At 43.5% G+C, this 72,089-nt stretch overlaps 1 protein-coding gene and 1 non-coding gene across 2 annotated transcripts; both read left to right on the plus strand.

Moving 5' to 3' along the window:
- Window positions 1-15,901: 15,901 nt before the first annotated feature.
- On the plus strand, window positions 15,902-16,028 carry LOC123459103. Its single transcript, XR_006636019.1, has one exon. It is a non-coding gene; the product is annotated as a small nucleolar RNA SNORD22 (small nucleolar RNA).
- A 13,556-nt stretch (window positions 16,029-29,584) lies between these two features.
- Vxn (vexin) lies at window positions 29,585-57,359 on the plus strand. The gene is made up of 6 exons (XM_004653310.2): window positions 29,585-30,012; window positions 34,489-34,544; window positions 42,399-42,552; window positions 48,826-48,887; window positions 52,005-52,096; window positions 54,817-57,359. Exons 1-6 carry the CDS (start codon window positions 29,946-29,948, stop codon window positions 54,998-55,000), a joined length of 615 nt encoding a protein of 204 aa, XP_004653367.1. The 5' UTR covers window positions 29,585-29,945; the 3' UTR covers window positions 55,001-57,359.
- Window positions 57,360-72,089: the final 14,730 nt, after the last annotated feature.

Here is a 72,089-nt window from a genome sequence, read left to right on the forward strand (position 1 = left end):
GTCATCACTAGGTTTAATCACTTAGGTTTAAGTGATTTAATTTCAGTCACTATAACCTTATGCTCCTGTTAGGTAAAATATATTGGGATAACTTGCCTAAGCTTTATCAATTTTAAGTCATGGGTAAGACATAGAATTGTTTGATGTTAATAAAATTCCCTATTATATATAATATCAATTGCTATCCAAGATTTAGCTAAAAACATTGGTTGCCAAACAGTGTTTCTCTTGCAAAACAGATTTGTCAAGGGTTGTATTAGAGTTTTGCTATTTTGGCTCATCAATGACCATATTCTGCTCTATTGTATGTAAAGGAACTGTCTCATTTCTGGCATCTCAAGTCCAGTGCTTATAACAAAATTAACTCTTAAGACATATTCCCCGCTTAAGGGTATAGCCTCATGCTCAAACAATGTTTCCCACCTGAGAGAAATAATTTATTTTTTATTGACAACTTCCATAATTGTAAACAATATCCCATGATAATCCCCTTCCTCCCCTGATTTCCCCTTTGCAACTCCACTCTCCATCATATCCCCTATAGTTTCAAGCTCTGTGATTCTGTTTCCAACATTCCCTGGGTAATTGGTACCCACAGAGGTATCTAAAGTAACCAAACATGTTTTCAAACACAAGTGCCAAGACTTTATACTGTCTTACTTGTCCTTTTTCTGACAACTTCTAGGTTAAATCAATTGGTTTAGATGTATATTATTTTCAAGACTAGAAACATGTCCTGCCTGTATTCATAGCTATTAGATATTTGAAGGATAAGATGTGCCTACTTTCTATGCTTCAGATATGGCCTATGCTACCACAGGGCAATAAACTGAAAAGGGTTGGAAAAAATGCCTTTTGCTCTTGTGCCATTCCTTAACTAGCTCTGTTTCAGTAATAAAATGTTATATATGTGCATACATCCAGGTTGGTGTAACTTCCTTCCTTTTAAAAAAAATATTATATGTATTGAGGGAAGTAGAGCCAAGGAAAGGCAACTTCCTTTCTATGTGTTCTAATAACCTATGTAGAAGTCAAAACCAATTGGATTCACCATAGCTAAAAAGGCCAATATTTTGGCCACTGCTCCCTGGTCATGAAGCCACTGGAGATGATGGCACATTTCTATACTGGCTCCCTGTTAAAGTCACCTATCTTCCTGCTCAGGAAGGATACAGAGACTCAGAAACAAAAAAAAATAAAAATAAAAAATAAAAATGGTGTACAGTCTGAAACAGGAAAGTCACGACTAAGGAAAAATCTCTCCTCCTGGCCTCCCAAAGAAGGGAAAACTACTTGGCCAGCATGGCCCTGACTCATCCTAACAAGCAGACAACACCAGGATCAGAGAAGAGATAGGGCTATTTCTGGGTCCCTAAAGTCTCCTTTGCAGAACCATTACTGACCTCCAAAATTAATCCTTGATTAAACTTTGGCTCTCTTTTTGGTCTTAGAAACTCAGAGAGAAATGTATAGCCACAGATAAAGGGATACATCAAATATATGAATGGCTTATTAAGTAATACCCATCTTAAGAGCTTTCCAAGAGGGGAAACAAACAAGGGCTTAAGTAAGACATGTTGTCCCCATCTCTAATAATTCTAATTCTATAATAAGGAAAAGCAACCCTAGATATCAAAAGGTTCTTTTCAAATCTAAAATATATATGGATGACCCTGACCAAGGGTTGCTTAACTTAAAGAACTTCCTAGGCTGAAGAGGTAGCTTAGTGCTTAAGGCACTTGCCTGCAAAGCCAAAGAACCCAGGTTCAGTGGTTAAGGCGCTTGCCTACAAAGCCAAAGGACCCAGGCTCAATTACCCAGGACCCCCATAAGCCAGATGCACAAAGGAGTGCACACATCTGGAGTTCATTTGCAGTGGCTAGAGGCCCTGGCACGCCCTTTCTCTCCTTCCCTCTCTCTCTCTCTCAAATAAATGAAGAAAAATAAAATATTTCAAAAACTTTCTTATACTGGGAACAATGGTGAATCCAGGGCATCATTAAATGATTCCCAAGGCCAAAAATATATTGTACAGTCCTTACTGGCACCCAATGGCTCTATGGTACCAACCTTTGGCCCTGGCTACTCCCAGGACAAATTTTAATTTTCTTTATTTATTTCAGAGAGACAGAGAGAGAGAATTGGCACACCAGAGCCCCCAGCCACTACAAATGAACTCCAGATACATGTGCCCCTTGTGCATCTGGCTTACATGAGTCCTGGGTAATTGAGCCTGGGTCCTTTGGCTTTGTAGGCAAGCACCTTAACCACTAAACCATTTCTCCAGCCCCACTTTCCAGACAAATTTTAAAAGGTACACTCTGAAAGGCTATTATACAAAATATGCTATATTCACAATTATCAAGATTAAATGTTGTGTAAATGTTTCTGTTAATTCTGCTAATATCTGTTCTGTTTTACAAGCCATACAGAAACAGACTCAGGCCATGTCAGACACTACTGTGCCATTCAGTGAACAATTCTGGAAGAAAATCTCAGCCAGCTCATGCTCAGATGGTCCCAAGACAGCCCAACTCCATCTACCTGGGTTCCCTCGAATGCTCCCCAAGGCCTAGAAGTCCACAAGAAGGATAACACTGAAGGAGACCAGTTTGCTGTGTGCTCACTCCTCATTAACTCCTTACTTTTATTCTTTCTCCCCAACATTCTCTTCCGACACTATCTTCCTACATTCCATCAACATACTTTCTAGGTCCTTTAGAATAGTTCTGTCTGGGAGAAACTCTTTAATTGCCATAACTCCATGTCCCATTCAGCAGGAAATAGTTCATGATGTGACATCAATGCCCCTGTCCTCTAACAGCAGAGTGTCTTCCCATGATGGGGGAGGGGGGATGAGAGGTGGGTAAAGTTAGGGTGACTGGGCCCCTGAAGGTGAAAAAAGGCAGGAAAGCTTGCACTTGCTAGAAATAAAAGATGATCTTACCTCTTATCTCTTGCCTAGTTCCCTAGACCTGCTTTTCCACAAACAACCTGGACCTCTCCTAGGAGGGAGGTCTTCCATAAGATTTAAACACTGTGGTTGCTCAAGTTCACCCTTGGAACTTGGTGTCAGGGCTAGCCTCTTCCTGAAACAGCCCCTAGCCCCTAACCAACCAGCTATCTCTCTGGTTCACCTGAGCCAGAAGACAGCCTACCACTATAAGGCTTTAAATCCCTTTGCAAGGGGCAGGCAGGCTCTTTGACCACTTGGGAACTTCCAGCTTTGGGTGAGTTTTTACCTCTGCTAGGCCAAAGCTGGCTTGGCCCAGGCTTGGGCCCAAGCCAAGCCAGAGGGACCCCCTAGCCCTTACCCTCCACATGAACTCCTTTATCCCCTCCAGCACCCCACATGGCAGGAGCTCCTTGTACTTTCTTTTCTCTTCTCTTTCCATGGTTTTCCAGGTCTTCTACATGGGATCTCTAGCCACATGGGTGCTTTCCTTGTCTCTGTACTTCCCTCAGTACATATAATAATTCAATAATTTTTAAAAATGGCCATATTGTGAGGGTCTATGTGCAGGTTTTTTTTTTTAACTGTTGGATTTTAAGGTCTGCAGTTAAGGCATTTGCCTGCAATGCCTAGCAACTTGGGTTCAGTTCCTCAGTACCCATATAAAGCCAGATACACAAAGTTGCATATGTCTAGAGTCCATTTGCAGTGGCTAGAGGACCTGGCACATCGATTCATATGTTCTCTCTCTCTCTCTCTCTCTCTCTTTCTCTTTTTCTTTTTTTAATATTTTATTTTTATTTATTTATTTGATAGAGAAAGAGGGAGAAAAAGAAAGAGAATGGGTGTGCTAGGGCCTCCAGCCACTGTAAATGAACTCCAGACGCATGCGCCCCCTTGTGCATCTGGCCAACATAGGTCCTGGGGAATTGAACCTGGGTCCTTTGGCTTTGCAGGCAAGTGCCTTAACTGCTAAGCCATCCCTCCAGTCCTCTCTCTCTTTCTCTCTCCTTGCAAATAAATAATTTTTAAAAATTTAGAACAGATATTCAATATATTTTATTATTTATACCTAAGTATTTTCATTTTCTTGGAAGCAATTATAAATTATATTCTGTTTTTATTTTTCCACAGGTTCACTGTTAAGTATACAGAAATGTGGTTGTCAGGCTGGAGAAATGGATCAGTGGTTAAGGCACTTGCCTGCAACCTGGTTGCCTAATAATCAGGGTTCGATTCCCCAGTACCCAAATAAAGCCAGATGCACAGTGGCACATGCATCTGGAGTTTCTTTGCCTCGGCTATCAGCCCTGGCACTCCCATTATCTCTCTCCTCTCTCTCTCCCTAATAAATAAATAAATAAAAATTTAAAAATAGATGCTCCAAAAGGTAAAATACCTCCCCAAACTGTACACAAAGTGCTGCCTTGTCAGACTAGGTCCTCAGATAATAGTCCAGTAACATTAATTATAAATGTTTGAGTCCCTTCTAATATGTAACCATGAGGTAACAGACCTTGTTTTGTCCATGCAGATCTCATCCTGTACCATCGTAGTCAGCATACATAGCCATGAATCAAGATGTATGAGAAGAATAAGATGGACATGAGAATGAAACAGCTAGCTTGAGTGTTTCTCACTCAGACCATTTTTCACTGACCAAAGTCTCCCTTTCTTAGTGAGTAAGTGTGGGTGTCTTCAAGCCACTACCACTGAATGGTGGAACCAACATCTCTTGTCTGTAATAGCTTATTAGAAAATTGCCTGCCCAAAAGAACGATGTTCCAGAGTTCACTTTTTAAAGTCTTCATCTGCAATCCACTGAGGGTGCCAGGCAGGCAGCCTGCCAATCCACAGACTCACAGGTCTCCTTTTCAGATCCAGGTACAGAGAACCCGTGAGCTGATCAAAAAAGCTATGACTTTCTAAACAGAAGTCCAGTTACTTACATGAAATGAAGTCTATCAGTAGTAACAAAACATTTAGCAGCTTTTCCATTATGAATCTGACATTTCCTCCTTCTTTAGAGCCCAAGTTCAGTACTCATGATTTTTTGAAATGAAATAATAAAGCCATCAGCACACAGTAAAAGCCAAGCAACATTTATAATCAGGGATCTCTGGGGTATATTTTAAATGTTAAAGAAAATATATGGGAATTACTAGGCCTTCCTATTTTAAATCCCTTAAGTCGTTCAGCCTTAGAATAAGAGATGCAAACTCTTCTCTGGGATCTTAATTTTTATGTGGCTTATTACTTTTTAATCCCTTCTAAAACTCTAAATCCCTTCAACAGATCTTTAGCTTCTTCCGCAGCTGAACTGGCTGAAGGCTGATCTTTTTATTGGTGGGTAATGGATTTAGTTAGATTGCTGACATGGGAACAATGAAAGGATAAACAATTCCATTTGTGGCCATGAAATTCCCCATCTGTTGAGTGCATTCATGACTGCACAGCACTGGGAAGAGACAGATGAGTGAGCGTGCCATGCCTGATGTTAATGACATCTGTCATACAAGCTGAACATGTGGCTTTATAAATCAAGAGCTAATGGTAACTTGGTTGCTCATACCATTAACAAGCCATTTAAATACCTGAGAATTTACCTTAACATTGAGCCTTGACACTTGGGATGCAATTATGACTCCACCAAAAAGCCTCCAGAAGAAGGGAAGGGAGATCAAAAAGTTATTCATTTAAAGCAAACAAAATAGCTACAAAACCATTTATAGATAGATACTTAAATATTTTAAGATAAGACAATACACTGTCTAAAATTTAAGAGCTAGGGTGTACGTTAGTGTAGAATATTTGCCTAGCATGACCAAGGTCTTGGGTTAAATCCCAGTCCTAAAAATAATAATAATGATAAACTGGTTTCAAAATGAAGCTTTAATGGGAAAAAAGGTAGAGGATTAGATAGGGGAGAAAAGACCATGAGTTGATCATTGTTAAACTGAATGTGGGCACCTGAGGGAACCACCATATAGCCTCCACTTTTGCATATGTTTTAAGTTACTATAAGGAAAATAAGATATTTTACAATTGAAGATAACTGAAAAATGTAATTATTTGGCACCACCACACGTAGGTTGAGTCATTGGAATTGACTGAGGGAACCCAGCTTCTTGTTTAGCCAGACTCCCCAGGAGCTATTCTCAGCTTATCTTCATTAATCCTGATCCTGTTGGAAAGCTATATGGTGAGAAAAATAGAAATTGGAGCCCAGAGAAGACCATTTCCCCCCACATCCCCAAATTATATTCAAAAGGAGCATTATCATAATTTACCAAGATATAATTACCAAGTACCTCCTCTGCTTGATGCTATTCAGGGCATGTAGATTCCCACATTGAACAGAATACATGGCCGTTTTTGCAAACAAGACAGAGAGAGAGGGAGGGCAAGGGAGTGGGTGCACCATGGCCTCTTGTTGCTGCAAATGAACTCCAGAGGCATGCACCACTTTGTGCATCTGACTTTATGTGTGTTCTGGGGGGAATTGATTCCTGGGCTGCTAGGCTTTCACAAGCAAGTACCTTTAACCACTGAGCCATCTTTCCAGTCCAGAGCACATGGCCTTTTGTGTGTAGACAAATAGATAACAATAGTCCTCATGAACTTAAACCCCTAACTTGCCTTGAGGAGTGACACTGGCATCAGGAATGTCAAGTGCAAAGTCCAGCAGCCAATGGAGAGATTTACCTGCTATGGTAATTTTAATAGATGGCCTCCAATATATTCAGTATTTTATTAGTTTGTAGTCTGCAGGTGCAGCCACGTGGCTGGAGGCAGTGTCACTGGGCCAATCTTAAGGTGTGGTGGTGGGTTTGGGATTTCAATCTAAAGATTGAAAAAAAGTGCCTAGCTGGAGCTCCTGAAGTGTTCTGGGCTGTGTGGCTTTTAGCTTGTGCTTCTCTTTTGTGTGTTTGGTCCTGTGAAGGCAGGCCAGCTTCTTCTGCCATTATGGAACTTCCCCTGGATCTATAAGCTTCAATATATATCCCTTCCTCCTTTACTGTGCCTGGTCTGGAAGGTCATCTCAGCAAACCTGAAGTTGTCTGCTATAGCAGGCTAGAAAACTACACTGTCCAATAGGATGGCCATGAGTTCTTTGTTATATATATATATATATATATATATATATATATATATATATATATATATATATATTATTTATTGATTTGACAGAGGGAAAGACAGAGAGAGAGAATGGGCATGCCAAGGCCTCCAGCCACTGCAAATAAACTCCAGACATGCATGCCCCCTTGTGCATCTGGCTAACATGGGTCCTGGGGAATCGAACCTCGTCCTTTGGTTTTGCAGGCAAATGCCTTAGCTGCTAAGCCATCCCTCCAGCCCTGGCCATGAGTTCTTGAAGTGTGACTAGTCCGCATCAAAAAGTGCTGTCAGTGAAAGTATGCACCAGATTCCAAATTTAGCATGGGAAAAAAAAAAGAGTCAAAATCAAGCTCTTTTTTTGTTTGTTTGTTTTGTTTTGTGTTTTGAGGTAGGGTCTCACTCTAGCCCAGGCTGACCTGGAATTCACTATAGAGTCTCAGGGTGGCCTCGAACTCACGGCAATCCTCCTACCTCTGCCTCCTGAGTGCTGGGGTTAAAGGCGTACACCACCACACCTGGCTAAAGCTCTTTTTTTTTATAACAAAAATTCGTAGGGGCTGGAGAGATGGCTTAACCTTTAAGGCACTTGCCTGCAAAGCTTAAGGATCCAGGTTTGATTCTCCAGGTCCCATGTAAGCCAGATGCACATGCATCTGGAGTTTGTTTGCAGCGGCTGGAGGCCCTGGTGTGCCCATTCTCTCTCTCTCAAATAAATAAATAAAAATAAAGATTTTAAAAAATATATAGCTCCAGGGTCATGGTTCAGTGAATAAAAGACTTGCCAGGCTGCTCAAGAACCTATATAAAACCAGATACTGCCCAATGTGGTGGTATAAGCATCTGCAATCCCAGTGCACCTACAGTGAGAGTAGAGGTTGGGACAGGAGACTCTGGAAGCTCGTGGAGCCCGCTGGCCAGATGAATACGGTTGCGATGAACATGAAGAGGCCCTGCATCCAACAAGGTGGAAGGTGAGGATCGACAGCCCAGCTTATCTGCTGAACCTCCACTTGTGTGCCTTGGCACATGCCCACTGCCTTCACACACACATAAGTGCACACATATCATACACACATACGCAAAGATAAAAATTCAGCTACCTCATATAATTGTTCATTATTGACTGCGTGTTAAAATTGCTTTTCATTCAATTATTCAATTAAGTAAAATACTCATTCTCCTATTCTTTCACCAAATTTGTAAATTTCTTTTTCAGTGCTGGATAGCTAATGCAGAGCCTTGTACATTCTATCTATGTTCTCTACCACTAAGCTACACCCCAAACCCATGAGCTTGCAACTTTATAAGTAGCTGGCTCACTTATTATTGATCTCATGTATCATATAGTTAATTTTTTTGTAGAGCTAAGCATCAAACTCAGGGCCTGTGCATGCTAAGCAAGAACTCTACCACTCTATCCTGAGTCAACTTTATATACTTTTAAAATCTTTATGCATATTTTGAGCTTTGATGTCTATGTACTACATATATTTCTATTTTCATCCCTTCCTTCTTTGAATAAAATTTATATATTTGTGGGTCTAAAAAAAGAAGATATACAGAGAATATTCACTCATCAGACTACCTTCCCTAGAGGCAACCACTTTTAACTTCAGAGTTAAAAAAAATACACATATCTCTAGATCTCCAATTTGTTTTCTAAGAATTTATCCTACTGACAGATTTGAAGAGGTGTCTGACTAAGTACTCGAAATGGCTACAGTAATCTTAACTTTCATTAAGTATGTTGTGATGTGATGTTCATGCTAAAGAGAATGAGATAGAAGCCAGGCACACTGTTCCAGCCATTTTGGAAGCTGAGACAGGAGGATCATTTGAGACCGTGAGTTGAAAACCAACCTGGGCAACATAGTGAAACCCTGTCTTAAAAATAAAAAATAAAAAGTCTTGAAAATAAATTTTAAAACTTGAAATTTGGAGCTGGTAAGATAGCTCAGTCACTAGCATGCTTGCCTTGCACATATGGGGAGTTGAGTTCAATACCCACACTGGGCATAGTAGACCATGTTCCTGTAATCCCAGTCTTGGGAAGGAAAAGACAGTGAGATCCCTGGGTCTTGCTGGCCAGCCAGTCTAGTCTAGTTGGTGAGTTCCAGGTCAATGAGAGACCCTGTTTCAAAAAGAAGTGAACAGTGTTCCTAAGAACAACAACCAGGGTTGTCCCCTGGCTTCCTTACACACACACACACACACACACACATGTGCATGGGCCCACATGCAAAAATGTGCACACACATACACACACCACATACACACCAAAAATAAAAACTGAAAATTAGAGGCAGGCGTGGTGGCACACGCCTTTAATCCCAGCACTCAGGAAGCAGAGATAGGAGGATCACCATGAGTTTGAGGCCACCCTGAGACTACATAGTTAATTCCAGGTCAGCCTGGGCCAGAGTGAAACCCTACCTCAAAACAAACAAACAAACAAACAAAAACCCTAAAAATAAATAACTAAAAATTATACTTAATCAAGTTAGGAGTCCTTATGATGTAAATAACAGAAAGTCCAATACAAATTGGTTTAAATAATAAAGGAGAGTTATTGGATGAAATAAAAATATTATTAAAGTTAATTTACTATTAATTTTACTTTTAAAATATGACCAATCAACGTTTTAGGTTAAATTGGTGCCAAGAATTGTATTTTTTTTTTCCTGGCTTCCAGACTATTTTATTTTTTTATTATTATTATTATTTTAAATTTTTATTAACATTTTCCATGATTATAAAATATATCCCATGGTAATTCCCTCCCTCCCCACCCCCATACTTTCCCATTTGAAATTCCATTCTCCATCATATTACCTCCCCATTACAATCATTGTAATTACATATATACAATACCAACCTATTAAGTATTGTATTTTTAATGGACATGTGCTCTAAGGGTACTTCTGCTTAAACAGGGGATGAATGCATTGAAAGCCACCTGGAAGGAACTCAGGCTGCATTGACCCCTGGAGTCAGAAGAAAAGGGATGGGTCACTTGTCTCCCTTTCAACACTAAACTCAAACTGAGTGCCTATAGTGGATGCTATACTCAGCATTCGGATTCCTAGGACCAAGATACCCTCAGCACTGACAGCCCCACACCAAAGCTTGCTGGGGACAACAAGGATAATGCAACCCTTTCCAGAGCTACCTGCACTCAGTAACAGGGGTCAGATAGGAGGTCCAGTTGATTTGCCTCAACTTGAGATAATGCTGAAAGACCTTCCTCAATGTAGAGTTCCCCCATGGGGTTGGTTGACGCTCCTCTTGATACCAACTGGCCACCCAACAACTTTTTCCATCTGGTGCAGCTTTCTTCGCTTCTTTCCCAAGGGCTGATGGTGAGAGCTCTATCTAGCACACTTCCTGCATGCTAATTTCATCGGGGAGGGGGCGACGGCTTCCTAAGAACTTGACATATAGCACTACCCTCCTCCTCTTCCTCTTGCTGTCTTCTCCTGGTGTTATCTCTAACTCTTTTTTTCTTCTTACACCCACATCACCTAAGGGTTAGAAATATTTTGGTCCTACTTTCCAATTATATCCAGCATTTGACCAGTACTCAATTTCCCACTGTTCTCATCTTCTCTTACTTGGGGTGTCATGGTGGCCTCCCAGCTACTTTCCTTGCTTCTGTCCCTTGTCCTTCAGTCATTCTCAACAGACTAACAAGAATGAAAGTCTTAAATCAAGGTCACACCACAGCTCTACTCAAGGCTACCAATAACTTCGCATGTCATTCAAAGTAAGTGACAAACCTTTGCTATGACCTCATGTGCCTGGGAAAATCCTAGTTCATACCTGTTTTCCCAGCATAATTTTAATAGCTACCACTACTGGAAAGTAGCCCTGTTTGGAATATGTGCTAGTTACTTTTCTTGTCTCTGTGACAGAATATCTGACAGAAACATCTTAAGGAGGAAGAATTTATGCTGGCTCAGAGTTTGAGAGGGCATAGTCCATCACATAGTGGAATTCATGGAAGCAGGAGTTCATTGCATTTTGGCAGAGACACAGAGCAGAAAGACTGGCTGGAAGCGAAGTCAGCCTCAAGCTCTACCCCTATGGCCTTATATCTGCGAGCTAGGATCCATGACCAAAAAGCTTGGGATCAAGTGTTCAAGTGTATGAGTGGGGTAGGGATGGCATTTCTCATTCAAACCACAACACTATACTAATCAAGTTGCTCTCACTCTGACACACACATGAGGAAATCAACTTATAAGGAGGAAAAGTTAGTTTGGCTCATGTCAGAGGATTCAGTCCATGGTGGCTTGGCCCTGTGGCTTTGTGGTGAGACAGAATATCATGGCAGAAGTATGCATCTGAAGCACTGCCCACCTCAAAGTGGCAGGGAAACATACAGAGGAAGGGGGTAGGGCACCTGTATTCTCTTCAGACAAGGACCCAACCTCCTCCTATTAGTGCTAGTGACCAAGCCTTTAGCATATGGGTCATGGGAAATATTTAGGATTCTCACCATAACCATTACTCTATCTTCAGGGCCCTACATGAAGTAGCCTCCTGCTATATCTTGGACCTCAGTCTCTTCTCCCCTCTTCTCAATCGCTCTATTCAGTGACTCTAAAATGGTCCTTGACTTCCAGGTAATATGACTGCATAGGAGTCATGCCAAACTGGCCTAGGGAGGGAGTTAAGCAAAAACACATCAAAATATACTTTTCTTCTGAAAAGTGAAGGTGTATATGTTTTCATCAGCCATAGAGGAGAAACAGGAGAGACCAAGATCTCTCATAAAGGAGGAAACCAGCCAGAATCCGACGGAGGTGCTTGCGGCCTGTACAGATCTGTGTGCCCACCTGGCCCAGCCCTCAGCTGCAGAAGCAGAGACCAAACAAGGGGATTTTCCAACATCATCAAACCTGAAGGGGAGACAGTGGAGATCAGCTAAGAAGTTGCTGAAAGAAATACTGATGGGACCAGTTGAGTAGTCCCAGTACAACTCCAGGCTTCCTGCACTCTCCCATCCCCAACCGTCAGAACAGTGAACCTCCAGAGAATGCATTCAGCCCCTGGCAGCAGGGCATCCAGCACAGCTGATCAGAGCACTGCATCCACAGCACAACACGGAGGCAAAGAGGTGTACACTCAGCATTGGTGAGATTGGAAGCCACCCGAAAGGTAACAAGTCTGACTGACAAAAAATCAGGTACACAGGCCAGTGCCAGCACTGGAAGTGCTAATTTCTCTTTTCATGTCAGGGCAGGTTATGGGTTACATATTCGTTGTTGGCCTTATTATTTTCAATTGAACTGTATATGAGGGTTGACTATTGTTGCCTTTGATGCTTTCAGATTCATAAGGCTTTTGTCTTTTTCTTCTGTCATTATTGGGGCAGAGTCATATTCAGACCCAGGCTGACCTGGTACCCATTTCAGAACTGAAATCTCAACTTCCCAGCTGACAGAATTAAGGGTGCACAGCAACACACACCCTTAGAGATTTTGGCTTTATAAGGTTATCTGTTTGCTTCAGTCCCCACACTTGCATACTCTCTGCTGGTTTTTATAGAATGTATATATTGTTTAGTTGAATTTTAGAATAGAATTTTCCAGTAAATTACTCCACCCAGCCCATGAGAATACTTGAATAGCAGACAAATTCAACACTTAGAATTACTTCTGCAGTTGGATTGGAGTACAACAAGTACACTTGGCACCTCAAACTCCTACTCTGAAGGTATGTAAGGTTGGATTTCCAAGTTCAAGAGTACTGCAGATAATTAGAAAACTCGCATCAAATAAACTCAGGATGCAAAATTTGCTATGTTATAATAAAAGAAACACAAAGAATCAAGACAATACAACCCCACCAAAAATTAAAAATCCATCAGAAATGATCCCTGATGAGACTGTTTTAGATGAAATGCCTGACAAAAATTTCAAAAAAGTCATTTTACCTATACTCAAAGGAATCAAAGAAGAAAACAAACTCCTGAAGGAATTCCAAGAGAACACAGGAAACAAGCTTAATGAAATAAGGAGGTCCATTATTAGACATGAGTATGGAAATAGAAACAGTGAAGGAAAACTAGGCAGAAATTCTAGCACTGAAAAACATACTTAGTCAAATAAAGAACTCTGTGGAAAGTCTCACCAGTAGAATGGATGAAGAGAACAGAATATCTAAACTAGAAGACCATGAGGCAGACCTAATACAGTTCCACAAAGAGAAAGATAAGCTAATAGGAAGGTATGGATAGGAATTTCAGGATATTTGGGACACTATGAAGATCAAAAATAAGAATAAAGTGTGCAGTACAAGGAGAATAATTTCAATCCAAAGGTATAGTAAGTGTTTTCAACAAAATCATGGAAGAAAAATTTCCCCAAATTGGGAAAGAAATGCCAATGTAGATACAGGAAGCTTTTAGAACACTAAACAGACAAAATCTGGAAAGAATTCTCTCCTCACCATGTTATAATTAAACTACTAAACACACAAACCAAAATATATATATATATATTGAAAACAGTTAGAGTGAAAAAGCAAGTCACCTATAAAGGCAAGCCCACCAGGATAACAGCAGATTACTCAACACAAACATTAAAGGCCAGAAGGACTTGTTATGATATATTCCAAGTTCTGAAAGATAACTACCAACCAAGATTACTTTATCCCACAAAGCTATCTATCCAAATTGAAGGAGAAATAAGGACATTCCACAACAAAAGCAGACTAAAGGAATTTATAACAACTGTGGCAGTTTGATTTAGGTGTCCCCCATAAACATGTGTTCTGGATGCTAGGATCCCAAGCTGATGGAAATTGGAAATTAAAGCCTCCTGGAGGCAGTGTATTGTTGGGGATGGGCTTGATGGGTGTTTAAGCCAGTTTCCCCATGCCAGTGTTTGCAACACTCTCCTGTTGCTATGTTCCACTTTATGTTGGCTGGAGGTGGGGGGGGGTGCCCACTTTCTGCTCATGCCATCATTTTCCCCTACCATAATGGAGCTTCTTCTTGACTCTGTAAGCCAAAATAAATGCTTTTTTCCCCCCAAAGCTGTTCTTGGTCAGGTGATTTCTGCCAACAATGCAAACCTGACTACAAGAACAACTAAGCCAGCTCTATAGAATATTCTTGAAAGAATCCTTCATGCTGAAGAGAAAGCAAAACACACACAGGATGAAATAGGAAAAAGTAAACCATACTCAAATAACAATTAAAACAAGAGAGTAAAGGGAAACCAGGAAGCACTACAAAACAAGAATGACAAGAATAAACATATACCATTCACTAATAACTCTTAATATCAATGGCCTCAATGCCCCAACCAAAAGACACAGGCTTGCAGACTGGATTAAAAGGCAGGATGCTGAGGTTTGTTGCCTCCAGGAGACTCATCTCTCGATAATAACTAAAGGATGTCTTAAAGTGAAAGGATGAAAAACAGTATTTCAAGCAAATGGGCCTAGGAAATAAGCAGGGGTTGCTATCCTAATATCTGACAGGATAGACTTCAAACCAACATTAGTGAGGAAAGATAAAGGAGGTCACTTTATACTGATTAAAGGAACACTCCAACAGGAGAACATTACAATCCTAACTGTATATGCACCTAACATTGGGGGCTCCCAGTTTCATCAAACAAACACTATTAGACTTAAGGTCACAGATAACAACAAACACAATTGTAGTGGGTGACTTCAGTACCCCACTCTCATCAACTGGCAGGTCATCCTGGCAAAAAATAAACAGACAGACATCAGGATTAAATGATGTCATGAAACAAATGGACCTAACAGATATCTACAGAACATTCCATCCAAACACTACAGAATACACATTTTTCTCAGCAGCACATGGAGCATTCTCCAAAATAGACCATCTATTAGGACACAAAGAAAATCTTAACAACTACAGGAAAATGGAAATAATCCCTTGTACTTTATCTGACCAAAATGGAATTAAACTGTAAATCAGCAACATGAAAAGCTACATAGCATACAGAATTTTATGGAAACTAAACAGTACACTATTGAATGATCAATAGGTCATTGAAGAAATCAAAAAGGAATGAATAAATTCATAGGATCAAATGACAAAGAGAATACAACATACTCAAACCTCTGAGTCACAATGAAGGCAGTCATAAGAGGGAAATTTATAGCTCTAAGTGCCTATATTAAGAAATTAGAGCATTAACAAGAAAACCATTTAATGCTTCACCTTAAGGCCTTGGAAAAAGAACAAAGCAAACCAAAAATCAGTAGACAGGAAGAAATAATAAAGATTACAGTAGAAATTAATAAGATAGAAACCAAAAAATATCCAAAGAATCAGTGAAACAAAGAGTTGGTTCCTTGAAAGTATAAAAAACATTGATAAACCCATAGCAAATCTGACCAGAGGAAGAGACATAATTCATAAAATTAGAGATGAAAAAGGCACCATTACAACATATACCAAAGAAATTCAGAAAATCCATAAGGACATACTTTAAGAATATATGCACCTCTAAGTTTGAAAATCTGAAAGAAATGGATGATTTCCTTGATTCATATGACCTACCAAAATTAAATCAAGATAAGATAAACTATTTAAATAGACCTATAACAAAAACAGTGCTCCAAGCAGTTATAAAAAGTCTCCCAACTAAAAAAAGTCCAGGACCAGATGGATTCACTGGTGAATTTTACCACACCTTCATGGAAGAACTAACACCATTGCTTCTCAAAATTTTCCATAAAACAGAAAAGGAAGGAATTCTACCAAACTCCTTCTATGAAGCCAGCATCACCCTGATATCAAAACCAGACAAATACAGAACAAAAAAAGAAAATTACTCCCAATGAAGAAACATCCACATGTCTTACTTCCTGTCCTAGTTCCAGAGCCTGAAAAGGTGAACCCACTGGAACTGGCTGGGGGAAAAGAGGAAAATTTTGTTCCAAAATGGAATGTCTGAGGGATAAACAGGCAAAAAAAAAAAAAAAGAAAAAGAAAAAGAAAATTACAAACCAAACTCCCTCATGAACATAGATGCAAAAATTCTCAACAAAATATTGGCAAACAGAATATAAGAATATATCAGAAAGATCATTCATGCCAACCAAGCAGGCTTTATCCCAGAGATACAGGGATGGTTCAACATATGCAAATTGATAAATGTAATACACTATATAAATGGACTGAAGGACAAAAATCACACTATCCTCTCAATAGATGCAGAAAAGGCATTGGACAAAATCCAACATCCCTTCATGGTAAAAGTCTTATAGAAACTGGGAATAGAAGGAATCTCAACATAATAAAAGCTAGTTATTTACCTACAACCAACATAATACTAATTAGGGGAAAACTTGAAGCTTTTCCACTAAATTCAGGAGCAAGACAAGGGTGTCCACTGTCTCCACTTTTATTAATATAGTACTGGAAGTCTTAGGTATAGCAATTAAGCATGAGGCACTCACAAAAGGGCTATTAATTGGAAAGGAAGAGAACAAGTTATCATTAATTGCAGATGATATGATTCTATACATGAAGGACCCTAAAGACTCTACCAGCAAACTGTTAGAGCTGATAAACACTTGCAGCAACATGCAGGATACAAAATAAACACACAGAAATCAGTATCTTTCCTATATACTAACAACAAACATGCAGAGCATGAAAGCAGGGAATCTCTCCCATTCACAATTGTCTCAAAAAAAAATAATAATAATAAAGTACTTTGGAATAAACCCAACCAAGGAAGTGAAGGATCTCTACAACGAGAACATTAAAACACTCAAGCAAGAAATTGCAGAAGACACTAGGAAATCAAAAGACATCCCTTGTTCTTGGATTGGGAGAATCAATATTGTGAAAAAAAAAAAAAAAAACATCATTCTTACCAAAAGCAATCTACACATCTAATGCAATCCCCATTAAAATTCCAATGGCATTCTTTGTGGTAATAGAAAAAAAAAATCCTAAAATTCATTTGGAGCCCAAAGAAACCTCGAATATCTAAACCAATTTTGAGCAACAAAAGTAAGGCTGGTGTTATCACCATACCTTATTTTTACCTATATTACAAAGCCATAATAATGAAAACAGCATGGTACCTGCACAAAGACAGACACATAAATCAATGGAACAGAATAGAGAATCCAGATGTTAATCCAGGCAGCTACAGCTATCTGATTTTTGGAAAAAATGTCAAAAATATTCATGGGAGAAAAGACAGCCTCTTTAACAAGTGGTGCTAGGAAAACTGGATATCTATATGTAGAAGGATGATAATAGATCCTTGTCTTTCTCCATGCACAAGAATCAAGTCCAAATGGATCAGGAACCTTAATATCATACGTAAAACTCTGAAACTGCTAGAGGAAAAATAGGGAAACCCTTCAACATATTAGCATAGGCAATGCCAATAATGTGGGCAAGGATGAGGAAAAAGTGGAATCCTTCTACACTGTTGGTGGGAATGTAGTATGGTACAACCATTGTGGAAATCAGTGTGGAGGGTCTTGAGACAGCTAAAAACAGATTTATCATATGATCCAGCTATAGCACTCCTAGGCATATATGCTAATGACTTTTCTCCCTACCTTAGCAATACTTGCATAACCATGTTCATTGCTGCTCTATTCACAAAAGCTAGGAAATGGAACCAGCCTAGCTATTCAATAGATGAATGGATAAAAAAGATGTGGTACATTTACACAATGGAATTCTATTTGGCCATAAAGAAAAATGAAATTTGCAGGGAAATGGATGGATCTGGGAAGGATTATATCAAGAGGGTAACCCAGGCCCAGAAATTCAAACATCACATGTTCTCTTTCATATGTGGATCCTAGATACAAATGTGCACACTTGTGTATGAGCTGGAACTAAAAATTAATAGCAGAGGCCAGTAAGCTAGAAAAAGGCTATAAGGGAGGGAGAAGAAGGAAAGACTTAAGGGGATGGTATGGTACATATGTAAGTAGAACAGATTACAGGGAGTTGACCGGCATAAATGAGGCCAGGGAAAGAGATTGAGTAAAATAAGGGCAGGGGGAGGGTCAATCAAAATTCAAGATATTCTTTTTTTGTTTTGTTTTGTTTTGTTTTGTTTTTCGAAGTAGGGTCTCACTCTGGCTCAGGCTGACCTGGAATTCACTATGTAGTCTCAGGGTGGCCTCGAACACTCGGTGATCCTCCTACCTCTGCCTCCCGAGTGCTAGGATTAAAGGCGTGTGCCACCACGCCCGGCTCAAGATATTCTTAATAAGACATATGAAAACCTACTTTTTTGGATACTGGCACATCCAGAAGCCATAGATTGTTACTAGAAAATTTTCAGTGCCAGGGATGGGATACCTTTCAGTGAGTTGTTGGCCAGGGATGTTCCTGTTGCCTCCAAAACATTACAGGCTATTGCCAAGGCCTTTGGTTTTCCACCAGAAACAGATGCTAAGACGCTATTGCTGAAGGCTTCATGTGAATGGGCAGCAAGGAACTGAAAAATAAAGCTGGGGCTGAGATGAAAACCTCCTCCCTGTAGACAAGCCTACTAAAAACTGGAAATAGTTGCATTGCATGCAGCCCATGGGAGACAGAAGTCATCAGCAGTGATAAAAATTGACCCTGGAAGCCTTAAGTTTGGCCAGCCAAGCCAAATGACTGAACAGGTACAATAGTGGGATGTCTGCTCTAGAGGAAACCAACTTCTCTCTAATAATGCAGATTAGTTCTTGCTAGAGCTTATTTGTAGGGAATGGTAATAACAGCTTTGAGTATGAGATTGCCATTTAGGATGATGTATTAGCTACTGTTTTATTGCTGTGACAATATATCTGACAAAAGCAACTTAAGGAAGGAAGGGTTTATTTGGCTCATGGTTTAAGAGGATTCAGTCAATCATAGTGGGGAAGTTTTGATAGCTGGAGAATTAGGTGGCTGGTCATGTTGTACCTGACCAGGAAGCAGAGAGATCAATACTGGTACTCAGCTGGCTTTATTCTTTTTCCCTTCTTATTTGATCTGGGATCTCAGACCACAGAATGATGCTGCCCACATCCAGAATGGGTCTTCTTGTCTCAGATAAATCTCTCTGGATGGGCTGGAGAGGTGGCTTAGAAGTTAAGGGGTTTACCTGTTGTAGTAGACAGCCTCAGGTCCTCTGGGATGAACTTCCAAACCAGGCACCATTATGGAGGAAGGGATAGTTATTCCAACTGACAGACCCAGGGAAAGTTCCATAATGGCAGAAGAAGCTGGCCTGCTTGCACAGGTCCAAACATAGAGAGAGAGGCCACAAGCCAAAAGCCACACAGCACACTCCAGGAATTTCAGGTGGAGCTAGGTAGTTTACATATCTTTAGATTGGAATTTCAAACTCACCACCACACCTTAAGCTCTGCCTAGTGACACCTCCTCAAGCCAGGTAGATATAGATCCAAACTACAAACTAATAAAATACTGAAAAAATGGGGGACATGTATTCAAACTTCCACATTCTCTCCCCAATACATTCAAAACCATTACACATTGTAAATTGTATTCAGTCCAGTTTCAAAGGTCCCCACAGTCTTGACCAACTTAAGATAGTTCCAAAGTCCCAAGTCTCTTCTGAGATTTAAGATTGTCTTTTAGATATGAGTCCTTAAAATCAAACTAAATACTTTCAACATATAAAGGCACAGAGTAAGCATTTTCAACTGGTATAAGGCATAGCAAGTAGAGACTAGAACAATGCAAATTCAACCACCATTAAGCAAACATTAAATGTCTGCCATTCAGGTCCAACACAACCAGAAACTGACAGTCTCCAGAGGTTCCAGTTCCACCCCTCCAGCTGGGCAGAGTAGCCAGGGAAAACTTCCATCCCAGGCCAACAGTGCTCTCCATGGTAACCCTTGCACAGTCCTGTTACATCCAAAACATATTTGGGTCTCCATGTAAACCACAGCCCATCTTCAAAAGGCTCTTCCAAGCTGGGCGTGGTGGTGCACACCTTTAATCCCAGCACTTGGGAGGTAGAGGTAGGAGGATTGCCATGAGTTCGAGGCCACCCTGAGACTCCATAGTGAATTCCAGGTCAGCCTGGGCTAGAGTGAGACCCTACCTCGAAAAGAAAAATAAAAAAAAAAAAAAAAGGCTCTTCCAGCCTATTCATGAGGGTCATCATGCCCTGCCTATATGCCACATCTCAGCAGTGGCTCCTGAAACCACATGCATTTCATGACTACTCCATGTATTGTTCATGCATTCAAAACTAATACCAGGTGTGTAGGACACAGCTATATTCTTAATTCAGGGACAAAATAAATCATGACTTTGAAGAACAGGCTCATTCTCCAGTCTTCTCCACTCTTCCCAAAAGAGTTTGCATATCTATCATAGTCTTTTCTCAGACACCCTCTCCATTGTTTTAATGTAATCATTAAACAGTTGGGCCATCTTCTTTAAGATTGGTAATGTATAGACAATAGCAGATTCAGTAACCTAAAACTAGTCTTAGTACCTGTAATTTTAACTTGCTTGAGTTTTTTCAATTTAAAATCTTAAATTTCTCAATCCAATACCTTTATCCAAGCACCTCAATCCATTACAAATTGAACCTTGATCAAACTCACTGGGCAGCAGAACACAGCCAGCCCTTATGCCAGTAGCCCAGTTCCAACAAAATCCTCTGCAGTCTTTCCTTCCTCTTAGAAAGTTCAGAAGCCGGGCTGGAGAGATGGCTTAGTGGTTAAGTACTTGCTTGTGAAGCCTAAGGACCCCAGTTCAAGGCTCAATTCCCCAGGACTCATGTAAGCCAGATGCACAAGGTGGCACATGCATCTGGAGTTCCTTTGCAGTGGCTGGAGGCCTTGGTGTGCCCATCCTCTCCCTCTCTCCCTCTTTCTCTCCCTCTCTCTCTCTCTCTCTCTCTCTCCCTCCCTCTTTGTCTGTCACTCTCAAATAAATAAAAATCAATAAAAACAAATTAAAAAACAAGAAAGTTCAGAAGCCATGCCTCTAAGTTCAATTCTCTTAGTATTTATCATTTTCAAACTCTCACAAGAATAGTTCTTAAGACTTGGCTTACCACTCCAGAAGGTATCTTCAGTTGCAAGCACTAAGTCCACACCTGTTACTCCAAGACAAAAGTTCCAAAAGACCAAAATCCACATGGTCAGATTCATTTCACCCCACATTCTGCTACCAATTTCTGGAGCAGAGAGCCTCAGGCCCACTGAGATGAACTTCCAAACCAAGCACAGTTATGGAAGAAAGGATATTTATTGAAGCTTACAGATCCAGGCAAAGTTCTATAATGGCAGAACAAGCTGGCCTGCTTTCACAGGTCCAAGCAGAGAGAGAGAGGCCACAAGCCAAAAGCCACATAGCACACTTCAGGAATTTCAGGTGGGAACTAAACAGTTTGCGTATCTTTAGATTGGAATTTCAAACCCACCACCACACCTTAAGATCCATCCAGTGACACCTCCTCCATGCAGGTGGTTGCAGATCCAAACTACAAGCTAATAAAACACTGAATATATTGAGGGCCATCTATTTAAATTACCAAACTGGGAAAGCCAAAGGACCCAGATTTATTTCCATAGTATCTATGTAAAGCCAGATGCATAAGATGGTGCACGCTCCCAATGTACATTTGCAGTGGCTAGAGGCTGTGGTGTGCCTATTGTCTCTCACTGTACATCTATCTCACCCTCTCTTCCTCTCTCCCTCTCTCTCTCTCTTTCTCATAAGTAAATAAAAAATTTTTTAATTAGTTTTTGTTCATTTTTATTTATTTATTTGAAAGTGACAGAGAGAGAGGGAGAGAAAGAGATAGATAGAGAGGGAATGGGCACGCCAGGGCCTCCAGCCACTGCAAACGAACTCCAGACGCGTGCGCCCCCTTGTGCGTCTGGTTAACGTGGGTCCTGGGGAATAGAGCCTCCTACTGGGGTCCTTAGGCTTCACAGGCAAGCGCTTAACCGCTAAGCCATCTCTCCAGCCCTAAAAAAAAAAAAGTTTAATTAAGAGTGGAGAAATAAATTTAAATAAAAATCTCTCTGGAAACACCCGCATAGGCATGCCAGAAGTATATGTCCTGGGGACTTCTAAATACTGTCAAGTTGTTAACAAAGATTAACCATTGCAGGTGACAGAATATTTTGGAACTGAATAGTTGTGATTGTAGCACAATATTTTAATGTAATAAATGCCACTGAAATGTACACATTAAAATGGTTGGTTTTTATGTTGCATGAGTTTCATCTGAAAAGAAAGAAAGAAGGAAAAAGAGTAGCAATCCTGGAGAAGTGGGACCCAGCTGGGCCAGGGCTCTGTCTCTGTCTACAGCAGGACAGCCTGAGAACCATGTTAAAATCCATTCTTTTTTTTTTTTAATATTTTCTTTCTTTCTTAATTTATTTAAGAGAGAGAGAGCAAAAGAAGTAGAGAATGGGCATGCTAGGACCTCTAGGCTCTGCAAACAAACTCCAGACACATGTGCCACTTTGGACATCTGGCTTTATGCGGGTACTGGAGAATTAAATCCAGGTCCTTAGGCTTTGAAGGCAAGCACCTTAACCACTGAACAGAGGTCAGCCCAGCATAATGTCACACTCTTGTTATTCTAGCTACTCAGGAGGTGGAAGCAGAAGGATCATGTGAGTCCAGTTCAAGACCAGACAGAACAAGGCAGGGAATACCTGTCCTCTTAAGCAAGCTTAATGTCTTCATTCATGCTTTAACTTGGCAACCCTAACAATTGACTGTGAGGCCCTCACATTGTTCACTCTGAACCCTAAGAGCTCAGCGAGCACCCTGAGTCAGCCAGGCTACCAGAAAAGGTTATGCAAAAACTCTGCAGATCATTTGCAAAAGATTCCTTCCAAATATGAGTTGTATGACAGGATCTCCCCACCAGTGATTCTCAACCAGGGGTAACTTACCCCTTGAGGGCATTTGGCAAAACTGGAGATGATGTTGGGTTTTTACAGCTCAGGGAATGTTACTGGCAACTAACCTGAAAGCCGGGTCTGCTGCTCTACGTCCTGCATCACTCAGCATAGCCCAAACTATGAGCCCAGAGTGTTGACACTGCCATAGGTGAGACCCTGCCTGGTACCAATCAAGATGTTCTGGGCCTTCACACCTCATTTGTAAGCAAGTGCCTTTAACCACTGAGCCATCTCTCTAGGTCCTCTCCCACCACTGGAAAAAATAGTAATGTGTAAGAATTAAATGTAATAGTAAGCAATAACTTATGGCATAGTGCTTTCCATTTAACAAGAGAGAAAGTTTGTTTTGGCTCATGTTGTCAGAGTTCTCAGGGTTTTTTGAGGTAGGATTATGTAACGTCAGCGTCAGATTACCTCAGCTACTGAAGTCTAGTAGGATAGCCTCTCTACCGCTTCCATTCAAGGCCTGCCTGTACCTCCTGATGCATGAGCTTCACTAGCAGCAAGGAAAATGCAGCCTGTTCCCCCTGAGTCAGAACAATCAGCCTCAATCAGCATCGATGTAAGTAAACAACAAATATATTTTAGTGTATGTCTCGTGCAATATTTGGGGCATACTTAACAGTTTTTAGAACTGTGTTATTTTTTACGAAGTGAAATGTAACTTTACCTGACATCTCTACTCTCCAAGCACCTGCTGTGTGGTCCTAAGAGTCTTCCTCATGCCCAAAGAACATCACTTTGCATAAGTTAAAGATTGAAACCATCTCTCTTTCTCTCAGAGGAACTGAAAGGAGAATTTTGCACCTGCTGAAATTACAAATGTATTTCCAGTTTCACAAAATGAGACATCAAAGAGTAAACACAGAGGCTTGCAAGAGTCTCACAGTGTGGTCATGACTGACCAGGTTAGTGACTCTCTTATAAAGCAATGGTGGGCACACCTTGCAGGGTTGTTGTACTCACGTCTAATTGTGCTGGGTGTGGTGGCATACAGTGTTTAATCCCAACACTGGGGAGGCAGAGGTAGGAGGATCACTGAGTTTAAGACCACCCTGAGACTACATAGTAAATTCCAGGTCAGCCTGGCTAGAGCAAGACCCTACCTTGAAAACAAACAAACAAACAAAAAAAGTGTTTGGCACAGAACAGATGTTCCACAGTAATATCACCAGCATACCACGGTCCTGTCACATGATGAGGTTTGATATACATGACATGAGTAGATGAGCACTGTCCAACACCAACTAGGAGGTGACACACAGGCCACTATTCATGCTAGACTACAGGAATCAGTGGCCTCTACTTTTAAAAGCCACATATCCATGGAAACAACTTCAGAACGAATGACTGACAGGAGACCATAGATGATGAAACCTGGATCTACATCTTAGAGGAAGGCTCTGTCAAGAGCCCTCTGCCTTCCTCCACTTATGGAAGGCTTCCAAACTTTCATGTGGAACGGAATCCCCAGAAGAGCTTATTCAAATTGCCCTCCGGTCTTCACCCAAATCAGAGTTTCTGATTGGCAAGCAGGAAGGGACCTAAGAATTTGCATGTCTAACAAGTTCCCCAGAGATGTTACTGCTTCTGACTGGGGACAATTTGAAAACCACTGTGGCATATCCAGGCCTCTCAAACCTAGTATATTTTGATGACAAGGACATTTTTAGAGACCTATGCCTCAGTTGTAGATAATTAGATTTACTTTGATATATGTGTGTATATATATATTGGATTTAAATAGACTTGGGAGGAACTGACCTCCTCATAATTTTAATGTGCTTAGGTTAGGACCGTCTGCTCTAGCTCTACAATGTGCTCTGGAAGCAGCAGTGCCCCACCTCGGGCCATTGGAGGCAGAATCTCCATTGCAGGAAGCACCTCAGGAGGTTTAGACACACAGTAGCCTCTGAATACAACTCAGTTTTAGCCTAAATGTCATTTCGTCATCGAAAGCTCCTTCCAGCGCCTTTGGTGAGCGAGCTGGATCTCCGGAGCTCTCTAGCTGCAAAGAGAAACATGGAGACGCACCACTTAGTGCCTCCCACCACCCTTGAGTAAGTACAGAGATCGAATGGAAGAAGAAAAGATGGCAGTAAGTGAGCATCCTGTGCTACCAATGTTGAACCCTCAGTGAGTTCCCAGACTCAGGAAGACGATCAGACCAGAGCAGAACTGACTGGACAGCGTTGTCATGAGCACTCACAGGTGTGGCTTGTGCTTATTATTCTGTATGGAACATATAGGTTGCATTCCAAAATGAGGGCTCCATGATTCACTCCTCCCAGGATTATGAAGTACCAGGCCTAGAAGGATTCCAAATGTCCAATGGGGTCAATATTCTGGGCTCTGAACAAAAGGCCAAACAGAGGACATCTATAAAGGGACGCACTTTGTTGCATTACTCCTAATTTTTGAAAGTAGAAATACACTATGGAAAAGGGTACATAAGCTCCTAGATTTCAGAGATCTACTTACTTAAAGAGTGAGAATGAAAGCCAGGCGTGGTAGTGCACGCCTTTAATCCCAGCACTCGGGAGGCAGAGGTGGGGGGATTGCCATGAGTTCGAGGCCACCCTGAGACTATACAGTGAGTTCCAGGTCAGCCTGTACTAGAGTGAGACCCTACTTTGAAAAACCAAAGGAAAAAAAAAAGAAAAAGAATGAGAATGATTTGAGTTGTAAACAAATGCGGGTGTATTGTAACTTAATTTCTGTCTTCTAAAAATCTCTCATAGTATGCATGTATATAAATTTAAGAATAAGCACAAAAAAATCTGCAAATATACCCACCAATCTATACAGAGATTGCTTTTAGGAAGTGAAACTGTATTTTAGGAAGCAGGATTTGATTTTACTCTAAATACCTTTTATAATTTTTGAAATTTTTGAATTTGTTATAAAAAAATTTATGTAACTTTTACTATTTAAAAATATATCAAACAGGTGAAGATTACTTCTTAAGGACTGTTTTTTCTATTTTTATTAAATATCAACCCATTTAGTTATATATTTCAGGCTCCTTAGTTACAGCTCATACAATATACTGCAATTTATTGAGTTTGTTTTTTCTTAGTAAAATATAATCCAATCCCAGCACTTGGGAGACAGAGGTAGGAGGATCACCATGAGTTTGAGACTACATAGTGAATTCCAGGTCAGCCTGGACTAGAGTGAAACCCTACCTAGAAAAACTTAAAAAAATAAAATAAAATAAATCCAATCCAAACCTTTTGGAATTATATCTAGTTTAATTTTGATTGGTTCTTAGGTCTTCCAAAGAGTTCTTAATTTCAATTCATAATGGGTCATTGAGACTTCATTTGTGGTTTTTGGCCCTTGCACTTTAAATATTGCCTCTTAATAATATGTGATTAACCAAAACACCAGATTTCTTTTTCATTGCTGCTAAATTAGGTCACCCTGGTTTTGTACCTGATCAATTACTTTTACAAATGTAAGAGCAGATGTTTATACTTAGCTCTGCTGAGCTTTATCATGTAGATTTCAGTATAGCATTTGAGATTGTTAATCTGTTTAAAAATATTTTATTTATCTGAGAGAGAAAGAGAATGAAGCACGGACAGAAAGTGAGAGAATGGGCATACCAGGGTCTCTAGCCATGGCAAACAAACTCTAGATGCATGTGCCACCTTGTGCATCTGGCTTATGTGGGTACTGGGGAATTGAACCTGGGTCCTTAGGTTTCACAGGCAAGCACCTTAACAGCTAAGGCATCTGTCCAGCCCCTAATCTGGTTCTTATGATTATTATTTTATTTCTTGGTATGGCATATGTGCATGTGTGTGCAAATGTATGTTCACAGATATGAACATGTGCAGAGACCAGAGGAGATTGTCTGACACCTCATTGCTTTGCAGCCTTATTTCCTTGAGATGGATTCTCTCACTGAACCCAGAGCTGGTCATTCTTCCATTAGACCAGTGAGTCCCAGCTATCTTCCTGTTCTGCCCCTCTCAGGGCTGGGGTTACAGGCTCATGCAGCCATGCTTAGCTTTTTACATGGGTGCTGGGGGCTGCATTCAGGTGCTCATGCTTCTCAGCAGATGCTCCCAGCCCCTTAATATGGTTCTGGATCTTCAACTTCTATTGCATTAGATACTCCCCTCAGTTTTTCATGTTCTGAAGTTTTTTTAAAAAGATTTTTTAATGTTTTATTTTTATTATTTATTTGAGGGAAGGAAAGAGGCAGAGTGAGAAAGACAGAGAGAGAGAGAGAGAGAGAGTGGGCATACCAGAGCCTCCAGGCGCTGTAAACGAACTCCAGAAGCATGTGCCACCTTGGGCACCTGGCTTCACGTGGGTCCTGAAGAATCAAACCAAAGTACTTTGACTTTGCAGGCAAGCGCCTTAACTGCTAAGCCATCTCCCCAGCCTCATGTTGTGAAATTTTAATTGTTGTAAAGATCATGAAATGTATACACACTAAGAAGTCTTTTAGGTAGCAAGCTTTTCAGTTGGAAGTTATTAAACCCTACTTAATCTTACATCCAAAGAAATCTGTCAGATGGAGACTAATTATGCTCAAGATGAGAATGTTACTAGGCCTGAAAGAGACACATCAGGAAAGAGGCAGTGTTATTTCTGCCTCACTATCCTCCACTCCTGCCCTCCCCCCTTACACTCTTCTCACCCTAATGTGGCCCTCAAGTGACTGTGTGCATGACTACACACCCAATTATGGGCTTTGGTGTACACACTTGCCCTGCCCCAGCTAAAACACTTTACCCAACATTTACACCCAGGGCCCCTCCTCTTTCCAGGTCACCAGGCCTATGTATAGTCCCCCTCAACTTTACTCTCACTGATCCTGAGAACCACCCCAGATTTTTGGTTTGGTTTGGTTTTGAGAGAGGCTCTCACTACATAGCAGAAGCTGGCCTTGAACTCCCTGTGTGGTCCAGGCTGCAATCCTCTTACCTCAGCCTACAGTGTAAAATTAGAATTACAGGCTTAGCTCACACTTCAGGTATGGGAGTTTGTACCTTCCCTCTGGTCCTGTTTCCATTTTCAGGAGGCAGCAGTTGGGATTAGGCGTCTATCCTGGTCCAATCAAACGTGACTAGTGGAACAAGTCCAGGCAGAGCAAGTACGGGTTCCTACAGCTATCCTCTGTGACAGGAGCCATTCTCAGAGAAAGAGGTGTTAAACTACCTGATGAGCAAGTGCTCCAAATGTGTCTACTATGGGACTATCAATGGACACACTCCATGACTAAGCTGCGAAGGCTTATGTTCATAGAGGGCCTGGTGGCACATGCCTGTAATACCAGCTCTCAAGAGGCACAGGTAGGGGGATTTCCATGAGTTTGAGGCCACCCTGAGACCACATAGTGAATTCCAGGTCAGTGTGGGGTAGAGCGAGACACTACCTTAAAAAAAAAAAAAGAGGCTAAGACAGGAGGACTGCTATGAATTTGAGACCAGCCCAGGATATAGCACAAGACTTAGCCTAAAAAAAATAATAATAGGGCTGGAGAGATGGCTTAGCAGTTAAGCGCTTGCCTGTGAAGCCTAAGGACCCCGGTTCAAGGCTCGGTTCCCCAGGACCCACGTTAGCCAGATGCACAAGGGGGCGCACGCGTCTGGAGTTCGTTTGCAGTGGCCGGAAGCCCTGGCGCGCCCATTCTCTCTCTCTCTCTCTCTCTCCCTCTATCTGTCTTTCTCTCTGTGTCTGTCGCGCTCAAATAAATAAATAAAAATTTTAAAAATAATAATATTAAGTGGAGCATAGTTTAGGAGTGTAGTACATTAGCTTTCAAGCCAAGTGAATTAAATACTATTTCTGAAATTAGATATTTTAGTCTCAGAAAGTAACTCAATCTCTTTATGCCTCAGTTTCCTCAATTCCAGAATGACAAAAATAATAGTGTCATTGAGTACCTGGGGTTATTAAATAAGATCATATAGCCAGCTACCTGGTTCATAATACACATTTAATAAAGGCAATGATCATTACTAATATATCATCTATCATCCCATCACTTTAGTGGCATTATAAAGTAAAGCTGTTATGGCATAATAAAAGGCAGTGGGTTTGGCATGAAATACATATATATATATATATATATATATATATATATACACATATATATATACATACACACACACATATATATATGCATATACATATATATATACACATACATATATATGATATCAACCATAATATTTTGTCTATAGAATATAAGATATGCAGGGAAGTCACAATATATAATAGAACTATAAGATAATAAAACGTTAGAATCTAAAGGATAATGAAAATACAGCCATCCTGTACCTGCTCCCTGAGTATGGTGTATGGCCTGTTGCATGACTGTACACACCTGTGGGCTGTACAGGGAGACACTAAATGCATGGCTTTGGAAATGTCAGCCGTGTCGTGGTAGCACCATGAGGCAAAAACGCTAGGGAGAATCAATAATTTTGTTTAAGACAGAAACTTTTAAGGAACACATGAAACTGAAGATCCTGTTCTCCTGGAGGGGAAAAGCCCTTCGTTTCTGGAAGGAGAGGAGGATGACTGATAGCAAAACTGACGTCTCCTCTTCCGTGTGCAATACTGCAGCCAAGCCCGGCGCTAACCGAGTAGGCGATTCCACTTCGTCACTTCACAAAAGACTTCCAAATTCACTGCAGCACACACCGCAAAATGAAAATGTTAAGTACATCCTGGCTGGGGGGAGACGGAAGCCTCTGAGCTCAATCAAAGGTTTGCAATAAAAGGATTCATTTAAAAAAAAAAAAAAAAAGGACAGATGGGATTAGGAAATGTTGCAGTGGAGACGGGCATGAGATGAGCTCACACAGGCAGCCTGTCTTTTGTGGACCGGCACAATGATCGGAGAGCCAGACTGAATCAGGAAACCTCGGGACTCCAGAGAGCAGCCACCAGTCTCTTGGAACTTGGGAGACAGAAGGCTGCGACGATGCATCAAATCTACAGCTGCAGTGATGAAAACATAGAAGTTTTCACCACGGTGATTCCTTCCAAGGGTGAGTACAATTGCCCTTGGTCGTCCCCGACCGTGGCATCTTATGGGGGAGGTGGCAGTCATGTGCTATTGTACTACGGTGTACTGTCCTTTAAGTCCTAAGGTCTGGTGGCTTCTAAGTTTTTATACCATTTGATTTTTTCCCCATTGCTGGAAAGGAGGGACAAGGATAAACATCAATCATTGGAAATGATCTATCAGGGGAGGAATAAGGGCAGCTTAATGCTCCCTGTTTCACTTCTCAACACAGACGTCCCAACAGGCTCAATGACAGTGACAATAAGTCACTGTTTAGAAAACAGAGATGGAAACAAAATGCTCAGGGCAGCCAGATACACTCTTCCATTGTCTCTGAGTGAGTGGGTTCTGAAAGGAGAACCAGCTGGTTCAAAAGTCTGGTTTCCATCTATGCTGTGAAAGGAGAATGTCCCCCACCCCCACCCCTGCCACCTTGACCACAGAACCCCAGGGTCACCTGCAGAGCCACACCTGATCCTGCCACCGCCACCCAACAGCCTTGACTTTATAACCTCTGATCACTGGCCATCAGTGCCAAGTCCACAGGATAGTTTAGGGATCCACTGGATGGGAGTGACGGGTGACTGGTAACTGGGTAGTTCCTCACACCTCCACAGCAGGCCCTCTTTCCTGACCCTGCTATGGCCCTGCTGCCCCCTGTCTTGCTGGGAACACTAGCTCTGGCTTAGCTCTGGTCCCATTGTCACACTTGACTGTGGTGGGCAGTATATTTGCTGGTGAGTTCATATGCAAACTGTCCTTGTCTTCATCCATGCCAGACACAGACAGGGCCATTGCTCAGGGGGGAAGGGTGAGACTCAGCCTGGCCACAGACAACCAGCAGGACACAAGCGGAGCTTTCCACTTCTACTGATGAAGGGAAGGGAGAGAGTTGGGAGTCTGCCCACGTGTAGGAGTTGAATTCTCTCTGGAGACAGAAAGTCAAAGCCTCTGACCAGAAATGAGCTGCTACATCCGTGTGGAGAGAGATAGGGCCTTTTATCCTGTGTGGTGTTGTGTATGTGTGTGTGTTTCTGGTGATGAGCAGGGAGCCCTGTACATGCGTACATGCTAAGCAATGAACTGAACTATACCATCAGATCTACAGATGGATGTTGAGTGAGAAAGAAAAATAGCAAGATAAAAATTCATGTATATGTTATAGCCTTTCAGTAAATATGTAAGTATAAAATAATATTGCACACTGTTTATGAACATATATCTAGAGCTAAGTGTGAAAACACATAACAGAAAGATCCATCTAAAATCAATGACTTCAGTGGTTCTGGAGAAGAAGGGAAATAGAATTAGAGAAAGGTAGAGAGGACTGAAACTTTGCCTGGAATCTTTCATTTCTTTTCCCAGAAAAAAAAACAAATGGAAACAAAATTTAAATATGTCTTTTCTAAGCATGGTGGCTTATGCCTGTGATCACATCATGGGGGGCTGAGGCGGTAGAATCAAGAGTTCAAGGCCAACCTGGGCTATAGTATAGTGAGACACTGTCTCAAAAAAAATAGTATGTTTATTTTCTGTGATTGAAAAACATAAAGGAGAACAGGACACTAACTTCTTTTCTTGTTTATTTGTTTTGGTCTTTCAAGGTAGGGTCTCACTCTAGCTCAGACTGACCTGGAACTCACTCTGTAGTCTCAGGGTGGCCTTGAACTCACAGTGATCCTCCTACCTCTGCCTCCAGAGTGCTGGCATTAAAGACATGCACCACAGTGTCTGGCGACTGCTGCCATTTCATACTGTGTGACCTTGAGCAAGCTACTTAATCTCTCTGGGCATGAGTTCCCACTACTTTAAAAGAGAAAAACTTAACTCACCCCAAAAATTACTAGGGAGAAGGAATGAATTCATACATAAGGTGTCTGGAACAGTGTCTGGCGTGGACCAAGCCACTACTAAATACATCTTTTACAAAGTGGCTTCTATTTTTAGTCTACACACACAGCCAATAAATATGTTCAATTAAAGAGAAATAATTGAGCCTATACTCTTTTCTTGCCCTCTCCATATGTGGCTTGTTCCCCGGTGTTCAACCAAGTTCTCGTTGACATGTCACTGCTCAGGGAATGCAGCTTTGCATGAGGTCTGAGTGATGGGAGCCCAGCCCTGCACAGGCCTCACTTTATCGCGGGTCTTCTCAAGCTTTCAAGCAGAGGACTCCAGCTAAGAGGAGCTGGCACTCTCAGCTCTGAGTCAGTGCTGATGACAGTGATAAGCAACCCTCATCCCAGGCCACTGTGCCAAACAGGAAACACAGGTTGGCTTGACTTTATCTCACAAGTCCTTCCAGAAGGATGCTTTCCCAGAGGCTACGTGGGAGCAGAGCTCTACAATAACCAAACCTTCCCAGACAGAACAAGCTCAGCCACGTGGGCAGTGTAGCCTAGTAGTTAGAAGGAGGAGTGGGAGCCCAAGACAAGGTGGGGTGGTGAACACCTGTGGTCCCAGCACTCAAGAGGCAAAGGTAGGAGGAGCATGACTTTCAGTCTAGCCTGGGCAAGACCCTGTCTAAAAGAAACATGTGGCCTGTTCCACCATGAGCTAGTGAACACTCTGCCCTTAGCCTCCTCAGCAACTGACACCAGTGAAGAGCAGCAACCTCAGAGCGTGGAGATGAGGATCAGCCCCTGCCCGAGCTCCACGCCAGCCGGTACCACGTCCACGCACCGCACCTCTTTCCAACACACGCGGGCCGGACTCAGCCTGATAAGCAGTGTTTTAACTGAGCCATCTTACTGCCTCACACTATTTGGCCATAACAAATACTATGATGCTTCTTAAGTGTTTTAAAGGCAGAGCACATAGATTTAGTCCATCACTGGGACCATGTGCTTTTCACTTTTTAGAAAGGCCCCTTCAAGGAAAAAACAAAAACAGTGTTGTAGTCACGAAGGACAGTGACTACAAAAGATAAAAGCTGTGGTTTTACTAAGAAGTTGTCCCAGAGCTTATTTCCTGAGGTGATCCAGAGTTGGACTCAGCTCCGGGTAAACAGCTCCTCTGCTCTGGAAGCTGTTTGCCAAGGGACCAGCAGTGATGGGCAGAGATGGAAGGAGCAACAGGGGCAGCATTCAGGCTGCACACGAGATCAAACCGCAAGCGGGACTGGGAGCTGCTGCCTTCCACCTCCGGCCAGTTACCTGCTCCTCCCGCCCGCCTGCGTCTTGCAGGAAAGTCCTGTTGAGCACCACTTACTGGGCAAGGGTTTGATGAAAATTCATCCATTTATTCCTTGGTACCCCAACCCTCCGAGGTAGGTGCCACTGTGATCTCGGCCTGACATATGAACAAAGCTGGGTCTTTGCAGATCATGAGGACAGCATTCATCTGATATATGTGTGAAGAAGTCCTTTCAGTTCTCAGCAGGGACAGGGGCACAGTGAGATTTTGATCCCATCGGATGATCCATTATCCCTTGGGTATGAGATACAAAAGGACAAATGCTACACGGGTGTATTTCCAAATACATGAGGTCCCTAGGGTAGTCAAAAATCATAAGGAGGCAAAATAGAATGGTAATTACCAGGGGCTGGGGATTGTGAGTGTTACTATAATAAGATCCACACCTTTATCCAACAAAGCACTGTACTGGTTTTACACACATTTGATTTCTTTAAGTAGTTTTTAAAATTCTTTTTTCATAATTTGGGGCAGGGTCTCATCTATAGTCCAGGCTGGCTTAAACTCACTATGTTGCCAAGAATGACAATGAACTTCTGATCTCCCTGCATCCACCTCCTAAAACCACCACCCCAGGTTTGATGTAGTGCTAGGGATAGAACCCAGAGCTTCACATATGTTAGGCAAGCACTCTATCAACTGAGCTACATCCAAGCCAACTACGCTGCTTTTTCAATTGTGGTAAATATACATAACATAGAAGTTACCGTTTTAAACCTTTCAAGTGTATAGCTCAGTGGCACAGTGCTATCCACCGTAACTGCTGTCCATCTCCTGGCCTTTCTCATTACTCTAAACGGAAACTCTATAACCCATTAATGTTCTGCTCTCCCCAGCCCCTAGTAATTACCATGTTACTTTCCGTTTTTATGATTTACACTGCTCTAGGTATCTCATGCAAGTGAAATATACACATAGTATCTGTCCTATGGTGTTTCATCTCACCAAGCATGTTTTTAAGGTTCATCCATGTTCTCTTTCCTTTTCAAGCAATATTCCATTCTATGAATATGCATTTATTTATCCATTCATCTGTTGAAAAGCACTGGGCTTCTCCCAACTTTCAGTGGTTGCAAATAATAGTAGAATGAAGTTTAGGGTAGTCAAGCCACATAACATCTTAAATCGCAATGGAACCCTGCCTCTTCCCTGCATTGCTCCCTAGTCCCCGCCCCCTTCCAGGCTCAGACATTCCTGGTGTTTGAACGGTAGCTATGTCTGCCTCACAGGCATTTTCTGAAACCATCTCTTTATCTCTTTGCAGTGTCCAGTCCAGCCAGGAGAAGAGTCAAAAGCTCTCAACACCTCTTGACCAAGAATGTAAGGAAACTTGCTTAGTTTTGATCCTCTTTGGCTGATTTCATGACAAAACCATGTTGGTGTCTTCACTCCCTCACCAGCTCTCAAGGACAAGGAGGCAAGAGTGTTTTCTATGTGTCACACGGTTGTGGCCACACACTTGGTCCTCAACCAAAATAACTGACAACTGTCAAGGTTACACCAAATAGTCCCAAAAGAGAATCTGTTCTGACACTTTCCTGGGCCCAGAGTAAGCCTCACTTTGTACATTTTTCTTGCTAAAACAGAATTCATGACCTTGACATAGCATCCTGACCCAAACATTTGTAGTGTTACATTTTCTCACCATTATAAACCGCACAGCAATGCATTTATTTGTATAAAATGCTACTATTTTGCATGATTCCTTATTGCATTGGCCTCAAAGCAGAATTAGTAAGTAGAGTAAGAACAGTTTATCCATCTATCCATCCCTCAAATATCTGCATTCCTACGATGCTAAATAGGTTATGCCTGATAAGAGAGCATAAGGCTGGTTTTACTGTTGTGGTTATAATAGTTTGTTTGTTTTGAGAAAATGTCTATGTATCTCAGACTGTCCTCAAGCCCACCATGTTGTCCAGGCTGGCCTCAAACTCACAATCCCCTTATCTCACCTCTAAATGCTGTAATTATAGGCATGACTTTAAAAAAAAAAAAAATAAGGCTTCTACTCAGGTTTTTAAACTTTTTATTGACAACCTCTATGCATATATACAATGTACCCTAATCGTAATTCCCTTCTACTATTCTCCTTCTCTTTCTCTACCCCCTTCCACTGAACCCCTCCTCTTTCCAACTAGTCCCTTTCTATTTTGATATGATCATTTTTGTTACCCTCATTTTATGTAGGCCTGGTGTAGGCAGTGATAGACACTGTGAGGTCTTGTATGCAATGGCCATTTTGTGTATGGAAGACAGCATTCCAAAGCCACCCTCACCCCCATCCTTTGGCTCTTGAATTCTTTCAGTCACTTCTCTTGCTCTGGTCCCTAAGCCTTGGAGGGTGTGACAGAGAGTTCTCTTCCTTTCAGCACTTTGATGAGTTCTGAGTCACCCCAGTGGTCACCACCATCTGAAAAGAAAAGCTTGCCTAACCAAAAGTGAGAGTAAGTAGCATTAGTATATGGGCACAAACATAAGTTGGAAGGCAATTTGGTGATGCTTACAATTTTGTCCAATAGTTCCAGGTATTCTGAACAAGTTGGAGGCTTTAGCCATCCTTTTCCACTTATCGCCAACCTCACCAACATAGGCTTGCATTTTCTTGATATTTTGCTATTTTTAATACAGTACCTTAAAATTAGCTTATGTCTTTAGAACCTAGTAATGTTATGTGTTTCTCATTTTATATATCTTCATGTAAAATCTACCAATATATCTTTGTTCTGTATTCGAAAACAGAGTATAGTTGGTTCCTCTGGATTACACTGGTGTTTCTATCACTTTTTTATACAATACTATTTGGGGCTTTTAAGTATCTTAATTAAAAATTATTCTGAGGCCAGGCATAGTGGCATATGCCTTTAACCCCAGCACTCAGGAGGCAGAGGTAAGAGGTCACTATGAGTTCAAGGCCACCCTGAGACAACATAGTGAATTCCAGGTCAGCCTGGGCTAGAGTGAGACCCTACCTTGCAAAAAAATTATTCTGAACCTGGGTCTTAAGTTTTCAAGAGCTAAGTTTTCATAGATGGGCTAGAACTTCATGCCTTGAATCCCAAACTTCCATCCATCAAAAGTCCTCTTTCTTAATGTTTAAAACATCTTACAAACTCCTTATAAAAAGCATATACATGACTAAAAAAATAGGAAAAAATATGAATAATAAGTGGCCCAGAAGGAAAATGCTCTGGAAGTTGTGTGCAAATAAGTTAAGAAAAATTAGTGCAGATATGGCAGTCTTTGGGCCAAGAATGGAAGTGTTTGTCTTTCTCCAGCAGGCCTTGTTACTCCTCTAAATCTAAATCTAAAGCTGCCCAGGTCATCCCCTGCTTCAAAACTCAGTGCCAATCACAGGGAGCTTGCAAATTAGGCCAAGCAAGGTAGCTCTTTCAGGTAATCTCAACACTCAGAAAACAGAAGTTTCCAGAATTGGAGGCTAGTCTGGGCCACATGGCAACAACCTATCTCAAAAGTCAACAATAAAAATTTTAAAAAACATAAAAACATGAAAATTAAAAGGGACAGGTGAATGCCTCTTTGCTCCTGACCACCTTCCTTTGGGAAAGCTGAATCTCAAAAGAGGAAAGAATTTTCTCTGGTCTGGTTTTGTGGAACAGCCAGCTCTGGCTTCCTTGGTTTCCTTGTCGTCTCTAACATGGTGCTCTGAAAGCAACTGTGATGGACTACTTGTTACTTGTCTGGAAAATTCACCTTGTTTTATAACTGTGCTGATATTTACGACTTTCTTTGGTCCAAAATATTTATTTGCATCTCTTGTCACTCTGGGCTCCCTTACAGATGGAAATCCATTTTCTTCCTTTATAAACATGCCTTTCCTCTCAGAGCCATCCTTAGTGCCAGGGTTATTCCCCTCCTCTTGGACTCCTTTAAGAGGCCTCTTCTTCCAAAGCCAGGGCTCGGGCTCCTGGTGTCTCTCAGAGTCAGACTCTTTCTCTCTCCATTTTTTTTTCCCCCTTGGTTTTTTGAGGTAGGGTCTTGCTCTGGCCCAGGCTGGCCTGGAATTCACTATGTAGTTTCAGGGTGGCCTTGAATTCACAGTGATTCTCCTATCTCTGTCTCCCAAGTTCTGGGATTAAAAGTGTGCGCCACCACACCAGTTTCTCTCTCCATACTGACTCACAGGCTATTGTACTGATGCCCTAACCATTCTGCCTGCACGAAGGATCAGCTGTCTATTTTAGGATGATGGAGCCCTTTGCAATAAGCAGAAAGGCTGTCATGAGGAAAGATGGATAAATGAGATTACAACTGTCACTTTATTCCCAGATTTCATGCTTATAGGGAGATATTTGTGTGGCCATCTCTAGTTTTCAAAACACACTAAACAGTCAGTTACACTTGAAAATTCTTCTCTGGATACGAGTACTTCTGTGGTTTTTTGGTTTTGTTTTGATTTTACAAAAAGCATTCAGTTAGAAGGCATGAAACCATGTTTCCATCAGTTCTGTCCCTTACAGCTTCGTGATCTTAAGTCAAACACAGAGCTTCTCTTGCCCTGAGTTTCCTTATATATATTATTAGCAAGTTGTAGTAGGACATCTTTGTGAATTCCCCAGCTCAACATCACGATATTATTCCACCAAGTGAGTCTCTGCTGTCTTCTAATTCTCTACCAGCCATCTACGCTGCTGAGAGGCATAGGTGTGGTGGGTCAGAGGATGAACCTCTCCTTGTTTCTTTTTTCTGATTTTTCTAGACCAGCAATGTATAGCGATAACACTTGTCACTAGAGTACACTCTCCTACTTCAGTAGCTGGAGGGCTGACCTAGAAAAGAAAAAGTGCCAGCATCAATCTCTTGTCTCTCTTCTCATACCCATGAGTACTCCTTGCTCCCACCTCAGCTCTCCAATCACCCTGTGCTTGGTGCTGAAGAGCCTGCTTTCAAACCACTTTGTTTTCGGCCTCAGCAGTGAGCCTACACTGTGTCTCATAGACCAGCAAATAAACCAGACTGCCGGGAACTTGCTGTAGGTGTGCTTTTGAGGTCTTCAGAACATACTCTAAAGAGGTGCATGGCCCAAAGTGGTGGCTTGAGAAGTAGCCAGTCTAGTCTACACACACACACACACACACACACACACACACACACACACCATCCCCCCCCCACTCACATAGCTGCTGGGCTAGCAGCTAATGCTTCTCTCCACTCCCACTTCATCTCCTGCCCCACAGTGCAAAGAGGGTTGGAGAAGCCTTGTTTTCTAAAGGGCACATGTGCTTCCTTTTCTGAGAAGGAACTACTGCAAGACAGTGCTATCTTTCCATGGACTCCCCAAAGTTTCCCATCCTGCCTTATTTTGTCTTTCCACAGTTGGATATGAAAACCTCCAGCCAGTCTTCACTCCTTCCCCTGGAGTAACGCTGGGAGCAGAGTTAGAATATCAGGGATAAGCCAGGCGTGGTGGCACATGCCTGTAATCCCAGCACTCGGGAGGCAGAGGTAGGAGGATAGCCATGGATTCGAGGCCACCCTGAGACTACATAGTGAATTCCAGGTCAGCCTGAGCTAGAGTGAGACCTTACCTCGCAAAAACAAACAAACAATACATATACATATACATATACATATACATATACATATACATATACATATACATATATATATACACACACACATATACATATACATACATACATACACACATATGTATATATGTGTGTATATATACACACACATATGTATATATATGTATATATATACATACATACATAATACATATGTACCAGGGATAGCTGTGGGGAACAGTGAACAGTGCAGGTTACATAGAGGGAAAGTGGAGATCAGCAGAGTATAGAGTGTGCAGACCCTCTTCTCTCTCTGTCCACACACACACACACACACACACACTCCAGCTGCCTTGTTTGGACAGGAGCTGCCCTCAGCCCACCTCAAAGACTTTCAGGAGAACAGCAAAATCACCCCCTCTGCAGGGCCCAGCATGGGAACAGGGAGGGGTTTTGGTGCCAGTTACGACTGCTACATGCTCGAAACTACCCCCAGCTTTCCCCAAAGGCACAGAATGGATGAGCCTGGGTCCTAAATGGATCCAAGAAGACTGAATTTTCTACCCCATTTAAGACCAAATTTGAGACAAATTTCTCAGTAAAGGGCTATTTGTGGTGAGCTGAATCAAAGAGTGATAGCCTTGTATTCTCCTCTGTGGGAAACATAAAAACCTGGCCTTTAGAAAACTCAGAATCACTCCCAGATGCTGCAGGTAAATGTGTGGCCATGAAAAAAGAGAGCAAGATGTGCTACTAAAGTCTCTAGTAATGATGGGTCTTGACTGTCAGTCCACCTAGCCCCTTTCTACCCAACTACTGACTGTCAAAACAATTTTGAAGGCAGGTTGGCTTGACCCAAATGGATTTTTCTTGTTCCTCGTTGATAATCTGATAGGAAGGGAGATTTTATTGTTTTTATTTGCATTTATTTTTTAATATTCAGCATACTTTTATTTATATTTCTGCTGTCAATTGTCAGGTCACTATTGTTCTTTTCCATTTCATTGGTTTGTGAGCATGGGGATAGTTCCTCACATGTAATGTTACACAAGCTAGCTTTATCCCAATGTCTGTCTCTTCCGTCTGCACCTTTGATCTGACTGATATTCATTGCCAAACATGAACACAGACCCATTTTCTCTAATGGCCTGTTGTTTACTCCTATAATATTATTAAAGATTCAGTTTTCCTCCACTTATTTGAAATAGTACCCTGTTATTATTTAAAAAGAAAAAAAAAACACTATTCACTTTTGTTCCAGCATCCCCCAAAAGCAACACAACAGTTCTATGTGGTCAGCTGAAAAGGACCTGCCAAAGTGGAGACTGTAAGGTCTGAGCCACCCACCTCACTCACAGATGCTCAGCGAGCCTAGCAGCTGGCACAGGGCGGGCCCTTGCAGGACAGCTGTGCGCAGCAGGAACAAGCAAACAGGGAAATGCGAACCTCGAAGAAGCTGCAGTGTGAAGGGGTACTGAAGGTTCGGATGAATGAGCCTCATGGAGTGGGGACACTCTGATGAATGACCCCTGTGTCCTGGAAATGGATAAAATATGCAGGATGAGAGCCCAGATTGCAAAATTCCCCTCATAGCTCCCCATATGAAGATAAAATGGCTATTATTTGTGTCAGGGTTTTATGTCTAAATTATGTCAATGAGTTAAGTACAACCACCCCTCAGTACCCTCAGGGGATTCATTCTAGGATCTCCACAGACACCAAAATTCTCATGCCCAAGACCCTTATGTAAATAGTATGCTATGTGCATATAACCCACAGAATCCTACTTTACATCATCTGTAGATTACCTATATTACCGACCATGATGAAATGTTAAGCAGATTGTACTTACATTGTATTGGTTAGGGAACAACAAAGTCTGCACATGTGAACTACAGAGGCATTTTCCCCAAACATTTTCCAAGTGCAATTGGTTGACTCTGAGGAATGGAGCCTGAGTACGTGGAGGACTATTTTCAATTTTTTTTATATATTTTTAAATTTTTTATTTATTTATTTGAGAGCGACAGACACAGAGAGAAAGACAGATAGAGAGAGAGAGAGAGAGAGAGAGAGAGAGAGAGAGAATGGGCGCGCCAGGGCTTCCAGCCTCAGCAAACGAACTCTAGACGCATGCGCCCCCTTGTGCATCTGGCTAACGTGGGACCTGGGGAACCGAGCCTCGAACCGGGGTCCTTAGGCTTCACAGGCAAGCGCTTAATCGCTAAGCCATCTCTCCAGCCCTATTTTCAATTTCTAAGGTCTATTTTAGTAGGAACTAACTAACTTCTTACTTGCCAGAAACCACTACTCAGTCATAGGTCCTGATAAAACAGGTTAGTGGTTAGCGAATGCTCCGGCTTACTGGGCCTCCGCTTACCCCACAAGCAGTGGACATTCATCTCCCTGCTGCGCCCTGATCCAGGGGAGGGATTCTGTGGAGGAAATGGGAACACTAGATCCCTGTCTGCTCTATTTTGCCAACAGGCTTTTTTCTTTCTTTCTTTCTTTCTTTCTTTCTTTCTTTCTTTCTTTCTTTCTTTCTTTCTTTCTGTTAAAGTTTGAGATCAAAGCCAGGTGTGGGGGTACAGCCTGTAATCCCAGCATTTGGGAGGTAGAGGCACGAGGTTGAGGAGTTCAAGGTCATCCCCCACAACAAAGCAAAGCCAGCTTGAACTATATGAGACTCTATCTCAAAAAAAGGAAGGAAGGAACCTGCCGTGGTGGCACACGTCTTTAATCCCAGCATTTGGGAGGCAGATGTTAAGAGGATCACCATGAGTTCAAGGCCACCCTGAGACTACATAGTGAATTCCAGGTCAGCAGTGAGCTACAGTGAGACCCTACCTGGGAAAGCTGAAAAAAAAAAAAGGAAGGGGGAAGGGAGAAGGGGGAGGGAAGGGAAGAAGAGAGGGAGGGAGGGAGGAAGGGAGGGAGGGAGGAAGGAAGGAAGGAAGGAAGGAAGGAAGGAAGGAAGGAAGGGAGGGAGGGAGGGAGGGAGGGAGGGAGGAAGGAAGGAAGGAAGGAAAAACGTAAACTAAAATCTGAGAATCAGTTGGAACAGAGTCATCTTTTTTTGTTGTTATTTTTATTTATTTGAGAGCGACAGACAGAAAAAATGGGCACACCAGGGCCTCCAGCCACTGCAAACGAACTCCAGACTCGTGCGCCCCCTTGTGCATCTGGCTTATGTGGGGCCTGGAGAATCGAGCCTCAAACCGGGGTCCTTAGGCTTCACAGACCCTAACCGCCAAGCCATCTCTCCAGCCCTGGAGCAGGGTCTAAGTTCATTAGAGTGCCCAAAAACCTGCCCTCCACACGCACAGGGTGTCATCCCCTTAGCTCCGGGTTTCCAGAACCTTCCTTGCTAACGGTCTGTTCTAAAACCAGAGCACATTAGCCCAAGGAGCAGATGACACACCGACCCATCCCGATTTGGGACAGGATGGCTCTGGCTCCGGGACAGGACACCTGCCTTCTTCCTTCCCCACCCCCACCCCCCACAAGAAAAAAAGCTTCATTCTCTTGCACCACACACTTTTCAGTAGTTTGAAGTCAAAATGGGTGAGCATTTCTACCCGAGTTCCTGGCTGCTCCCAGCTTTCGCAGCAGTCCCTGGCTGACCGTGCTCCCTCGCCGGCAGGTGGTGATCGAGTCGGATCTGTTCCCGCCGCGGCCCCTCGAGCTGCTGCCGCACCGCAGCGAGCGCCGGGACGCGGGCGACGGCCGCCGGCTCGGCCGGCTGCAGACGGCGCGGCCGCCCGGGACGCAGCCCGCCAAAAACCCCGCCAGACCCGGTACGTGAGTGTCCCCCCGCCGCCGTCCCCCGTCCTCCCCAACCTCCCGGGCGCGGGTCCCCACGCCGCAGAGGCTGCGCCCAGTCGTGCAAGGTGCAGAGGACCGCGCGGTCCCCGGGCCGCCTGCGTCGCGCCAGGTGAGCGATCGCCTGCGCAGTGCCCAAGGGAACCCTGCGCAGATCGAGAAGGCACCTAACGGTTCCTGGACCTCACCTACCGGGCAGCCCCACCCACCACGCTGTGTGTCCCGGGGTCCACAGAGGCCTAGCCTTTGCAAGATGCAAAGCATTATGGACAGGGAGCCATGACCCGCAAGGCCAAACAAGTTTATTTTATTGGTTGTGTTTGTGTGTTAACTGTGTGAGTGTGCGCGTGTGTGCAAGCTCTCTCTAAACTTAAAGCCTTGCCCTGTTTTTAGGGTTGAGGATGAAGCTCAGTGTGTTTGCCTAGCATATGAGAAGCTCTGAGTTCATTCCCACGCACCACCACCACCACCAAACAACATCTTAGCGGTTTTTGTTTTTTTTAACTTAAATGGCCTCATCCATAACACTATACGAACATATCTGCTTGAAAAGTAGAAACAGTAATGTTCTCCAGATTCTGATTTTTGCACTGGCTTCCACCCTAAGACATGCTGTAAGATTCTGTTTCTGGCCACTGACATCTCAGGTGCTATTTTCTCTTTATTTGCTGGCTTAGGTTTTTTGTTTTTGTTTTTGTTTTTCTGTTATGCCCACAACATGTTACTCATATTTTAACTCCAAAAATGCATACTAGAAAGTCCAACATGGAGGGCTGGAGAGATGGCTTAGCTGTTAAGGTGCATACCTGCAAAGGTTCCTCAGAACCCACATAAGCCAGATGCACATGGTGGCCCATGCATTTGGAGTAATTTTGCAGTGGCTAGAGGCCCTGGTGTGCCCATTCATATTCATTCATTCTCATTCTCTCTCTCCATGCATACATACATTCATACATACATACCATCCAAAAAGAAAATCCAACATGGAGCACAGCGGCTTACAGCTGTAATCCCAGCATTTGAGAGGCTGAAGCAGGAGGATTGCCCTGAGTCCAAGGGCATCCTAAGCAACAATGTGAAACCCTGTCTCAAAAAAAAAAAAAAAAAGTCATTGTTTTGGGTATCAGCAATTTTGTATTTTGCCAAAACTAAAGTAAGTCTTCACTGTTTCATCCTGTTTGGTTTTTTCTGGGGGTAGGGAAGGGTTGTCCTAGTTTCGTGGTTATTTTATTTTCAATTCTCCCCCTTTTAGGTGCCAAACTAGACTCCTAAGTTTTCTTGGGTCTGTTGCTGCTCTTATGATCCATTGTACAAGAACACATAAACCAAACCGGTTTTTTTTTTCTGCTTAAGTGACTGCACATGCGTGCATGTGTATAGAATTAAAGCATTAGGAAAACCACAATCTGCCTTGCAAATTAAGAAGAAAAGATTTTTTCTGTGTCTATGTATAGGTGAGTGGGTGGGTGAGTGTGCATTTGTGTGGAAAGAGAAACACAGGCAGGCTATTTCTCTTTGCTACAAAATCATAACGTGAATTTAGAGCCATGCTTCTCACATTTTAGTGTGCAAAACAATCACCTGGGCCTCTTGTTTATTGGGGTTTTTATTTTTTTTTTGTTTTATTTATTTATTTGAGAGCAACAGACAGAGAGATGAAGAGGCAGAGAGAGAGAGAATGGGCACACCAGGGCCTCCAGCCACTGCAAACGAACTCCAGATGTGTGCACCCCTTGTGCATCTGGCTAACGTGGGTCCTGAGGAATTGAGCCTCGAACCGGGGTCCTTAGGCTTCACAGGCAAGCCCTTAACTGCTAAGCCATCTCTCCAGCCCTGAGCCTCTTGTTTTGATGCAGGCTCTAATTTAGAAGAACTATGTGAGCCTCAAGATTTTTGCTTCTAACACACTCCCAGATGACACTGATCTTGCTATGCTAGTCAGTAGACTAAGTAAGAGGAGCTAAGGCAGTGATTCTCAAAGTGAAGTCCCAGGAATGTGTTGGAGAAATACTGAGGCAGAAAGTCCAGGGTTAGAAACATCAATCTGTGTTTTTAATAAATAGCTCCCTCCTTCCCCCGTAATTCTCATGCACACTATAGTCTCTACCTCTTGTGTACTACAACCATTCACTCCTCAGCCAATTTACAGAACAGGAAACTGAAGCCACAGAAAGTATTTGACCTATGCAAGGTTACCCTACTTGTTAGCCACAGAGCCAAGGTACAAACTCAGGTCTCTTGATTTTCTCACCAGCGTCCCTTCCCCTACTGTAATTGTAGAGATCCACTTCATACCCCCCTCGGATGAGACAGAACAGAGTCTCGCTATGAAGCCGAGCCTGGCTTCAAACTCGTGGTGCTCCTGCCTCAGCCTCCCAAGTGCCAGAATTATAGGAATGCAACATCACACCCAGCAACTTTCACAACTTTCTAAATAGTTTGTGGCAACTTGGACTGCCTAAGTCAGTCTTTTATCCTGAAAGGCAAGAGCAGTAAGTTATGAAATGGAGAGAATCTGCCCAACATGTGACAGTCAGCTCGTGCAGGGATGTGCTAGTCAGGTTTTGAGAAGAAAAAAAAAAAAAATAGATTGAGCTGGGCATTGATCCAACTCCCTATGCACCTCCAAGCTGATAGATTCCAGAGTGAGTAGGAGGGAGCATTTCTGAGCCAAAGCCAGACCCTGAGGCTCTCCAAGGAAAGGCTAGGCCCAGCCCATGAGTACTGCATCTTCCCATTTCAGGCAGCTGAGAGTCTCTGGGGACCTCAGATCTAGGGGCCTGCTTTTTCTGTGAGCTGTAGAAGGCTCCCAGATGCTGCAGCATTCTTGGGTGATTGCAAGATGCTCTGGAGACGCTTGAGGAGCCCAAGGGTGCTGACTGTAGAGATCCAGCTGGGAAACTCACTATGAGGTCTTAGGTGTCTGGAAAGAGTAGTTATCCCTTCCTCCTAGGCATGGGAAATGTGGTTCCTTATGGGACTTCTTCAACAAAGTGACCTTGTGGTTCCAAACAAGTTGAAAGGTCTTTTCTCAGCATCTGACAATTGCCCATTCTGACATCATGGCTCAGATGTCTGCCCTAGCACCTCCTTTATGTTGGCCTCCAGTTTCAAAGAGAAGTTTTGGATGTGAGGGCAATCTGGCTGTGACATCTGTCACCCCGTTGATCGCCAGGGTTGGTTCAGCTGATCTGGCTGGTTAGGCGGGTGTCCCCTTCCTCCCTCACCACCCATGGTGTCCCTCCCAAAGCTGCGTGAATACAGGAGGACCAGTCTTGGGTCAAGGGTATACAAATAGCTGTGCTCCCCTGCTAGAACCTCCAAAATAGCTCGCAAAGGGAAGTTTTAACAGTAGCATGGCAGAGCAGAGGCTGGGTCTCACATCTTGTCACATCAGCTGAAAGATGTCAGCAAAAGTGAGCTAGCTCTGGCAAGGGGGAGCCAGGCTGGAATTCCCCAAAGCCCATCCCCAGCATCATGCCTCCCCCAACAAGTCCCCACCTCCCAAATCTCTACCAGCTGGGAACCAAGGATTCAAAATATTTGAGGCTATGGGAGACACCTCATTTTACCACAGATTTGATCTTAGCAGTGTTAAAAGGGAAATTTCAGATCAATCATTTTAGTAGAGTTTGAATTAAATGTATCAAAAGTAACTTAGGAATTGGGCAGGTTCTGTGAACTCCAACCAACACCATGATCAAGAAGCATTTATAGGAAAATAGAAAACAACTTACCTGGCTATAGCCTAGGTAACTACTCCATTGGTTACCACTTAACTAGCCTTAGTAATGAACTGGCTACAGGACATGTGAAACCATTTAAGCTCAGTTACTGTGATTAAACACCATGCTGGTTTGGTCTGTGGCACATGCCCAGTCCAAATCCAAGGCTTATTACAAAATCTTACTTAACACTAGTCTTGTAACTTTTCATTTTATTAGCATGGAGATATATTGGGCGGGGGCATGTATTTCTTCATGCGGTAGTGCAATGAGGTCGTGATGGTTCTGGAACCTCTGCCCAGAAAAGACCTGGACTAAATGTCAGCTCTGTCAACACCACAGTCCTTAGCTGCAGCCTTCAGAAGTAGGTAAGACATTGGGGAATGAAGACATTATACCACATATCTCCACATATACCTTTCATGTAAGTGTCTCAAGATTCTGATGCAATAAACTCCAAACCTTCCAGCATGGACTATAGTTCCCACTGTAAACTGGGGAACTCTGTTTATTTCTAGAGGTGTACCCAGTAGTTATATAGTTGATCCCAGCCATAAAGACCCAGATTTGTCAAAAAAAAAAAAAAAAACTGAAAATAGAACTACCATATGACTTAGTTATACCACTCCTTGGTATATACCCAAAGGACTTTAAGTAAGCATAACACTGCAATTCGTGTTTATTGATGCACTATTCAAAATAGATAATAAGCAGAATCAGCCTATATGCCTATTAACACATGGATGGATGAAAATTATGGTACAAATACACAATAGACTTATTCCGCTACAAAGGAAAATGAAGTCATTATTGTAGGAAGAATGTATGGAACTGGACATTATTGTCCTAAGCATAATAAGCCAGACTCATGTTTTCTCTCAAACATGGAACTTATATTTTAATTTAATTTAATTTAATTTATTTATTTGTAAGCAGAGAGAGCGAGAAAAGATACAAACAGAGAGAATGGGCATGCCAGGGCCTCTAGCTACTGCAAATGAACTCCAGATGCATGTGCCCCTTGTGCACCTGGCTTATGTGGGTCATGGGGAATTGAGCCTAGGTCCTTTGGCTTCGCAGGCAAATGCCTTAATCACTAAGCCATTTCTCCAGCCCCTAGATTTTAATTTTTACATAGGTGTGTGTGTGAGAGAGAGAGAGAGAGAAAGAGAGAAAGAGAGAGAGAAAGAGAACTAGAAAGGGGACCATAAGGAGGGAAGAAGAAATCTTAATGACAGTTCAAAGAAAAAAGGGTAATGGAATAGATGTGACATGAAAGCAGATAGGAACTATTGATGGGGTAACTAGCATGGGCAAGAGAGTGGAGGATGAGGACCAATAAGAAAATATGGCCATGTGTGGTGGCATATCCCTTTAATCCCAGAACTCTGGAGGCAAAGATAGGAAGATCACCATGAGTTCAAAAGATCAAGGCCAACTGGGCGTGGTGGCGCACGCCTTGAATCCCAGCACTCGAGAAGCAGAGGTAGGGGGATTGCCATGAGTTCGAGGCCACCCTGAGACTACAGAGTGATTTCCAGGTTGGCCTGAACTAGAGTGAGACCCTACCTAAAAAAAAAAAAAGAAGAAGAAGAAAATATGTATTAAAATGTCATAATAAAACTCATTCTTTTGTATGCTAACAAAAATTTATGACAAAATGTATGCTAAAGACAAAGATAACTCTTGGTAACCTTTTTTTTTTTTTTTTTGCATTTGTTCATGTGTACGCATATGTGAGCAGATGCCTGTGGAGACTAGAGGCCAATATCATGTGTTCTCATCAGTCCCTCCCACCTGAGTTTTTGAGAAAGGATCTCTCGCTGAACCTAGAGCTCACGGATTTGCTTAGAGTAACCAGGCACTGAGCTTGAGGCATTTCCTGTCTGACTCCCCAACATTGGGATGACAGAGGCACACCCCGACACCTGGCACTTACGTGGGTTCTGAAGATCCGAAATCAGGTCCTGCTGCTTGCAAGACTAGCACTTTAGCCACCGAGCTACTTCCCTAGCCCTTGATAGCCTTTTAACTAACCCCTTTTGACCTGAGACCTTAAAAGGAGAGAAGCAGACTAAGGCCCCATTTTCTGAGCACCCACTGCATGCTTCCATGTATATCCTTTTCAAATGGGCTTTATTCCGCCCCACACACCACCATGGTTTGAGAATTACATCAAAATTAAGCTGAAACTTGTACCTCCCATCCACATGTTGCTCAGCTTCATCCACTATCAATATCCCCACCACCACAATCGTGTGCTTGCCATAGTTGTTGAACCTCCATTGACACAATGATCACATATAGACCTTACTTTCAACCTCCTGCAAGAGTAGCAAGTATGTAAGTGACTCCATTTAAAAGTTGCCATTGCCTGACCATACTGCCTGGTTGCCCTGCTTGGTGTAAAGGCCTTGAGAAGTTCTGTTCTGTGATTAAATGGGTAACAAGATAATGGATGCAGAACCAGGAAGCAGAGTACAGAGTACCACTGAGTAATACCGCTTCTGTTCCACTTCATAGTGGGGATTTCTGAATCGAAAGCATCGAATCTGTGTGGGAATCGAGCATATGGAAAATCGCTGGTAAGTAAAATGAGCCAGGTTAATTGTATCTGTTGTGCTTGAAACTTCTTGCTGTGTCTTTCTGGTGCCATCGAGAGAGATGAGACTCTGCCCTTTGAGGCCTGAGGATGATTAGAAAAGCATAACTGTGGTTCTTTGTTCTTGGAACCTAGCTGTTGATCCTGCTCTGTCACTGGCTGTTTCTCTCTCCTGGTAGGAATTCAGTTCAAAAGCAGACAGGAGCTGTGTGGGACCCAGCAGGCATTCATACATAGGGGAAAAGATCAATTTCCATCGCTGGTTTTCCACATGAGAATACTGGACTAAACCCCAGGTGTAGCGTGGAGGTAAAGAAAGCAGTATGAGGTTCTCTAGCACTGTGCAAACACATAACATTAGTGTCCTACGCAGCTTGGACTGCTTCTACAAAATGCCATAGATGAGGAATGGAAACATTTGCTCAGTCTTGAAGGCTGAGAAATTCAAAAAAGTGGCCTGGCAGAGGACCTTCTTGCTGTGTGTCGTGTGCGCATCCATGTAGAGACACCTTTGAAATCTCTTCTTATGAGGACACTAATCCCATTATAGGTATTGCACCCATGTGACTTCATCTAAACTGAGTTACTTCCTAGGGAGCCCCACGTTTTAATAGGATCTCGCGAGGGAAGGGCTACAGCAGATGAGTTTGAGGGGAACACAAACATTCGGTCCATAACAACCAGTCATCTCAGGTCAGGGTGTTTCTGGGGCACCTAACAGAGGTCAGGTTCTCTGGATTTGAAGACTGAGGTGCAAGATGTACAGACGAGGAGTCAAGACCAGGGACAGCAGTGGAGAGGCCGCGTGGGTGGAGAGAGCAGTGGAACCATGATGCAGGACCAACACCTGCTGGGGTGGGTTGTGAGGCAAGTGTTGCCCAAGCGGGTCAGTCTCAGCTGGTGCACATGTCTGAGCTTTTATCTTCCCTGCTCACTCCATCTGGGCACATGAGCTGCCCCTGCAAGGGTATGGGCACAGTGGCCCTCTGCAAGACAGGCACAGTTGAAGAAGCACACACCTGCCCACCCTCTCCCACTGGGCAGTTTGACCTTCTTGGAAAAGGGATTGGATGGAACATCCCCAGGTCTATCTCTTCCCATCCTCTGTGGTCTTCTGGGCATGGATATTGGGGTTCTCTGTTCCTTAGCACGGTTAGTGGTGGCTGGAAGTGAGGTCAGCTCAGACCTCCTTCACCCTTCCCTCCTCCTCCGCTGTCAAGATGTATAGAAGGCTCGGTGGGAACACTAGGAGAGACTCAGGTCGGCCCAGGTATGGATGCTTCTCTTCTGCTCTGGCAGGAGACGTGATCCAAGGATGTGGTCAAGGTCACACAAAGGTTGGGATGGTGCAAGCTGTTGTCATCTTGTGCTCAAGGGAAATGGGATGGCTGGGCAGCTGATCAGAGGGAAGGTGGTCAAGTTGTGATCACTTGAATGGCTGTTAAGAAAAAGATAAAAATAAAAAAGGGTCAAAGTTAAGGGGAAGAGAGTAGCTGCAAGCTGGGATCACACGCCCTCCAGTGCTTAGGCTGGTTTAGACGGTACCCTTGGCAAAAATGCATCTGATTCAACGCTGACAAGCATGAGATGGGACTAAGGCCAAGAAAGGAGGGTAAGAGTGAAGGTCTTTCCTCTAGAACTAAAGAGCTGTAACTGTATGTTCACTGGGCCATTGGTGCCATGGGGAGGGAGAGTTAGGGAGAGGCCACAAGGTGGCACAGTAACTCTGTCCTCAACCTTTCCATCCCAGGAAAGAAAGAGGTGGAAAATAATGGTGCCCTTGACCTGGAAATTTTCAGAGACTCAGGAATGTGGTGACTTGACACTTTGCTGAGGCTTAGAGAGAAAGAACAAAGTGTATGTCTATGGATGGAGCAACCTCTGGATTTAGTCCCGGTCAAGTCTCTGGTTAATCTTCAGTTCCTACCCCTTGAGTACTAGCCACCTCCTCTAACAGGGCTGTGGAGGGTTACCAGGAAGGTTTAGTCCCAGACTGCCACTCCCCATGCAATCTTTCCAGGGACCAAGACGTAAGTAGAGAACCACAAGACCTAATAGGCAGAAGCCACAATGTGTCCATAGTACTCCAAGGACACTGGGACAGAGAAAGGTCAACGTGGGCCACCAGCCACAGAGAGGACCTCCTGGAGAAAGGAGCCTTAAAGGACTTCCTCCTTATCCAGAGAAGGAAAAAGAGATGCAGAGAGCTAGGGAAAGCAGGAAGCTGCTAGAACTAGAAGTGGATATGCTGACGCATTTGGGCATCACAGAAGGTTCCAGAGGTAAGGTGGAAGCCACTGCTGCAGGAGCTTGAAGAGCAGGACAGCAAGTTGGCCTCAGTCTTCTCTGCCGCAGGGGGAGGGGCCTCCTGGCCAGTCTAGAGTCCAAGTGGCACCAGGAGAATGCAGCAGGTCGGGTCACAAACAAGGAGGGCCTGGGTGGCTGACCCTTCCAAGTGCAAAAGAGCAAGTGGTCAAGGCCACAATCTAGTGGTGACACCCACTTGAAGTCCCAGTGCTGGGAAAGTGGAGACAAGAAGATTTCTCGGGCTTACTGGCCAGCCAGTCTAGGCTAATTGGTGAGCTCCACGTCTATATGACACCTTGTCTCAAAATAAAATAAAATAAATAAAATAAAATAGGACAAACTCCCGAAGAATGAAGAGATTCCCCTCTGGCCTCAACATCCACACAAATGTGCATGAATCCCCGCACACACATGTGCATCTGCACACACACTTTAGAAAAGGCCAGAATCCTCAGGACTTGACAATCAATTACCTGCAATGGAAAAGGGAGGGCAGAGGCTCTCATGTAAAATTGGCTGGTGCTCTCTCTAGTGTCTCTAGGCCAGTGGTTCTCAAAGTGGAGAATTCAGCCCCACAGCACTGGAGATCTTCAAGGCAGGCACTCAGGCTCTGTCAGACTCACTGGATGACATAGTGGGTGGGGCCCAGCATTGCTCTCACAAGGCCTCCAGCTTGCCTGAAGCCCACTGAACAATGAGGGCTTTTGCTCCTCCAGTCATAGCCCTCCCAAGTGTGGGTGCCAGAGTAGAAATTCGGACCAGTGCTTAATTCCTACTCCCTTCCTAATGACAGATTCCTCCAGTGGCCCGATTCTCTGTGAAGGCTCCAGCTGGGGTGGAGGCAGCAGCCACAGGTCCAGAAAACAGAGCTGTTCTTGGGAGAGGGTAAGTAGCGAGTCTTCCAGCCCTGCAGCCTGCAAGGCCTCTCATCCTTCCTACTCAGGCCATACAAGAGCAACAGGTGACAGGCTTTTCAGTCTCTCAGGGTGCTCAACAAAACCTGTGCCAGCTATAAATTATCTTCTAATGAGGCCAATATGCCTGTGTCCAACTATTGCCTGGTTCCCTGGGATGAAGCCTAAGTGTTTTTCATGGTTTCCCATTTTGGGCTTGGGAAAGTGTCATTCCAGAAGTGTTTTCATTAATTAGCTAAGTGTAATTTGTAGCCACCCAGAACGTCTGTTCACATGATGGCATTAGAAATGCCTCATGGTGGGCTGGAGAGATGGCTTAGTGGTTAAGCGCTTGCCTGTGAAGCCTAAGAACCCCGGTTCGAGGCTTGGTTCCCCAGGTCCCACGTTAGCCAGATGCACCAGGGGGCACACGCGTCTGGAGTTCATTTGCAGAGGCTGGAAGCCCTGGCGCGCCCATTCTCTCTCTCTCCCTCTATCTGTCTTTCTCTCTGTGTCTGTCGCTCTCAAATAAATAAATAAATAAAATTAAAAAAAAAAAAAGAAATGCCTCATGGTGGGGAAGAGTTACACACCTTTAATCCCAGCACTTGGGAGGCAGAAAGAGAGTTGCTATGAGTTTGAGGCCAGGCTGGGACTACAAAGTGAATCTAGGCCAGCCTAGGCTGAAGTAAGACCCTACCTCTAAAAAACAAATAACAGCAACAAAAAAGAAATGTCTCGTGAAATTTATTTAGGGGCCCCTACACACAGGTAAGGAAAAGTCTAAAATACAGAGGTTCTAGGTTGAGATTGTAGCTCTGTGGTGGAGCACTTGCCTAGTATGTGTGAGATACTGGGTTCCATTGCCAGCACTGATGGAAGCAAGTAAATAATAAAAACCATAACCCAATGTTCCTGATAACTCTGTGATCCAGAAATGGCTACAGTAGTAGGAGTGAATATTTCCTAGGCCTCCTCACAGCCTTCAACCCAAGACAGCCAGTACCTGCAATCCAACGTGGACTTTTCTGCCCCCACCACTGTCTTACACAGCGCAATTTAGGTGATATTGAAGGATGTGGGCTCTTGAATCAAATCGGCTTTCTAGCCCGGTACCTCTACTGATTCAGACTTCAGGCAAGTTACCCATTGTCTATGTAAGAACAGAGCCGTGAAGCTGGGGAGATGGCTCAGTGGAAGAAGCCCTTGCTGCATGGGCACGAGTACCTGAGTTCTGCCCCGCAGAGCCCAGACACAGTAACACAAGCATCTAGCTGTAACCCCAGCACACGTACAGCAAGGTGATAAGCCGAGCCAGAAGACTCCCAGGCCAACGAACCCACTGTATGAAGCCTCAAACCTGGTGGAAGGTGAGGACTGGCGCCCAAGGAGGTCCTCTGACGTCCACATGTGTGCCGTGACATACACACCTGGGGGCACTTCATGAACACTAAAAAAGAAATCAAATAAAAATAAAAACAGAATTGGGCATGTCGTACGCACTGGTAATGTCAGCCCTTGGGAGGTAAAAGTAGAGCATAAAGACTTCCAGCCTGGGGCTGGCGAGATGTGGTTAAGCACTTGCCTGCAAAGTCAAAGGACCCAGGTTCGATTCCCCAGGACCCACATAAAGCCAGATGCACAGGGTGGCGCATGCATCTGGAGTTCATTTGCAATGGCTAGAGGCCCTGGCATGCCATTCTTTCTCTGTCTCTCGCCCTCCTTCCCCTCTCTCAAATAATAAAAATAAAATAGTAAAATAACATAGTGAGACCCTACCCACAAACAAAAATGCATATAACTTACATACATGCAATTACATACATATGTATGTGGAAGATAGGAGAAGCCATCTTGAGTGGTAATTGTGCAAATTAGATGAAAGAAATCATATGTGCCCTCCCAAGTGCTGAAAATAGAGGTGTGGCTCCTGGTCCTACCTCTTAAAATCCCAGAGTGGAGATTAAGTTTCAACATGCGTTTCGGAGCAGACAAACCAGAGTCGAATCCTAGCAAATATCGACCTGGGGGAGCACACTAAAGCTACGGGAGTCAAAGCAGGAGCCAGCATGGTGGAACAGAAGCCAGATATCAGGAGTCATCTGGACACAATTAAAAATACCAAGTCATGTGCCAATGTATTGGGGATAACTTGGAGAAAAGTGTTAAAGGTTCATTTGGCTTACATTCCAGATAGCAAACTATTCTGAGGGCCAGGAACTGCTGCTGCTCACATAGACCAGCAAGACCTCCCTGTGCTTTGGTAATGGTCAAGCTTTCTAGTCCACCAAGTTGCATTGTAGAAGGTTCTAAATGATCCCTTTCTCTCGAACTCAGTTGCCCTCATTCCCCCTCCTATACCTTCCCGCCCTATGCTGGTAATTAAGCCCAGGGCCTCACACATACTAGGCAAGCACTCTACCACTGAGCTACACCCCCAGCCCATAGTCATTCTCACTGGTTGGACAAGACCAAGCCCGGAGCAGGATAGGAGCAGGACTTACTTGAGATCTCATGACCTACTGGCTTAGAGCCACCATCTCCCTCACCCCAAGAGAGACTGCTTCAGGGGACATTCTTGTGGGGTGCCCACAGTGACCCTCCAGCTATGCAAAACCTGACCGCATAATAGATGGAGGGGCAGAGGTGAACAGAACTGTGACCCCTCCCTTCTCAAGGGCCATTTATACCCACTCTTGGTTTTCTCTTTAGATCCCGACACCTGAAGAAGATAGCCGAAGAGTACCCAGCCCTTCCCCAGGGAGCAGAGGCCTCCCTGCCACTGACAGGCAGTGCTTCCTGTGGCGTCCCTGGAATTCTCCGGAAAATGTGGGCCAGGCACAAGAAGAAGTCTGACTATGTGGGAGCCACCAACAGTGCCTTTGAGGCCGACTAAAGGGGTGGCCCTTCCCGGTGCCTCACATGAGCTGAGGTTTACAGGATGAGGGAAGAGAACTTGAGGATTGGAGCTGAGCCACCCTTCCCTTTGCTGGTAGCTGATCCAGACACATCCCCCTCCCTCATTAGCCAACACCCTGAAAGTCATGGGAGGTTAGAAAGGTTATTTTCCTGGCCCATCTGAAAAGCCTCCAAGGAAGGAAGAAGGCAGTTGCTCTGTAGGTCCTGTGACGGTTTCTAAAACGTATGATTTCTGGTGCAAATGTAAAAGCTTGGTTTTGAGGCCCTGGTGAACACAGTGGTTCTTGCTTTCCCCACTTCATTTTGTCTCACCCTTTGAAGTACAAGAGCGCTGCGTGTTACTTCACAGTTCTGATGTCTACTCTGCAGCACCATCACAGCCTGCCTTGATGGCTGTTTGGCATGATTGCATGTGTTCTCTCTTCTTTTATGTGCAGTTTTTCTACCGAAAAATATCTAAAAATTAACTGTTACTTTTAATGTCCTTATGAAGTGGCACCATTAACTCGCTTTGGCAAAATGAATCTAAAAGTGCTTTCCCATGCATTCTCTCTTATTGTCACAAAACTCCTGTTGAAGAAAGCACAATTATTCCCAATCTATAGATGGGAAAATTGAGGTCTCCAGATGTTCTGTGACTGACCGTCAGGTAGCAAGACTGGTCATCAGGTTCTCAACTTCTCTCTAGCAAATTCCCTCTGTGCTGCTTCTAACAACTGATTTAAGGAAGTTTTTAAAAATGGCAGGGCAAACTTTGGAGGGTAGAATTTGATAAAGTTGGAACAAGTGATTCCGATGAAATACATCATTATGAAGTGAATGAGTTAAGTTGGGTGTGATTGCAAAAGGCCTGTAATCCCAGCTACTGAAGAGGTTGAGACAGGAAGATCACACATCTGACTCCCACCTGGGCATCTTAGCAAGCCCCTGTCTTAGAAACAAAACAAACAAAACAAAACAAAAAGTATGTATTAGATTAAACCAGAAGAAATTGCCAGCCTAATGTAAGTCTGCTTTCCTCCTCTCAGTGGTAATGCCTTCAGTTCCATGCTCAACGTTGGTAGCCTTAAAATAATCATATGATAAGTAATGGGAATTGGGGTTATCGTTTATTAAACGTGTACTGTGTACTGAGCAGTCATATAAAATTATCTTGTTGCTTCTAACAACTCCAGGTTAGGTGGTCTTGTCCGTTGTATACATAGACACCAATTCAAAGAGGCTAAATGGTTAGTCTGAAGGCACCTAGCATATGGGTATCAGCCTTCAATATCTACATTGTATCTATTCCTTCACATAACATAGTTCACAATAGAGAAGAACTAAAGTTAATAAAGAATTTTCATCTCAAATACTAGAGTCTGTGGATTGGTAAGAGGCTGCTTGGAGCAGTGTGTGGAGATGGAAACTTAGGTGTAAGAGTGCAAAGATGAATGAGTAACGTCTGCCTGTGGAGGGGTTGGTGTCATAGGCCTAGTATATTTTTCATTTGTGGCTTAAACTCTGCCTCCAGAAGTCTTGTTTTCTAATTAACAGGTTTAAATTTATCCAACCTTCTTACTGAAAACAGAAAATTTCTGTGGTAAAATATAACCTAAGACTGTTGGAAATTACCACGTCTTGCCATACAGAAGAGTTGGAGCAGTCTGTCGCAGACTCCAGTGGTACTTCTGACTGCTGCTCTGTGACCTTTGCTCTTTGAGGTTCCTGCTTCGGACTCTCTAGGTGAATAGTGAGAAGGCAGGAGGTAGGTCAGAGCTGGGTTTCATGGCTTCCCTCGTGCTAACTCCTGCTCCTCAACCTCTGGCTTAGACTCTGAGCACCTGGCCATCCTATCCAAACATTGTTTGGCCAGGCATGGTGGCACCTATTTTTAATCCCAGCACTAGAGAGGCTGAGGTAGGTCAGCCTGGGATACAGTGAGTTCCAGGTCACCCTGGGCTAGAGTAAGACACTACTTCATGGGATGGGGGAGGGGGGGCATACTTTGAAATACTTTGAAAACTTGGACAACAAGCAGTGTGTTGATGAGGGGTTTGTCTTACACAGTATGGAGAGGAGGCTGGGATCTAGAACAAAATTAGGGAGCAAACAGGTAATCTATGCTGGACTTCACAGAGTCTCCTACAACTATTTATGTTAACCTATTTAACCTACAGTTGATATCTGACATTTTTATGTCATGCCTGGAGATTTATGTAGAATGGACCTCACTTATCTTTAATTTAAACATTTTGTGGTGAATTGTTTGCCTTGTATAGAACATCTTATCAGGCCAACTAAAATTAAAATAAAGTATGCTTTGTTTGTGACATTAATAAACCTTGAAGAGTATACTTGGGGCTTCCTCATTAGATGAGAGTTCATGAAAATTATTAAGAAAGAATTATGTATGTGGACCTTGAAATAAGAAGGACGTACGAAAGAACTCAGTGTGCTCATCCCAAGGCAATGTCCAATTTTGATGTTACAGACCCTCCCCACCAATTAGCACCAGGGTCTCATCTGAGGAGCCTTGCTGGATGACCAGGGCTCCCAAAGCTTGCCCTCTTCCCTCATGCTGTGACCCTTCAGACCCACCATAAGCCCCAGCCAGAGTCCCAGTGACCATTCCAGTCTGCTAGTCTCTCCCCTGGGGAGTGAAGATGCAGACTTCCTCTTCTGTGCCCACCTCATGTCCAGCCTGGCTGGCGACTTCCACCATGACTCACAGCACAGTCTCTTGCAGAAGGGCGCCACGGCTCGTTGCAGACAGCCATCCAGCAATGACCAAACCTGGAATCTGCCCATGCCAGAGGCAGTAGGGTTTCCAGGACATTTAGGGTAATAAAATCGTCTCTGTTAGGACCAAAGCCAGTTGCATATTTCAGTTCTTACTCGAGCACTCCCCAGCAATCATCTACCTCACCCAGCACTGAGGTTGCCTGGAGCTGGCAGATGGGCAGTGGGTAGAAAAAGAAGTACCAGCCAGAGCCCAGTTTTAAAAAGAATCATGTGGCATATCATCTCTGACATGAAATTGGCAGAAACTGAGGGACAAGCAAGGAAAAACACAGGCAAAGAGTTTCCTAAGGATTAGAATTTGCATTTCATCTTTAATTGTTCATCAGGATGTCAGTCTCCTCTGAGAGGTTCCTGACAAGAGCATCACTATGCTGCTCAGGGAAAGAGATCTTGTTCTGTACCAGGCCTCACACCTGGTCATTTGTTTTGTAATTTTGTCATATTAGACCTGGGCAAGATTCGCACCTGCTAATGCCCTTTGTTGGGGGTAGGGATCTGGAAATTGCAGTAGAAGGAAGCTGACATGTGACACCAGCACCAAAAGTGTGGCTGAGCTACACCAACCACATTCCTGCTACTTGCTGGGGTTTGTGGAGGAGCCTAGCTAAGAGGCTCTTATACTTTCATATTTTGGGCCCTTCCCACACCTTCTCAGACCCTCACCAAGTCCTGAAGATCCAAGTGCCAAGTACCCTTTCTGAGTTACCACATACCACACCCCTACTTATTTTTTCAATACTAGGGATTGAAACCAGAGTCTTCAAGCACTAGGCAAGAATTTGCCTGTGGGCTATATCCCCAATCCTTTTTAAGTTTTTTTGTAAAACCATGCTTTGATACAGGGCCTGGCTAAACTGTCTAGACTGGCCTCAAATTTGCAATCCTCCTAACTCAGGTTCCCAAGTAGTTTAGCTGAGATTACAGACAAGGACCACCGTACCTAGCTCTAGCTTTTTTCTAGCACAGTCTCCCATTCCCTGAGTGGCCAAAACTTTGCTTATTAACCTAACATGGGTCTGTATTTCCCATAGGAAAGCTGGTCTGTATCCTGCCCAGTCCCAGACAGGCAGATGTCCTTGGAGTTCCGAGCAAATGCTGACCCACATTTGGGATTCAGCCCACAGAGACACAAATCAAGTTTTCTGTTCATCCACCTGGCTTTCCTCAGAGAGTCCCACATCAGTGTCACTGGTTTTGCTCACATCCACTCCACTGAACTGGGCATTCTACCCAGTCGGGCAATTGAGTGATTGGTAGAGGTTGGAGGGACATTGGAAGTTCATCAAAGGATCCCAAGAAACAACTCTTAACACTGCAAAACACAACCAGTAGAGCTCCAAGAGTAGCCACATTCTGCAGGTGACAACATTCAGGTAACGAGTAAGGAACAACAAAACCATAGAGAGCATTTATTGGTGTTACTCAAGAGTGGATGATGGCAGGCTTTTTTTTTTTTTTTTTTAAGTATCTTAGTATCATTCCTTCATCCACCATCTTCCTGGTCAAAACAACTCACAAACACCCCCTTTCTTTCTGCTCCTTTCCCTGGTTTCTCCACATTCTGTATTTTAACATCTAGTAAGGCCCCAAGACCCCTCTGGCCACCAGGACACCCACCCCCTTCATCCCACACAAAGCCTCCCTTCTTGAGCACCCCAGGCTCTGAACTTCCAACTGCAAGAAACACTGGCTATAAGAGCTTGAGACACTTCGGAGTCCCATAGAGATTTCCATGAGTACAGTTTCCCCAGTAGTTGAAAATGAAATGTCATATCTTCCTCCATGTCCTAGAAATGATCAAGCTGATATGTACTGGTGGAGCCTCTGGGGTGTGGATGTTGGAGTACTTCCACGCTGGCTGACAATGGCCAATGCTCAGAGCTCCCTAAGGCACTGCCACCATCCCTCTGTTGTCCCTCATGTCCCTGGCCCTCCCCAGGGACTGTCACCAACCCCTCTGCCAGCAGCAGCTCTATGGGCAATATCATTCACAGTGGACTGAGAAAGCCCAGACTCACTCAGCATTATGGCCACTGTTCATTCTCCCTGGTCATTTGCTCGTGCTCTTCCACTGTTAACATTTGGAGGCAACCCCCTTTGCACTGTTATGGGTCAGTTGTACCTTTTAGTAAGTGATTGAAAGGATGGAGATGAGGTTTTCTTAGGAGGGAGTGAATGCTGAGACAGGGAAGGGCTCAGAGCCTTAGTAGGAGGGAGCTTCAGACTACTTTCTCTACTCTGTCTATAGCCTGATGAATCTCCCACCAGCATTTTAGATTCTTTGCATTTTAAAGACAACACTTCCCAGGAGCAAATGTTCTCTGAAGAAGACAGGAAGTGGTCAGCAGGTCTCTGCCAGCCAGCAAAATAGCTGTGGATGCCTGAGCAGTGTAGGGGCTGGGCACAAGCACCAAACTCAGGGCAGAAAGCCTGGTGCAGAGACCCAGACTAACTTTTGGGCAACCTGACTGATTTTCTCTGGGGCCTCTATTTTGAGCCAACTGTGCCCCATGAATTAAATTACCTGCTCAGTGACCCCCACAGGCTGATGAAAAACCAGAAGAGAGCCAGTGCCTAAAAGAGCTTTGGAAATTGTGAATTGCTCCCTAACATATGGTGTTATGATAATCCATTTCATTCAGAAAGAAGCTGAGCTGGGCGTGGGAAGAAATGACTCAGGCAGCTCGAGGCAGCAGTGAAGGCTGGAGCTCCAGGCAGGGACTGAAAATAGAAACATTCTCCACTGCCTAAGGGCCAGGCTCCGAGGCTGGGGCTGGCGGGAGGGACTCCAAGCTGGCTGAGTCCCAGGCTACCTGCTCTTCCTCATGGGGCATGTGGGCCAACCCTGCAGCCCCCACACCCTGTGGCCACATACACAGGCCAGTGGCCCTTGACTCACAAGTAAGACAGGGAAGGTGCTGACTACATTTTTGAATTCAAATGACTCTCCAAATGCTGTCCTTGGCCTCATGCCTGCATTCCCTACTTGCAAAATGAGTCCTCAGCTAAAACCTACAGATCACATTGGCCCAGGAGCTCACATAACCTGCCTGTACCCTCTGGCCAAGAGAAGGGAGGCCAACCATCCTGACCTTACCAGACTTCTCTTCTTTGTTTCTGAGGCACATGACACAGTCTGACACCCTCAGGACTGAAGGCTGGGGGCTGGGGGACAAACTGACCTGCTTGGGTACAAATGGACAGATTCAACACTCCTCCAAAGCATTCCTACTGTCTGCCCAGGCCATGGAGAGGAAGGCAATAACTCAAGAAATAGTGATTTCACCAGAAAAGCAGGTTCCGCAGTCTCATACACAAACCTCATAACCCCAAATAATCTAAGAGACGTGTGTGTCATGAAAAATCCCCGAAAAGCACTGCCCGCGGAATAGCAGGTGCAGTGTAGAGGCAGGCTGGGAGCAGGGAAGCAGGCCCCCATCTAGAGGTGCATCCTCATGCCTGAGAGGAGGGAGGTGCGCCAGTTTTCAGCCTCAAGGATGTGGCCTGTTGCCACCATGTAAAGACACCAAAGGAAAGCCAAAGCTATTTGTCATCTTGGTTCTTGGGGGGGCCTGCCCAGGCTCTCACACCAGCAGGCTGTCTCACATCTGCTAGGAGCTAGGTGATATCGTAACACTACATCTATCCATCTGTCACTTGTTCTTCCTTAGGATGCTGTGAAAGCTGGAGCTTACAGGAAATAGGAAGTTGGGAAGAGAAAGGCTGTCACCATGTTCTTGTTGGTTATTCTCTGTTCCCCCAACCCAAGAAGAAAAAATGCAGAAAGTCATTTCCAGTCTCTGAACTGGTTGAACGTACCATGATCACCCTAAAGTCTCAGGCTGAACCCATACATCTTCCTGTGCCCTGCAGTGCAGGGTGGCAGACCATTGCATATTAAGATGAAACGCTGCTGGATGAATTATTGTTTACAGGTACCAGGCTCTGGACCAAGTGCCTAAATTACCTTAGCTCATGTGGGGGGAAATACAGTGAGTGGTCTTTCATGTAGCCTTTGTATGATTAGAATTGTGGAAACACCTTTAGTGCTCCTGGTCAGAACCACAACTCCTGATCAAGGGGAGGAAATGATGTCCATGGCTCCCTGGAGGGAAGCTGGAGGCCCAGGCAGGCCCTCAGCCAAATCATTACTCAGCAGGTGAGCTGATTGTGAAAGACAGTGGCTCAGTTGTCATCCCAGTGTCCAGGGCAACAGGACAAACAGTGTGGAGAGGCCAAGTCAATGCCCTTGTCTCCCTCCCATGAAATCCCCTGCGGCGTGTGTGGCAAGAGGGGGCCAGGGTGCAGGGAAAGCAGGGAGATATCTTGATGTGAGAACAGTTCTCCAGCCTGGGATCATTTCCTAGTCTCTACTCTGCCTGGATATGAGAAAATAAAACCACAGGCCTAATTCCTACCTGTCATTCTTTTAGTCCTGTGAGCCTCCAGAAGGAGAAACCCTCTTCCCCGCAAAACAACTTGGATTTGTGACAAGGATTTTAGTAACAGTCCCCTACACCCCTCTCCCCTAAAAAACAATTTTCTAATGCAGTGCCTGCCTTCTTTATAAGACAACAAAAAGCAAAAGTCATCCTAAGAAAACAGAATTTAGCAGTACCTAAACTGGAATTATGGGGCAGGCAAAAGGAAAAGGAGATTAGGAAATATTTCTAGAAATGAGAGTAAATTAGATGCAGGAATCTGAGATGACAGGAAAAAAAAATCAAAAGCAAAGAGAAAGAGTTTAAAGAAGGTTAGAGTGAGATCACCTCTCAGTAGATGTTGAAACTGAGATCAATTTAGTATTAAGCAAATAATGACAACAGAAGTGCAAAGTTGAAAGGCTTTTGCACATGGGCTGTGCCACTGTCTAGTGGAAGATGCCAACATAAGCAAATTAGAAATTGATGTGACCTGTGTAGGGATTTACATGTAGCTGACAGAACATAAAGGAGAGAGAAGCTGACTAGAAGGGTGAAGGACAATTGAGCTGGGTATTAAAAGATCAGTACAGTTTTGCCAAGAAAAGTAAGGACAAGAGCCAAAGGGCATTACAAAGGTATGTCCATTAGGAAGGACATGAAGGAAAGGTACTAAGAACATACTGGCAGCCTGGCACTTTGGGCAAATGACATCACAAAGCCCAAAGCATGGATCACAGCACAACTAGCCAGTGTATCAATTTACCAGCAGCAATAAACAGCTGGTACAGTGGCATCACCTCACTTTGTACAGCCAGAGGAGCTCAGTTGTCCCCCCGGCTCTTATCCAAGAGCCTTTTATTAACAAGAGTCCCTGATAAGCAGACATTAGTTCTGTTGCATCTGGAACACTTCAAGGAGAGAGGCATGTCTGCCTACCTGCCCTTCAGATAGATCCAAGGGTTCAAGGGAGAGTCCTGGGTATCACACTAGGTGTTACATGCTGTTCACCAGTATACCAAACTCATTCCTGCTTATCTCTGGACCAGTGAAAGGAGTACCTCTTTGAACAAATTTGGGACAAAGGCAAATCAGACAGGTCACCAGAAAGAATAAGACACACAATCAGAGACAGTTCCACAATCCTACACATCACCATAGTAAGTGAAGAAAATTTAACTTCTCCTTTACATTAGAAAGATAGCCAAGATTTGGGCTGGGGGAATTTCTCAGTGGTTTAAGTGGACTTCCTGTGAAACTATGTGTGGCCCTGAGCCCTCCAGAGTTCAGATTTCTAGAACCCACAATAAACAGCTTGGTGTGGCCAGACATGTTGATAACCCCAATCCCAAAGGGAAACTGAGACCTAGGAATCACCAGAACTTGTTCCAAGTCAGCAAGTTCTGGAATCAATAAGAGACACTGGCTCAAACAAGAACCTGTAGAAGAGTGATAGGATGGGACACCCAATGTTTTACTTGAGCCACCACAGGAGTGCATAGGACATTGCAAGGCCACTTACATGTTGCATGCACCACACACACATACTACATTACACACACACACACACACACACACACACACACACACACACCACACACTCACATGCAAGAAAAACAGAAAGCCAAGATTTAGAGCACAGCAGTGACTATTAACCATTGAGTTTAACAACAGAATCTAACCCTTATTCACTTTCTCTATGTATCATCTTCTTTATAAGTAGAAATTAATAATAGCTTATTTCACAAAGGAGATGTGTTTGGGGAGGAAAATGCTCACAGACTAAACTGCAAGGTGATTTATAATCTGTTACTCACAAATCAACTAAACCTAAGCCAGGCAACTACCCAATGGGAATAACTACTCCAAGAAACAGCATGGCAGTGCAAAAACTGTTCAGGGGCTGGAGGGATGGCTTAGCAGTTAAGGCATTTGCCTGCAAAGCCAAAGGTCTCAGGTTCAATTCCTCAGGACCCACATTGGTGGGATGAACAGAGGGGCACATGCATCTGGAGTTCGTTTGCAGTGGCTGGAGGTCCTGGTGCACCATTCTCGCCCCCTTTCTTTCCCTCTGTCAAATAAATAAATATTTAAAAACTGTTTAGTACTAACAAATGGCCTCCTTCCTTTTTTCCCACTCTTCCTAGGTTTTGACCCTTAGCACCCCGGCATTCTCTTATCTTCCCAGTCTTCTCTTTCCTGACTTCCTGGCTCTCTTCTTGCCCCCATGCTGTAACTAGCTGTCACCTAAACCGGGGCTTCAGCCCTCTGTTACTCATGCTTTAAGTACCCACTTAGTTGGCCTGAGGATGTGGCTCACTTGGTAGAGCCTAGCATGCATAACACCCTGGATTTACTCCTCGGGACTACATAAATATATGTGGCATACACATATAATCCCAACACATAAAAGAGATGTAAGTAAGAGGAAAGTAAGTAGAAGTTAATTTTTGAGGCATTACTACCATCCACCTAACTAGAGCTATGTCTCCTTTCTGGATACCCACCCAAAATGTAGGTCCAAGGTATACTTTCTTCAAGTCTATCCCCAGACCTATAGTTCATTCCTATGAAAACAAATATCACCTAGAAAATACACCATACAATTTGGAACTCAATTTCGTGGATGTGCTTTGACTCTCTTCCTAACCAGAGGTGATGACCTTCGTTCATTCACTCAAAAAGTATTTACCAAGCACCTGCTATGTACAGATGCTGTCCTATGCACAAGGATTCAAAACAAAGATGTCTGGCTTCATGAAGCTTACATTTTAGTAGAGTGGGGTGGGATGATATTACTTTCTTGTTACTGTGACCAGAAGCCTGACCACACGCAACTCAAGAAGAAAAGGTTGTAGTGTGGCTTACAGTTTGAGATTGCAGTCCATCATTCATGGTAATGCACATTCGATGGATGTGTACAAACGTGTCATGTGGCAGATATGTGGAACAATGCTTGAGGCCACCAAACCAGTGCATGTATCCAGGTGGGTTTTGCACTCCCCATTTTCAAGACATGCTGGCAAGAGCACAAAGCAGAGCCAGTCACATTGTGTCTTCAGTCAGGTAGTAGAGCAATGAACGCTGCTGTCCAGCTGGCTTTCTTCTTTGTATTGAGACTAGAATCCCAGCCCATGGAATGGTGCCACCCACATTTAGGGTGGGTCTTCCCACCTCAACCTAATCTAGAAAATACCTCACAGCCATTCCCAGATATTTGTTTCCATGATGATTCTAAATCCTGTCATTATGGCCAGAGATTAACCATAACAGAAGATGAGGTGAGAGCAAAAAGAGATGGACCAAGAGCCACAAACTAGGAATAAGAATTATTTGTAGTCTGTTACTAAGTGCTCAGTATTCAACACCTCTTGTGACTACTAGTTATCATACTAAACAGTGCAGATTTAATGCTTTTAATTCCTGGGGGGGGGGTGAATCAAGTTGCCTTATTAGTAGTAATTTTCTTAGAAGCCAAGAAACCCATTGAATCCATCTTTTCACATTCTCAGATGGTGGGATGAGGTGATGGTTATGGGCTGTACTGAAAAACGAAGGTGCACAGACAGCTTGCAGGGACTCAGAAGGAGTTCAGTGTTTTAAAATGCAAGAAAACAGGTTGTCCTGCAGACTGAAGAGCACAAAAGGAAATGTTCCAAAGACGTTTGGGAGATGATGTTACCGAATAAATGTACTGGTTGCTTGCCAACACTCTGGTGTCACCAAACCTCATGCACAACCTGATGCTTGTTCCATATCCAGCCGCCACTATTTAAGGGGGGGCTTCTGTTTATGCCTTCTATTCCATATTAGCATTATTTTGGTTTGGGTTTGGTTTTTTAAATATTTTATTTTTATTTATTTGACAGGGAAAGAGGGAAAGAGAGAGAATGGGTGTGCCAGGGCCTCCAGCCACTGCAAACAAACTCCAGACGCGTGTGTCCCCTTGTGCATCTGGCTAATGTGGGTCCTGGGGAATTGAACCTGGATCCTTTGGCTTTGAAGGTAAATGCCTTAACCACTAACCCTAACCCTCCAGCTTTTTTTTTTTTTTTTGAGGCAGAATCTGATTCTAGCCCAGGCTGATATATACTGGAACTCACCACATAGTCAAACCTGAAACTCACTATACAGCCAAAGCTGGCCTTAAACTCCTGGTGATTCCCCAAAATCAGCTTCCCAAGTGCTAGAATTAAAGGCATGAGCCACCACACCCAGCTTATAAATTTGTATTATTTTTGCCATCTTCAGATTGACAAATATAAAATGACCAGAGTAGAGGGAGCATATGCACCCTGGTCCCTTTACTCTTAATTTTACATTTGTTAAAATTGATGAGCCAAAATTGATACACTATTCACTAAGGGCCATAATTTACCTTGTGGCTCATTCATGGTAATGCACATTCGATGGATGTGTTCAAACGTGTTATGTGGCAGATATGTGGAACAATGGTTGAGGCCATCAAACCAGTGCATGTATCCAGGTGGGTTTTGCACTCCCCATTTTCAATAAATTTCACAGTTCAATTTCCCTGGATTAAATGCTTCCTACAAGAAATCAAATTCATTCGCCTTGCTTTTCATATAGAGACTTCCAGAACTTCTGAATTATCAAAATCAATGATATCAGTACCAAAATTACCCAAATCAATCTGCCTGCTCACTTTTAATCATAAGCTACGCTTGAAACCCAGGTACAATAAGCAACAGCAACAGCAATGGCAGCTCAATTGTGACATCTCTGCCATCTTCCTGGAAAAACACATGCCACATAAGCATAAGGCTGGAGAGGTTTGTTTGCAAAAACCAGGCTGTATACATGACAGGTGCCAAACATGGGCCTGTGGCCTCTGAAGGAAAAGCTGACCAAAGTAGGAGACTGGCTTCCGGTAGAACACCTTTACTTAGTGAGTTTCAAAGGTTAAAAAGAGTAGCTCGTTCATCCTAAAGCCTTAATCTTCTAAAAATCACCTGGTGGGTTTGTATAAAGACACATTCCTGGGCTTCTCACCCAGAGATCATCACAGGTGGGGGTAAAACATTAAGAAAAAATAAATAGCAACAACCAAACTTCAGACAATCCAGAAGCCAGTAAGCCATCCAGTTGGCGCACGGTTCTTAGTGATTTTCACTCTTTCATTTCACTTTTATCACCTGTCCTCATAGCCCATACTTTTCCATAGAAAGTGAACCCCATAAGCACCCTGAATTAAATATTCAGATACATTGAATTGTAATTTGTAGCCAATCTGTTTTTGAAGTCGTATGAGGTGCTTGAGCAAAACTGAGAGATGACTGTAAGGAAGGAACACAGATCCCGGTCCCCACAGGCTGCAAACATCTGTGACCAGCTCCTCTTTCTTTCACAAATGCTCTCATGGAATCCTCCCAGCAACCAACAGTTTCTAAGTGAAAAATTGGAGGCTCAGAGGCTCAATAGCTTATCCAAGGTCACAAAGATAATGTCTATCTGATCTGATCCTGTATCGGTGGTGGTTACCTAACAGCTGCTGTGTCTCTGAAACATGACAAGCCAGCACAAAATCACTTGAATTTAGACATAATAGAAAAAAGAAAAAACATTTGGGCGTGGTGGTGCATGCCTTTAATCCCAGCACTTGGGAGGCAGTGGTAGGATAATCACTGTGAGTTTGTGGCTATCCTGAGACTACGTAGTAAATTCCAGGTCAGCCTGAGCTAGAGCAAAACCCTATCTTGAAACACAAAAAAAAAAAAAAAAAAAAAAAAAAGGGAGAGAGAGAGAGAAGAAGAAGATGAAGAAGAAAAAAAAAATCAATCCACCTTTTGAAAATGTACTCATTTGTTGGTTACATGAGCATAACCAATAATAACCTCTACTAAAACCTCTATTATTAGTGGTTTAGAAACACTGCTCCACCCTCAATGTCAGACCTAGCAAGTCAGTGAGCTCCCAATTTACTATGCCCTCCACCCGAGTCATGTCAGGGTAGCAGTGACAGGAAAAGGGGGGAGGGGAGTTCCATTAAACATCTGAACTCTTGATTCAGGAATGAGTGACTCAGATGCACTAGCATTTCCCCTGAGAAGGTAGGTGGAACAGAGATGGCGCTCTGGTGACGAAGGAGCTGAGGCAGGGTCTCTCAGTTTGCCTGTTTTGCCTGAGCCATCAGAAGGTCCCAGGGGAAGCTGGGATGGTACAGCACCAGAAACAAGAGGTTGCTAGGCAAACAAAACAGAACAGAGTTTTAATCAAAACAAAGAGCAAAATTAAAACCACTAATGCCTGAGAACATACTCAGGAGCTTGGAAAATGGTCCATTTGGCAGAAGTAAAGTAAATGATGGCAAAGATTAGAAGGTAAGACTGAGAGAAAAGGCCTAGAATGCCAGGCTGAGCCTTCAGTTTTCAGTGTGACTGGCAATGAAGACATATAGAAAGCTTAGGAAGAGTGGGTGCACTGAAGATACTACTTTAAAAAAAAAAAAACTCTCTAAATGACTGGAAGCTCTGTAAACAATATGATCTATGGTGCCAAAATCTCAAAAAGTGATCAAAAGAAACAAGGACAAAGAAATGGGGAAGGGGCTGGAGGGATGGCTTTAATGGTTAAGGCACTTGCGTGCAAAGCCAAAGGACCCAGGTTCAATTCCCCAGGACCCGTGTAAACCAGATGTATAAGGTGGTGCATGCATCTGGAGTTTGTTTGCAGTGGCTGGAGGCCCTGCAGCACTCATTCTCTCTCCCTCTCTTTCTCTCTCTCTATCTCTCTCTGAAATAAATAAGTAAATAAATAAACTTTAAAAAAAGAAAAAGACCCTGGCGCGCCCATTCTCTCTCTCCTTCTATCTGTCTTTCTCTCTGTGTCTGTCACTCTCAAATAAATAAATTATTAAAAAAAGAAAAAAGAAAAAGAAATGGGAGGCAAAGCCAATGTTCTGGAGAGTTTGTGGGTTCTCCAATTAGCACTGGAATAATTACAGAGAGTAATATGCAGAGGTGCATAATACTGAGATCCTGTGGATAATGCCATAGGCTGAGTGGTGGTGTATCCTTTCTAGTGTCATGTTCCAACGTGGAACTAAGAGCCCACTGGGTCCAGTCACCTTGAAATGGCCACTTCCTAGGCCACAAGTCAGCTCCTGAGGAAGAGCAGTTTCCACAGAATACCCTATTTTTCTTTCCTGGAACCAGCTTTTCTGAAGGGCATAGCCTTGCCTTTGTATATTGTCTTACAATTTTGTTTTGCCCCTTTATTCACTCGTTTAACAGACATTTGTCAAGAACTCTTCTGGCCTAGCAATGCTGACGTTATAACAAGTATGCAGAGATGAAGAGGAGTTGACTTCAGTCTCAAGATTGCTTCCAGTGGATGGCAAAACTCCAACAAATGAATCAGCTGCGTGGCCTTACATAGCACAAATAAGATATTATGGAAATTCAAACTGTAGAAGGTGATTTGTGAGTTAGTTATTGCATACAAGTAAAAAGTTATGTATAAATCTTCGCAGCTTGAGATATGGTCCTTAGAACCAGAGCAAAGGCACAACCTAGGAGCCTATTAGAAATGCAGAATTACAGGTGCCCTCCCCCCCCCCACCAGCCTACTGAACTGGGATCTGCATTTTACCAAGACCCTCTGGTGGTCTATGTGTCTATTCAGACTTGAGACCCACTGGTTTAAAGCCCATGAGATCCTAAAGCTTTCTTTAAGTGTCGTCTTTTTAAAAAAGTAAACAATAAGCAGAAAGTTTTTCAAAACTCAGTTCCTTGTATGGTGAGATTAGTCTAACCGCAAACATAATCTCTCAAAATTAATACCTCTTTCCCTTAAGTGCATTTTGCACTTCCAATTCTTCCATTATGTGTCCTGAGAGGGACACAGGTGTGTGGCGCTCAAAGATGAAAAGAGGAAAACTAGATCCTCACTGGAAGGCAGGCTGGGCTGGCAAGCTACCAGCAGATTTGCTTCTAGAAAATGATGCCTGTGTGCTTTGAGGTGGTCAGGAATCACTGGTGCCTAGACCTCCATGTCACCTGCCTTGCAGCTGCCCTGTCACATTGGCACTAATATATGTCATTTTATGCCAGCTTCATTTCACATGTTAACCACAAAAAAAAAAGGTCTAGGTACCTACTAAGTCTGTTGTATGAGCTAAGTGCTCTAAGGTACCTAAAGACATGGTCAAATATGTTCAGAAATAACCATAAGAATTGGCAAAGAGCAAACAGTAATCAAGAGAGAATTAGAAACTAAAGATGACCAATGTTCAGATATGGGAGGAAATTCCTGGCTCCAAAGATTGAGGCAAGCTTCATGAAGGAGGCAGTAGAAGCGGTGTAGCGACCCCTTGAGCAGGTGATTAGAATTTTATGTGATAAAGATGAACCTACGACATTTTTTTAAAAGATGTATAATAAATAAATAAAGGGTTTTTTTGGGGGGGGTTCGAGGTAGGCTCTCACTCTAGCCCAGGCTGACCTGGCATTCACTATGGAGTCTCAGGGTGGCCTCAAACTCACGGCAACCCTCCTACCCCTGCCTCCCGAGTGCTGGGATTAAAGGCATGCGCCACCACACCTGGCAAATAAAGCATTTTTTTAACATATTAAGGAAAAGGCTGGAGATATGGCTTAGCTGTTAAAGGCACCTGCCTCCAAAGCCTAAGGACCCAGGTTCTATTCCATAGTACCCACATGAGCCAGATGTACAAGGAGATGCAAGCATCTGGAATTTATAGTGGTTAGAGGCCCTTATATGCCCATTCTCCATATGTGCCTTTCTCTCTCTCTGTCTCAAATAAATGAATAAAATATTTATTTTTAAGAAAAAGATAAGCAGGGCTGGGTGATAGCTGAGTGGCCTATTATATGCAAGGCACTGGGCTTTATCCTACACACCACAAAAACATATTAATAAATACAATATAATAAACAATAAAATTTAAAATGGGCATCTAGCCCAGAACATTGGAAGTAAAGAGATGAAAGGATTCAAGAGAATCTAGTCAGCATGAGAGAACAGGCTAGAAGGGATGGCCTAGAATTAGATTATAGGTGGCCCAAGTTGTCCAAATGTAGACAGCAGAAAGTCACCAAGGAGTTTTCACTAGAAGGTCGTGATGGAACGTTTGGACACCAGCTATGCCTGGCAGGTGAGGGAGTGAACGGAAGAGGATAAATTATGAGCTTCTCCTATCCCTAGTGGAAATGCAGTTGCTACCTCGTCTTTCATGTCCTTCCAGCCTGCCACCCCCACTGCCCATCTGCCATGCAATCAGCAGACTCTCGGCAACTCACATTCTCAGGAGCTAGAGTTGATTCCAGCCCCAACAGAGGCCTTACCTAAGGTTAGAAAGTGACCCCAGATCTGTTTCCAGGAAGAGAGTTATGGAGCCCGGAGTGGACTATGACACTATTACAGCCACTGTTTGTCAAAGTCAAGCTGCATGGCTGTTACTGGGCATGTTCATCATCAGAGAGGACAGGAAGGACAGACTAGGAACCTCATGTGACGGTGACCTCTTTTTTCTCCCGCTGCTGCTGAGTACAGGCTGCTCTTGGAATCGGTGCTCGGTATTCTTCTCTCTGAAGCTCATTCCCTGACCTGCTATTTCTTCCTTCCCACATCACTCATACAACCTGGGAACTAGACAGAGCTGTGGAATGAAAACGAATGACCCATCCGACTGCAGAGTAAAAAATACATATCAATACAAAGCTGGAAGAGAATTTGACATCCTTCAACCCTGGAAAGTGAGGTCTTCTCTGTCACTCATGTCTGCAAAGCTACTATGTTGCCAGGAAGGGCCTGATCCAGCCTCGTTCTGGCTTTCAGGCCTGTTGAGAAGGGACTTGCACAGGGTGTATAGCATCTCTA

Source organism: Jaculus jaculus, chromosome 2 (genome assembly GCF_020740685.1).
Source record: "Jaculus jaculus isolate mJacJac1 chromosome 2, mJacJac1.mat.Y.cur, whole genome shotgun sequence".
Classification (NCBI taxonomy): domain Eukaryota; kingdom Metazoa; phylum Chordata; class Mammalia; order Rodentia; family Dipodidae; genus Jaculus; species Jaculus jaculus.

Coding starts and splice junctions, on each gene's coding strand:
- Vxn (XM_004653310.2), top strand. CDS start 29,946: ATGCATCAAATCTACAGCTGCAGTGATGAAAACATAGAAGTTTTCACC. Junction 48,888..52,004: donor GAGCATATGGAAAATCGCTG/GTAAGTAAAATG, acceptor TCCTAATGACAG/ATTCCTCCAGTGGCCCGATT. Junction 52,097..54,816: donor AGAGCTGTTCTTGGGAGAGG/GTAAGTAGCGAG, acceptor TTTTCTCTTTAG/ATCCCGACACCTGAAGAAGA.